The following is a 60,948-nucleotide window of genomic DNA, read 5'->3' as shown; positions in this document are numbered from 1 at the left end:
TTAGTAAGAGAAATAATTAGTTATTTATTTGCAGTAGCACGAGCCATCACGACGTGTTGTTGCATCTTTGTGTAGCTAAACTTTAGCTTACGTTAGCTCGTGTTAACTTGTGTTAACTGTGAAATCGTTGATTTACACTTCATATGGAACGATGTGTGAAACGTGAGGAATGACATACAAACACAACTTACGTGTATCGTTGGTCTCGTCTCGTCACTTTCTTCTGCTTGTGTTTAGTTTCCGTCACATGTTCTTCTGAGGCTCGTTCATGAGGGTCACGTGCGCGCTCGGTGCGCGTACACCGTTCACCGGAAGGTTAAAAATGTATTTTTTTAAGTATTTTAGAAACAGTTAAAGAGTGAAATTCCTTCTATTTTATTTTTAGACTAAAAACAATTTAGCATGTTTGGTAATTTTAGAGGCCGAACTCTTGAAATGGTCAAACCAAAAGGCTGCATTCTACGAAGTGGCCACTACTCAATTTGGAGCCAGAGGCAGAGGGGGCGTACCCTATCCAGATACTATAATACATCCATGGAAAGAGCTCGTGTTCAGAGAGCGGCAGAGACACGGCCAAATCAGACGGAAACAACGCGCGCTCCTTCGGCTTTTCTTTTTTTTGGGGGGGTTCGTTTGTGGCCATCAGTTCGACCATCGCGTCATCTTCAGGAGCGCGTTCTCAATGACAGAGCCGCACATTTCCTGGCCATTGGATGAAGTTGGAGTTGTTTTTGTCACGATGTGACCGTTCTCTCAGTGAGCGAGGCTTTCCCCCCGGTTGGATTTGGAGTACGCTTGATCGATATTAGAGAAGCCCTGCAGGATGGGCAAACTTCAGTCGAAACATGGTAAGATCTCGTGTCCCCGCTGCAATGTTTCATCATCACACATCATATTGATTTATCCAATAATATTAATAACAACATCTCTTTGCGTCCTCCTCGTGCGTGATGGCTGGGTCTGAAGCGTGCAAGCGCAGAGAAAACCCCGAAGGTGAGCAAATTACACACAACAACACAACACTTCATATCACAACATGCTTTTCACGTGCCTAATCGTTTTGAATCGTCTTTAGGTGATAGTTTTGTGGTGAACGCGTTCCTGAGGAGAGGGATGGAGGAGTGTGAGCGCTACAGCGCAGCGGACCACAAGCTGAAGACCATGCAGGTATGATGCTGTCGCCTTCTAACTGCCACTGCATGTCACACGGCACAGAAGCACAGCATACTTAAAAATAATACATGAAATAACACAAATACATGCATTTGATTGGGCCAGATTTAACGCTAACTACGCACTTGGGGATGGGACGTAGTAGTAGTAGTAGTAGTAGTAGTGGTGGTGGTGGTGGTGGTGGTGGTGGTGGTGGTGGTGGTGGTGGTGGTGGTGGTGGTGGTGGTTTGATTTGCATTCAGTAATGAGTACTTCAAAGTTGTCAGGCTGGAGCTGTTACTGAAAGAGAACATTGACTTGTAAGAACTCCAAGCGCCTTTATGTTTTAATGGCTCAGTATATTCATCTATCTACAGTATCCCATATTTGTCTTGACACATTTGTCGTGGCGTTGTTCACACTCTTGGCTTTAGATCTGTTTTTGTGGCTGCTGACTTTGTGATTCAGGACCCATTGCTCTTGTTTTTAAAGCTGCTTTTAACGATATGAAGCGCACCGAGGCATGACATGACATCACTGCAATTAGAATAATTTGAAGAGTACAACCGTGTGTGTGAGGGTTCACACAGAGGTGCTGACAATTTGTAATGTGGGTGGCTGTAATAGTGGAAGAGTTATGGATAATATCAGGGCTGTGAACCGCCCACTCACCGTTTAACAGATCTTCAAATGAGTTGGACTCCCCTTTCCCACACATTCCCCTGCAGAAAAAAACATCAAAATGACTGGCACTTTTTACAGCAACGATCCCACCCTCAGTCTGTCAAAGCTGTTCTTTTAATTTATGTTGCAGCGGTTGATGATTTTAGCAGAGCAGAAGCAGGATAACTGTTTGATTAACCACTTTTTATTTTGAGGTTTAAGATGTAGTAATAGGTTTGTGCAGTTTAGTGTTTATTAAATAGTTAAAAATACGGAAATGTGTCTCCGTAAATCTAATTTTGCAGTAGGACTGTGCAATTAATGAGCTTTTATTTGAGATTGAGATTCAGTTTTTTCAAATTGTTAATGATCAACTTGTTTTTGTTTTCTTTAATCAAAAGGTCTTGACCATTCTCAGTAAAAAGTCACTTAAAGCATGTTGTTTTTGGACATATTTTTAGTTTGAAATGCCAATGTTTAGACGTCTGTATCGTTTATGTTCAGGAAATTAAGGTTGACAGCTATATTTATTAGTTTTGTTTATTTAGTTTAAAATGGAAAATTGTGATCGATCAACTTGAGAATTGTAATATCGCCCAGCTCCATTTTTGCAGGCTTAATCTTGTAAACTGTGTATTAGCCCAATCCTGGACAATTTGTATTACTCCAAATGAATATCAGGCCAAAACTTGAGAAATGAATACGCACATTTGTACTTCCTGCGCGGTGTGCTTTGGATTAGACAGTGATTACAGTAAATGTCACTCTAAAAGCAATAAAAGTGTCATTATTATTTTCATAGATTTAATAGTTTTGGCCTGTGATATCTGTTTCGGTCATCATGTGGCCTAATCGGTTTAACATCAGTCCCAAACCATATACTCGGCACCGTTTGAGCTGTGAAGGTGTCCAGAATTACTTATGATTTCATATAGAAGCCGAATGACCAAGCCCAATGTTTAGTTTGGACCCTCCCCCCTCTCCTCATTGTCAAACGGGGGAGTAGGATTCCTGAGCTGTCTGGCTGTGACTTCAAAGCGCAAAGCAGGAGTTATAAAAGAGCTCTGATATCAGCGGAGCCTCCAAACTAGTCTCACCCCTCGTCTCCCCCCTCCCCTGCCCTGCCCTGCCCTGTCCAGTCCATCAACAAGAAGGGCCAGGCGATGAAGCACGCCCAGGAATCTCTATGAAAATCATCATCTTGTATTGACCCATCATTCACTCTGCTCAATAGTGGAATGTGTCTGCAGTGTCATAATTGCAGTATGATGAATTGTATATTATAGTCTAGATAACGCACTATGACTCTCAGCACGCTGTTTTGTTTGGGACAGACTTAAAGAAAACATGTGTAAATTGCAATGTATTGGTTAATATAAGTCGGGATGAAGCATTACCATCGAAATCCACCAATTTTGCTGAAAGTGTACAAAACCCTTTTTTTTTATTATGTTCAGCGTCTTTGGGTCACTGAAAAGTGCTATATAAATAAAAGTTATTATTATTATTATTATTAAAACGTCCATAGAAATAATGTGAAACGTGGAACTGCCCAATAAGCTGCTGGGTCACTACTGGTAAATATATTTATCACTCTGTGTTGTCAGGATAGGTTTTAATTGGACGCTGGGTTTAGCAAATTCAAGTTGCAAAACATTTACATGGACTCCCCCTTTTCTTTCCTTATCATATAATAAGAAAGTGTAGTCACATACACACACAAAAAATCACAATCAAATATGAATAAGATCCAGGGTTTCTCAGGAGAGTTGTCTTCAGGTTGCTGTCACAAGGCTGATTTTCCGTCCAGAGACAGCAGGGGGCGACGATGGACACTTCAAACACCCAGAAAATGCATATTTACCCATCACAGGGACTTACAAAGACATTCAAGGTGAAAATATTGCTCAGTAATTTGACTAAATTCCAGTAAAATATACTGTTTTTAATTTACAATACATTAGTACTTCCTGCGCGGTGTGCTTGACACTGTAGCGGTGTGCTACAGTGTCAACATTTTATAATAAACATCTTTAAAGTCAGCTCGTGCGTGGTGATCCCCACTTTGTGAACCACTGACATACTGTATCCCCAGAGCAAGCAGCAATAGTGATATTGTTAGTTTTCTTTTGAACAAGGGCCAAGCAGCATTGTAACTCTACATGTATAACCCAGAGTCAACATTTTTGGAATAATTGCAAGTAAGAACAGAGCTGTGGGCGGCGATGGTAAAACCACAACTTTGAGTGAGCAAATGATGAGGGAAGTTCCAACAGTTAAACATTTTACATAATCTGACCTCTTTTTTAAATAGATGAAATGTGCATTTTTCAGAGAACATGTAATGCCCACCAAGATGGTTTGTTCCCAGGGCGCAGAATGCTGTGCTACACCCCTGCAGGCTTGTCAGTGGTACTGCAGATGGGCTGTAAATTGATCATTGCATTAATAATAATAATAACTTTTATTTATATAGCGCTTTTCAGTGACCCAAAGACGCTGAACATATATAAAAAAGGGGGGGTATTTACAGACAGGGGGGATAACACGTACAATACACATTAATATACAGATAAAATGAACAAGACAGAAGAAGTAGAGAGAAAAAGATGGGGATGTAACAGGGGGTAGAAGAGTAGGCAATGGGGTAGAGGAGGCTAGGGGTAGGGGAGGTCATAGGCTTGGGTGAAGAGGTATGTTTTTAGGCGGGATTTGAATGTTGTGAGTGAGGGAGAGTGGCGGACAGGTTGGGGGAGGGAGTTCCAGAGTCGGGGTGCTGTTCGGGAGAATGCTCTGTCGCCAAAAGTTTTGAGTCGGGATGTTGGTGCAGTCAGGGTGAGAGAGGAGGAGGAGCGGAGGGCTCGGGAGGGGCGGTGGGGGATGAGGAGGTCAGACAGGTAGGGGGGGGCAAGGTGGTGAAGAGCTTTGAAGGTGAGGAGGAGTATTTTAAAGTTTATGCGCTGCTTGATGGGGAGCCAGTGGAGAGAGCGGAGAACGGGAGTGATGTGATCACGGGACCGGGTGTGGGTGAGGAGGCATTTACTCAGTTTTACTTGTGCATATTACACTATAATAAATTGTACCTCTCAAAGTTGTTTTCTGACACCAAACGTATTCATCGCATTCATTACAGAAACTGTTTTTATATTTGAGTGCACCTGTTATTCTGACACGCCTACATCAGGTACCAAACAGGAACCTCAATCTGCGCTTACCCCCAATTCAAACTGTCGCTCTATAGAATAAACCCCAGATCGCTTTGTTGTTAGATGTTACAATTACAACAGCAATCAAAACCTGTCCGGACGTGATTTTAGCCGGAAGACAAAGCCCAAAGTCACACCTGGACTCACTCGCTTAGCTTGCTGCTTTATGAGGAATAATTGGATTCAATAGAGTGACTTTGCAAAAGGGTGCGGCAAGTCACTACGGACGCTCAGAGTAATTGTTTCCAGTCTTTCTGCAGGTGCCAGGTAAAACAACAGTGTTACAGGTGCGGGAAATGTGTATGCCAAAAAGTTAGAAACATTTGTATAAAAACATAACTTTGAACTATATAATAATACATCATTTCTGATATAGATGATTAGACTCTCCTACTAAGAAGCCAAGACACTTAAACTGCTCTAAATCCCTGAACCGTCATAAGAAGAAGTGAGCGCAGATCCATTAAATTAATTCCATCAGCAGCAGTCGTTGGTAATAAAATAATGACTAATTTAGCCTTTCAGTGCGGTCTTTTGTCTTCAAACTTGGCCGGTGTAGTATCAACAAAATCAAACCTTTTTGAAAGGTTAATGAAATCACGCTTTAAAAAGGCTTCATTGGCGGCTTCAATCTGGCAAAAGGTGCGATGTATTTGGACTTAAGGCATTGCAAGCACTTCATAATAAAATCGTTTTCGGAACACTAAGTTTGACTAATTTGGACTATGTGAATAAAAATTTCCCTCACATAAAATTTCTCGTTTGGCATTCACTGTAAAATTGATGTTTAGTTTGGACTTCTCAGATTTGGTGCTTTGGGCAGCCTATATCTTATAAAGCAGAGTGTAATTTTCCTGTATTTGTCTTGGATGTAAGGCAGGGGGATCTGCGTAATCTTAAGGCACCAGAGGTATTTTCGGAGTTGTCATTTCATTTACATTCGAGTTGTGTCATTGTGGTATAAGGAAAGACGGCAGACAAACATGGACGGAAAGGTGGGCTCGCACATGTTGACTTTTTTGAGGAGACTTAAAGGTATTTGCAGAGTTTATTTTTTTTCCACCCCTCTCTCTCTCTCTCCCGCTCGCTCTCTTTTGAAATTGGCTTCACAAGAAGGCGAGCTGTGAGCCTTCATCTCTGAATGAAAAGCATGTGGCTGGCATCCAGAACAGCGGGGTCTTTCAGCACAGCCCCAGCCGACATCTGTTCCTGGTTTGTACTGCAAAATCCTAAAGCGGAGAGGGAGAGGGGTGAGAGGGAGAGGGGTGAGAGGGGAGAGAGGAAGCAGGAGAGTGGGAGAGAGAGAGGAGAATGGAAAGGAGTGCAGGGAGAGAGCGGGAGAGAGAGTAAAATTGAGAGGAATGGACAGGGGTGGAGAGGAAGAATTGGCCGTGCAGGGTGAGAGGGGAAAGAGATGGTGGAGAGGGAAAGAGAGGGAAAGAGAGAGGGAAATAGAAGGGAAGGAAAGGGGAAGAGTGGAGGAGGGAGACTAGGAAGGAAGGGCTGAGAAAGGTGCTGTGGAGGTGGGACGAGGGGGTTGTGAGGTGGGAGAGAAGGAGAGACGGGGGTTGTTCTGTGGCAGGAGGTTGGTTCACGTTGGCGCAGGAATGATGTCACCTGCCGCTGGTCCTTTTGCTCACTGTCGCCATCAGATCGTTTTTCAAAGTTTGGTGCCATTTGTGCAAAACAAACAGAGCGGAGGTGAAGAGTAAACATCTTCACCTCCTCTCCACTTATCACAACAGCCACATGTTTGTCTGCTGCTTTCATCTGCTGCCGGGCATCATCACTTAGAGCTGTTGTCTTTTATTAAGTTATGTGTCATGGGATTTGGTAAGATTTAAGTCTTGGAAAACAGGGTTATTAATGTTGAGAGCTATTGAGAAGAGAAGCCTGTTTTCAGTTCTCCCATGACCAGGTCATGTGATGGAGAAGAGTGTCCACAAACTGAACTGACTTTATGTTTGCCTCTCCAGGAGACAGGATGCCATAGAGACAATAGCAGTATATCTATGAGCCTACTGTCAAACCCTGATGTTCAATCTACACAGATATAGAAGCTTTAAAAACTCTGAATCTCTTTTCTAATGTAAATTACCCCATATAGCAAACTATACATTACATCTTTATAGAAGAAAGGCTCTTATCCTTGGAGCCGTGGAATGAGGCTCTGTCACTTTTTACTTTATCTGGGCCGTGGCTGCTTTGAAGTCACTTCTGTCAGAGCTGTTCCTCGTGATTATGAGATATGTTTTGGAGAGCTGAGCTCTTGTGGGTGCAGTCGTCTGTGGGAGGCTGCCCATAGTGGGATTTGGGTGACACTGCATGACCCAGGCTGTGGTGATGACAGGGGGAGACCTGACTTCCTGTCTGAGGCTGGTGCTGCTGAGGTCTCTGGGGTTAATGGGGCTCTGTGTCTTAGCACTCGCACTCAGAGGAAAGAACATACCTGGAACCCAGTGCTTAGCGCTGACATTTTTGGCAAAAGCTGCTGGATCCAAGTCTGTGTTTGATCTTCTGGTTCTCTCGGCCAAGTAAAACACCAGGAGACTCGAAGCTTATTACATTTTAGTGTGTAAGGTATGTTTCCACATAAACCCCGTTCTCCCTTAAAAAGACATCGCTCTTTCCAAGCAGACTTTATTTAGCAAACCTTAAAGCAGCATGTAGAATGAGCTTATTTCTCATATTATCTTTGCTGTAGACATCACATGTATTATTCTTGTCCCTGGTCATCCTTGTGTGCTGTAATCCATCAACACAACCTGCCTGGGATCATGAACTCCACCCCTTTTCAGATTATGAGAGATGAAGCTAAAGTAAAGATATACCAGTGCAATACAAAAATGTAAACCCTACTCTACAGACACTAAGTAAATCAGCTCATTAATTTATCTTCTTTGTTTTTTTCCTCTATAAAAGCTCATAAAGCTCTTTGTTCTGCCTGAAACACCCTGTTTGGTGCACATTCCTGAACTTGACACCCTGCTAATTTAAAGGCTGAAGAATGAAGCACTACAAACCAGGCTTCCTGTGGACTAAAAGTGGAGCACTCAAAGCTGCTGGCATCGTTGCTCATTTGCTGTGATGCTATGCCGTTTGAAGCGACGTTGTACGTCATGCAGATCATATGGTCTCTATTCTATTATGTGCACATCTTGGAGGCAACTCGATATTCACTAATAGATTTGTCAAAAAACTCTGCTCAGATTCTAACTGATTCTAAAACTAGTAACTTGATATTAATTTACTGAGGGGGTGGGACAAAGTTATACCTTTTTCAGACCACTTTTTAGAATTATACTCATAACAGGTTTAAGTTAGAAAAACTTCCATTATTCTGTGTTACAAAATTACAATCTATATTCCAAAATATTCCTTTTTACGGTTGTTCTTGGAATCCAAATCGACTTTTATTATTGTGACACTCGTGCTCATAATGTATTTACCTTCCTGTGTTCCAATATCAAATTTGCACAAGATTTCTCAAACACACCCAAAAGGCCGCAGCCGCCTGAGGAGATTCCCCGCCTGCTCTGGAGTCGAGCTTCCCCTCTCTGGGACCCCAGGCCTGCACATGTGTAGGTATCGCTATTACTCAGCTCATAAAACGCCACAGTCCCATCTGAAAGTGGTTAGCCGTCCAAACGCACTCAAAGCAAGCTTCAAAGCCCTGGACTAAAGCGGCGCAGACAGGACGAACTCAAGCCCTCCTCATGCACATCCCGTTCCTCTTCGATGAAGGAAATGGCTGGAAACTTGTTGTTGTTGTTGTTGTTGGTGTTTTATGGCGGTTGGCATCCGAGTGTTGCATTACCGCCAGACTTTATTCCTCAGACTTTGTCGTAGTCCTTACAAGTTCTTCTTCCATTGCTTTGGTGTTACAAAGCCCATGAGGTTATGATATGTCTTTGTTATTGTATGAACTTTCTTTGTTCTGCAGCTTTTATGTATCGAGACGTTTTTGTCACAAATGTTTTCCAATACAACTAATTATAGATTAAAAGCTAATGTTGTTTTCTTTTGATAGAGTGGAAGGAATTAAAGGGAAGTCAGTTTTGTAAGGGCAACACTGGGTCAGAAGTCCATTTGCCCACTAATCCAGAAGTTACTGGTTCATTCCCAGTTTTGGTCAGTGCCTAGTGTTGTGTCATTGGGCAAGACACATCATCTGGTCCCTGTGAGGCAAATCCTTCAATATTAGACCAATAACATGGTTTAAAGTTAGGGTATTAGGTCAGTAGTAATTATAGTTAAAGTTTAGGACCTATCTCCAGAAAAATGAATGTAATTTCCCCACAAAGCATGGAAACCTAAAGACATGAATGTGAGGGAACAGATGGAAGTTGGCCCCATGAAATCAGGCGTGTTTACATCAGACAGATCGAATTTTTGTTCATTAACTTACTTCAGCCTAATCATCGTTCACAATTGTCATGCTTTTCTCGCATCGTTCAGCTTCAATCTATATCAATGCAGTCTATACTCTAAAAGAATCTGAACTCAAGTGCTTTTTCGTCTGGCTTTTTGTCACATTGACTTCACTTTTTATTCAGTTAAAAGTCACAAGCGGTAGCACGGACTTGATGTTGTTTGCTCATGATGTCAATAATCGGGAATAACCATAAACCGTCATGTTTCTATTCACAATTGTCACACAACATTTTAAATCTTGACTTTCCTAGATAAGTAGTTCTTGAGTAGTCAAATGAAGATTGTACTTGTAAACGCTTAATAGTGTGCATTTATTACCCACAAATGCACACATCTCTGTTGTCTTTATGTGCGAGGGTGAAACTGCATTGAAATAAGCCGCAGTTCTCATGTCCTCTGAAGGTATTGTCCTCTTTTCTTCCCCTCGCCCCATGCAGTCTCCTCCTGAGCCACTTCAAAAGCGGCTGACCTGTCCCGCTGAGCGCCATGTAACGTGTTTACCTAAAGGATCACTTCAAATAAACGCCAGTCTTCCCCTTCAGATGCCTGCCCGCTCCTGCCTGGAGACCATCTGCTTTACAAAGAAAACACACTCCCGACTACATGTAAAATGCCAAAGCCTACCCCAATAATTACCACATCAACTTATTGTAAATACCGTATTTTCCGGACTATAAGTCGCACCGGAGTATAAGTCGCACCAGCCAAAAAATGCATAATAGAGAACAAAAGTCCCACTGGAGTATGAAATGCAGTTGCAAGTGTGAAAATAACAAATAATATCACATAAGTCGCACCCCGGCCAAAACTATAAAAAAAGGTGCAGTTTATAGTCCGGAAAATACGGTAATTGGGAGATTAACCATATTTTGTGGGGTAAATATTTATTGTAAGAAATGCGTGGGGGAGTTTGACAAGAATACATTTCTTTAAATGAGTACATTAAGGTTCGAACAAATGTGAAAAGACACAAAGAAGTTAAGAAATATTACTGTATTTGAAAGTTTACAAAATAATTTGGTTTTCAAACAGCATGTCTGCTGCATTTTTAAATGTTTATTTACGACAAACAATTACCCAATATTCAAATCTTGCACATCTTCAAAACTGCATTCACAATACTATCAATCATTTAATTTAATGCCCACTGCTAATCCTAAGTACCTCTTCAATGCACTCGAGGGTTAACATATGACTGGGTAAGTGTAACAAACTACTATTTATTATATCTGATACAGTTTGTTTTCTGTAATTATCATGCTTATTGTTATTGTGTTGTTGCATGTTGTTATTGTGTCTGGGCATATAGTGGTCGTTTGTATTGTTTTCTGCTGCTCAAATTGTGTTCTAGTGAATTGTGCTATTTCATTGGTAGTTTTTATTCCAGGAAGCGAGTTCTTGGTGAGTGAGTCGTTTTACCGGCTTTTCATACCCACTGCTACTCTTCATGTTGATATGGGCTCGACTGATCGTATCGCTGAAGAGCCAGTGTATCAGACTACGCATGTGAACTTTTAGCCCCAGTGTCATGCGCTCTGCTTGAAGGGTTCTTTTACATCGATGCCTTTCACCCTTTTGAAGCTTAAATCCACTTTTAACAGCCATCATCAAATGTTAAGTGTCTCTTTGTGCTGTGAGTGGCTTCCTCAAAACTTGCTGATTAAGCCCAAACTTGATCAGTGTGAAGACGTCTAGTTTTACACCTCAGATAAGCTGCTATGTGCAATGCTATAAGCTAATGTTGCCTATGCACACATTTATGGCTATTCCTGAAAGGTAGCAATTAACAAAACTCAAACTATTCACACAATATAATGTTTTATGCAGAGAGCAATTATGTGTTTTTACATGTACACATCGGCATACCTCTTCTTTCATTATTTTATCTTTCATTATTAAGTGTGGGTGGGTCGAGACACAATTAGTTATAATATGAGTTATAATATACAAATAGTGCGGCCCAATGTTTGTCTTTGCACGTTTTGATTTATTTTATTTAATAGCTGGGCTGTAATGCCTGCAATTTTTTTAAGTACCATAATTTCCTCCACGAACAACAAAATGTCCTGTCTTCTGTATAAAAACTGCAAACCCTGTCGTTTAGATCGTTACAAACGTGTTCTGAGATGACAGTGTTTTAGGTCTGGTGAGTGATTGGATATATTGTACTGTCCTTGGTAGTTACTTTCTTCTTTATGGTTCTCTTATCAAACAAACAAAATGCCTCTCTTTTTGTCTCTGTCTTTTTTGAAGTAAAGTTGGGTACAAATCGTTCATATTATCTCTCAGATGTTGGGGCTGATCATTTGGGAAAAGTGCACTGTCAATTAAATCTTTACGCACAAAACATATCACTTCAATTACAGACTTTGCTGAATTGGTCACATTAAATAGTTGCTAAGATGCATCTCCTCTTCTTCGTCGTGTTCCCTAGTGAATTTGTCTGAGGACGCAGTGGTTCTGTGACTCCGCTGCCCTCTGCTCTGAAGCCTTTTGATCTTACTTTGTGCCACGGATGAATTACGCTCCAGAATTCTACCCTGCAAAACAAGCGTTGGAGCTGCACACATGTACAGTCCGTAATGTTAATGTAGTGTTGCTAGTGTGCACACAAAACGACTGAAGTCCGTTAGGAAGAAACACAGATGTCGAGCCTGTGGCCTAAAAAAGATCTGCTTTCTTATTATAGAGCCCCAAAGACAAATCGCAGTAATTGTGACTTATCGACTGCTGAAATGAGTGTCAGCTATTTTAATAATCATTAGTCACAATCTGGGGTATACTCATAGGCTTATCACATGCTAAGAATACAGGTTTTATCAGAACCACCGCACTGCTATGAAATCAAAATGAGACAAGAAGAGCATTTTCTGTATATTTATAACTTCAGAATCAATCGTTTGGCTCGTTGAGTAATTGTAAAAGTAATTGCTGACTGCTACTTGCACTGAAAACTGATCCAGACAGCTTGGTTCAGGATTGTTTGAGGTTTAAGCCAAATTATGAATGTAATTGCGGTAATTTTTGACCAATGTCAACAATGACACTCAAGTCCTGTGTTCAATGTTCAATCAGAACCTCAACAATTAGTTTGAAGGAAAGTCTCTGCTTTAAATTATTTTGTAAAAATGCAAGTATCAGTTTGTGTAGAACACCATAAACTCTATCTTGTAGTCCTATTATTTCTTCTTAAATGACGTGTCCTTTTGCATTTCCAAGGCCAAAGCAGTTCCGCCTATAGCACAACTGGCTGTGATCTTTCGAATGTGCCCATGCTTCCTTGCACTGTCTGACAGTTGTGCAGTCTGGGCCCTTTCCCGTGTCCAGTGGAGGTGTATTTTTAGGAATCCCAATGAAAACACGGTGCTGACCCTGGGATGACCGCTGTCCAGTTCCAGGCTTGTGAGGAACTTCACAGCTTGGAAAAGGGCCTGTTCTTGCAGTGTCAAGAATGTTTGTGGTCTTTGAAAGGGGCAGAAGGAGCCAGCTGGAGGAGACAGGAGAAGAGCTGCAGTTACACGACAGACGCATGGCAAAAACCAAGCTGACCTAACCCCTCAATTAAAGTTACTATACTTACATTTACAGTGAGGGTCAATCTGGTTTATTTAAATAAATTCACCAACATTAAACATTTTGGGATTTTTGTGGCTTCGCCCAGAATCTGTACGTTTATGTTTTTTTGTATTGCTTTTCAGTGCTTTTGAGGGTTAACATGCAGTATGACTCATAACTAATTACTAAGTGTGTCAATGTACTATTCATTTATTGCAGGCAGCTCATGTGCCGTACAGATGAAATTAAACCATAAAATAATACATGTGAAAAGTGAATATCAGTGCATGTTAATCAGCATTAGAGTTGTCAAAAGTATGGAAAATTGGATACTGATAAAACTAGAACTAGAATGCTAAAACTAGAATCAAAAATACAAGCACAAAACAATTAGATTTGTCCTGAGCAGTTTTTAAAATGATCTTGAGCATCATCAGAACTAGAATAAGACCTCGATGTTTAATAAAGAAAGTATCTTGCCTATTGTCTAAAAGCATGACGTAAAAAGAGCCTTTTATTTCCTGTTTTTGATATTGAAATCGCTATGAAGAATTGAATATATTCCTTTGTATCGAAATCGAGTTTGAAATGTTAGTATTGTGTAAATGCTAATCATCAGCATTGCAAGGGTTAGTGCATGGAATGTGCGTGGAATAAGCTTGAAGTATTCAGGAAAATAATATCTGGAAACGGGATACACAAAATGACAAAAGCCTAATATCACGATTTATTCTTAGAGCTCAGATCACAATTTCAGTTTTCTTATGATTCATGTACACTTAAGTTTTTAAAATAGTCGTGTGCTGCTTCTGAGAGTTGACACTTCACTGTGGTTGGTTAGATCCGCCTGAACAGGACAAATGCTCAAATGGGAGCTGCGCTTCAGCCTAGAGCTACATTAAACGGAGCATTGTAAGCGCTGCATCATAAGGCAGTAGACATTTAGTTCAGTTGACTAATTGGTCGACCAAAACTTTAATTTGGCAACTACGGTAATTATTTTGTGGGATTTTAAAGCGTTTGTATTTACAAAAACAGAGCTGAAGCATGGAGTGACTAAGCGTGAGATTTGGGTGTGAATTGTGTGTTTAATGTGCCTTTTCACAGATAAATTTAATGTTTTTCTGTATAAATATTTGTAACCTAGAGATAGTAATACATTTATCATCCCTTTTAGTCCGCTAATCAAGAACGTCTTTAATCGACTACAGCCCTAGAGAGCAGATCACAATCAGTTGTATTGCCTTTATATCGCTCAGACTTATTATTATACCATTTGATTTGTGAAATACTGCACATAAATCAGTTGTGTGAATGTATTGCTCCTAGATTTTTCAAAACCAGTAGCTTTATCAGAGTAATAATTAAAAAAACAAAAAACAATTGAACTTGAGAATATGGAGGCCGTCATCAAATCAGCTCTGATCATTCACTGCATCTCAAGCAACACCTTTTTAGAAGAACTTCTAAAAGAATATTAGATAAAAGGCTAAGATGCTGTTACGTCAGACTCCGTTTCTGTTTCTCCAAATCCCTCTCAAGCTCACAGCCCATTTCAGACGGATGGTTTCTGAGTGCACGGGCTCCAGTCAGACCCACAGCCTCTCTTTGTAACTGTCCCACAGGGAGCTTTAACCACTGAACTGTACAACTGTGGACCTGACCCCAAACCTACTCACTGCTTGGGAATCCTGCACCTCACTCAAAACCAAACCGTTATTTCAGAATTAGGGCTCTGCAATTATTTCAATTGTGACTGTGATTGAAAATAATGATGGGAAAACAACAATCTTGCAATAAAATCGAATCTTTCTTATTTTAAAATGCAATTATTACACAAATTTTAAGCTAACATGCACATTGTTTCTTATTTCCAGCTGAATATAGGCTCAAGATAAATACTGCTTGATTCTAACTAGGACTGTTACGAAACAAAAGTATATGCATTAACCTCTTTATGCCCCTGAACAATTTACCCTAAAAGCCATAAATCGTACATTGAATTATACAATAGTAGAAAAAGTTTCAGTTACTGAAGCTTTCTCTACAATGGAACACGCCTGGACAAATGAGGGTTACACCAACACAATATACAATACTTTTAAAAGGTGTTTTATTTATTTCCTCCATTCCACCCCCTCAGTAAATCTACCATGGCTTTTAAAACATGACACCTAAATAATCAGTAATAAGCAATGATAAATCTGTATTGTATCTGCTTTTGATACATATTTGACAATGTATTGTTTCAGATAGCATGATTTAACTTCAATTCAAAGCAACAGGTATTAAAACTTGTTCATTCCTCTCAGTTTATTGAATTAATTGACAACATGGACTGACTATGTGCAATTGACTGTGCAAAGTGACTTGAAATATATATGTTCTAACTTCTATGTGTATTTTGTTCATCGTACATGCCTTTTTGTATGTTAATGCTACTGACCAGTGCTCCAATCTAAATCTTTTCACAAATAATAAAGAAAATCTGAATTCTGATAGAAAGAGTCTATATTTTCCCCTAAATCCACAGTGTTAGTGCTATGTACACAAGATGTCATTGTTTATTACGCTGACAGCATGGTACACTTGCGGCTCCACGCTCGGTCGGACCAGTGGTGCCTCGTCGCCGTCGCGCACCCGCAGCTGTCCCTCTCCTCCGCGGTTTGTTTACATTTCTCAGTCACCCGCAGGAGCACTGTAACTTCACCAGCCTCCGACCACAAAGCCTCGCCCCTGTGAACCGCCAGCCCCGACTTTTCAAAGCTGTGAGTCAAATCCCTCGCCGCGTGACAAAGGGAGCAGTGAAAACGGGAGGTGTCAGTGGTTATCTGCAGGTGAGGGCAATTATCTGGCACGGCTAACTGACATCCAGGGCTCACGGCGGGGGGGGGGGGGGGGGGAACCTGACACTAAATACACCACAGACAAAGGCCGGAGTGTCGAAACTGTTTCCTCACGATACAAAAGACAAGCTGGTTATGGACTGACGTGTACAAAACCGCTGGCAATGTGAGGTAATTTCCATCGCTGATGCTGGAGAGGATGAAGAGAGGAGCCGACGAAGGGCCGAGCGATCGATACAATATGAATGGAGATCGAGATTCAGTCATTTTAATCAAGAAAATAAAGACCTTGGACTTTGGAGGAAGACATTTAGCTTTTTTGTGTAGCTAGCAATGAATAAGCATCTGCATTGTTTATGTTTAGAAAGGTAATACTGGTATAACTTTTTATTTGTTCATTAATGAGACAAAATAAATGTGTATCTATGAGCGTGATCAATCAATGTCATTTTTTTTTTTAGCTTTTGCCTATAAATCTGTAATTTTATTATTTATAAATCCATTATGGTCTAATAACTTCATACATCCAACCAACTGATCCAAATAGATATAAGGAACACATTCTAGTTAAGTATTGCACGTTTCTTGCCAAACAATTGTAATGGTCTGAACAGGACGTTTACTAAAGTGATGTTGTAATGCAGCCTTGATGCAGCAGTCGGCAGGTAAAGCAGTGTAACTCAGCAATTTGCAATGAATTTATGTTTAAAAGAATTGCGTCACTATGTTTTCTATGTTCTCACATCTAGATCTGTTTCACTCCACATTGTCTTGGTTTATTGCTAGTCTTGGCCTTGTCCTGACATGGTGCTGGACCTCCTGAGCTTAATGGGGTCGATATTTTGTAAAGTTGAAGTTGAACCTGCTTAGTTTATACTTGGTTTTGTACTGATGTAGAACTTGCTCCCTGCTTTAGCTGAGCCCTGGTGGACTGGTGGTTCTGGTTAGATTCTGATTGAGGTCTGCCTTTATTCATCGCTTTGTTGTGGTTCAGACCTGGTTTCTTTTACAAGCTTAGGCCCATTTCATAATTAGAGATTGGCCAATGTGTTTTTTTCCTCATGGCCTATGCCGTGGCCGAGTGTTTAGAATTAGAGCAATTGATGGCAAATACGTTCTGACAATATTTTCGGGCCAGTATTTATGGCCGGTTTTGAAATTTTTTCGTTAACATTGTAATTTAAATTGAGTACAAACGCACCCATATCCCTGATTAACCACAAACCTAGAAGAGCGGTGTTCTGTGCATGTCAAAAAAACATCACTAGATCTCATTTCTTCTAAACGACATAAACACCTTTTTTTTTTTTTTTGTGGCACAACTGCACGACTGCCCTCGGACGTCCAAGCCACCTCGTCCCGGACCTGGCGTTGGTTGGAGCGCAGTGTTGTTTGAAAGGGGCTGAGGAATGTGGAACAAATCCCTTCAGCTTTATCGGCCCGACCGCACTCGCCATTGGCCCAGCTTTAGAGCCAGAGGTCTGTGCAGAAGCTTACAGAATTTCACATGGAGGCCAGAAACAGAGGAACATCCTGTCAGAGACTCACCGCCCGGCCCACTCTGGCTTTGTTATACCGGGTCCTGTGAAGTTCGGTGTTTGTCGGGGGAGTGGGTTTGCATGTTTGAAATCTGGACAGCTTGTATCCTCTCTTGGTTTGTGGACATATTTTCAGGCGTGCGTGTCTTTGAACATAAGTTTCTAATGTGGTATGGTTTGTATTGTTTGCCAGAATACTGTTGAGTCGGTCAAGTTGAGTAAAAGACTTGGATCATCTGTTGTGCTTTAGGAAATGTGCGTGTTTTTCTATATTACATGCATCTTATTGCACTCTGCTTTGTATTGTACCTTTCATATGACATCATCTACATTTGTTGGGTGGGTGAAGCCATCTGGAGGCACTGCTCTGTCTGAAGCTCTACTCAAGATGGACTCTGAGCTTAGTTTTAAATTAACACAATCTCACCATAAGTAACTACGACAGGTGAGCTGATTTGTGCTGTTAAACAGGTCCCTTTCAAATATCATGACAGTTACAAGTTGGCATTACCCAACTGTTGGTCAAATAAGCTCCTGAAAATTTGAGGTTTAAAATTCCTTTTTTGAGTTTTTAGACCATCTGAAAACGTATCAGCGTGTTCCTAATGTTGACATGTTCCAAATGCAGATTTTTGACCATTTTATTTATTTATTTTGACATTATTCCAGTTTTCATTTCATCATCAGCTCCACCTTTATTTATAAAGTTGCATTGTGTTCAACTACAATTTAGAATGCAGAAACCCTTTTCCATATTCCATCAGTGTATGTATATATATATCTTTATCATGATACACAGACTTGAAACTGGAAAAGGCAAATGTGTACAACAAATCACAATTTCACAATGATGTTAGCAATATTCCTGTTACTCTAATTTAGCATAACTTCTTTCTTGTCTCCGAAAGAAGAATTCTATGGCCTCAGCTGTTTTAGTGGGCGTGAGCTGATTGGCGCCCGCAATGCCCCGGTGTCACATGCATCACGGATGAGTGCGTGCTCTGTCCGGCAGGTAACCACGGTCGGAGTGAGGGGATGATGACTGTTATTGTGCGGAGGGCGTGGAGAAGGGGTGACTTTCCTCTTACATAGACACCCAGGCACGCTCATCTCTCCGCACAGCTGTTGTTACGACGACCGGAGAGGCTTCAGCGCTGTGATTCATGTCCTGCCAAGAGCGGAGCGGACTGCGCCTCTGCTTTGACCCCAGACAGACTCGGCTCCTTTGAACGGGGCTGAACTTCACACATGGGACCACCACACATGTGACCGAGTGCCATTGTGCTCTGATCCCCCCAAAACCTGTGTCCGCGAACATGATACAGAAACATAGAAGTGAATGACATAACTACAGTGCTTTGTTGTGGTGTGACCCTTTGACCTTGACCAATCTAGAGAGAGCCTTGGATTAGGATTAAATGCATTTCTGTTTTATGCAGCACTTTGCTAACATATGTTTATATTTCAAATTGTTATGATGTTGTAAATGTAAATACATGTTTTGAAGATGAACACAATTTAGATATTGGGTACGAAACTCAAAATGTAGGAGCAAATCAGAAAAATGTATCAAACCCATGTTGTAATCTTTCCAACAAAGGTATAAAGTATTAGCTGTAATCAACTAAAGAAATTATTGGTTAACTAAAGACAAGCCCTTAGTCCAAATATCTAATAAACTAGATATTTACGGTACATGCAAAAAAAAGTAGGCACAATAAGCTCAAAATTCACTTCCAAATAATTATACTGTAGTAAAATATTTAGTCGACTAATCCAAATTTTGGTTCCAAAGACAACATCAACTGATTAAGCGACTAAAGATCTACAGCCCAAGTATAAAGTCATTTTGTTTGTGCTTTTGTGGGTAATTTCACAGGCGTTTCACATTTCTCTGAGACTGAAACATCAACAAATACATTTAAAGACTCGTTAGAAATGCCAATATTTTCTGATTATTATCGCGATACTCAGAAGAAGGAGATAAAGCTTATACTAATGGCAAAGTACAGCTAAAGTATACATGAGCTGTGATAGAGTTGATGTTTTTTTTTTTTCATTTTGCCCATACAACCAGTTATAATTAATCTACCCAACCTTATCTTGGTGTGGGTCTAGCCTCATTCACACTGTAATTACTGAACTTCTGCTACAAAATACACCCATCATAAATCCAGCTTTCTCAGAAGTTTTGCTTTTCTTGTGTTCTTGCCAAGATGCATCTCATTTGTGAACTCTTAGGCGCCATAATTACCCAAAGTTCGATTGCAAACGCAGCTCAAAGTACCAGAGATTTGTCTTCAGGCGTCAACTTCTTCTCATCAGTTTCTCGTTGTTTTTTTTCCCCTCGGTTTTGCAAAGAAAAGAGTGTGAAGTTGTGCAACGGCCCCGCTCCGTCTTAAGTTGTTCTCATTTGCAGCCAAAGCCCCTTCCCCCTTCCACTCGCCCCTCTCCTCTAACCGCGCACATCTGGTTTTCAGTCAAGGCCAGGTTGGTTTCTTCTGGAATGGAGGGCCCTTATTTCTCAATGGCCCCCTCTCCAGTTTCATTCTGTGGTGAAGAGTTTGCAGTTTGTTTATGAAGCGGCGTCCCTTCGCTTTGGTCCTCGTTTTTTCATTATTTGGCCGCCCCATAGGAGTCTCCCTCGCTCTTTCAGAAGTGGAAATGGTGTTGGCAGGCCGGGAGTCATCAAAACCTTTCTTTAGCATCCGCTCCAAGGTGAACGCTCACAAAAGAAGCCCGCAGAGTATTTTTGAAAACTGCAAAACATGGTTGGCAAAAGAATTGATTTGAGATCTTGTTAATCGAATATATTCTAAGTGGCTTTTGTTTATGATATTTAGCCGTCATTGATAATTCATACGTAATAAGCGATTTCCAGAATATGCAAAGGACAGGAAGAAAAATCAATTACACTCAACTTGGGCTGTAGGGCTTTAATCGACTAATCTGTAGATGATGTATCAGTCAACCAAGATATGTACGTATATGTATATGTATTATGTATATGAACTACGGTCGAAAGGAGGTGTGCAGTGTGTTAGCTGGAGCGTTGAGATAAAACCATGCGCTTATTCTATCTTTTTACAAATAAATGTGCCGTTTACTCGCACAGTACAAATACTGTTGTTTTTTTTTTTTGTTTTTTTTTACATTCATCCTCTTGAGCTTGTGGATACTTTATAGTTTTAAGTGCTATAGTGCTACACCACTCCCCCTTTTAGTCGACTAATCGACGCACAGATCTAAGACTTTCTTTAGTCGACTCAAGTCATATTAATTTCATTAAAATCACCACGACCTCCTCCATCATGTGTTAATATTACACTCCCTGCGACTTCTATAACTACAATAACCATGTACTAATTGATTTTCATTTGCACAAGTATGAATACTGGGGGGAAAAACATATTCATAAGACAAACTCTGACCTCTTTGCATTTGTTTTGCAATGGCCCTGTAAACTAGTGCATTCATTATGGCACACCGTATTATAACGCACCATATATACATTTTATATTTCAGATAGATCATTATTGATAAGTAAGACATTTTACCCTCTTTAAATTCATTTGTCACTGTTTTTCTGATAACTTCTACCTCTTTCGCACATTTAAAGCCGGCTAATTCATGGTTTTAAAGATCCGATGTTAGAAAATCGACTTGGCGGGCTTTGAAGAACACCCCAAAAGAAGTGTGCGTTCTTATATTTTGGGCGAGTTGGTTCGGGGCGCTGCGAGAACAAAGCTGTGCAGTGTTTTCCAGAGGGAGGATGGGTGGTAGAGTGACGGGCAGAGGAGGGGGGGGACGTCTGATGTCACCTGGTTGAGCTATGAAAGCTTCCTCTGGTTACTCTATCCCACATAAAAGTCTGGCACTGGGCTGAGGCTTTAGGGAAGCTTGGCAGAACGGCAGCATTAAACCGAAACAAACAAGGCACGCTTCCCTCTCCGTCTCCTGTTTACACGGAGCAGTGTCGGCTTGTTTTTAAAGACGTCTTATTGTCAATCTTATTCCTCTCCGTGGACTTCGGGGCAGCTTTTTTCTCCTCAGGTGTCGCAATACTCACATTTCAAAACCCGAAATCATCCTCACAAGGACAAGTCTTGACACTCGATACCACATTGATTAAGAAAAACACACTGTTAGTCACTATAGAATGTTATTTTCAACACAAAACATCAGTTGTTTGAAGTGATCATGTGGTGGTGCAATGATATTAATTTTAATCTAGTTAGTTAATCAAGTTTTCGTGCCTCGGTTCATTCACTGTGATCCAGTTTAGAAGATGATGGTTTTTAATTTGCTTTGGTTTTTATGACAGAAGTCCTTCCCAAAGCAATTAACCGATTAGGATACAGTTAGTTGAACATTTTTGCTCAATGCAGTTTACTCCTGGCTTGTGCTATACATCCTGTAGTTAGTTACCATGATTTATTTTCATGTTTTCTTCCATTCATTTGGCTTTTTTTCTTAATGCTCTTTACTCTGCCCTGTCTAAAGCCTCTAGTGTAGGTAATGCAGGTAATATACAACACTACGATGTTTCCTTAACATTACTACAATATGTATTTTTCCAGAGGTTTGTCGGTTGAATCGCAGCATAATCGTATAATCCCATATTCTAAACTCTTCCACCACTGCCCTTGGAGTTATATCAAATATGTAATGATACAGTGATTGTTATATTGGAGATAAGCTAAATTTGAATGAAAAGTAATAATCAAAAATCATAAATAAATAAGCAGTTTATGGATAAAAAAGAAAAATCATACAATTTTATTTAGTCATTTTTGAAATATTTCTGCACTTTTTTGGGTTGATTTTACAGTCCATTGCTGCATTATGTGATACAATAATTGTATTCAAAGGCACTTTCCTCACATTCCTGATTGATCCTCATTGATTATTTTCCTTATCTCCTAAACCCTAGTTGCAATGCTCCTTCCTTCTCCTCTAAAGGGCCTGTTAGTGTCCTAAAAAGCAGCATGCGATTCCAATACATGCAATATTGAGCATAAAAATATATAGTTTATGTAGGAATAACGCAGTGCGGAATACTTTGCAGCCCTAAACATTCTTACACCTCCTTTGTACGTCGCACGCTGAGTTTGTGATGTGATAGTGAAAGAATCCTCCACAGCAGAAAGAGAGCAGTTAATTGCACATGAGGCGGGCAGATTTTGAGGCTTTCGCCGTCTCTGTGGGCGACGTGGATAGAGCTGCCATGTGTGTTTAGACATCAGGGCTGCAGACTGTGGTCGGACCAGCCGGCTCTCTCATTAACTCTCGCAGGGCTTCTAATGAGAACAGCGGTGGTGCTGGCTTTGCATTGCCTCTTACCATGTGTATTGTGTAGCGACATTAAAGGAAGTGTACTGTTACTTCAGCTAGGGTTATGAAGTCGTGTAATAGTATATCGGTTATGCTGACGAGTAAAAGTAGGTAGCACAATATATCACAATGGAATCGACAGTTTGAGGTGCAATCATCAAATCACAAGGGCTGCAACTGTTCTTTATATCTTGTATTGGTTATTAAGTTCAGTCTTCTCTCAAATGTTAATGCTAAAGTGTGTACAATGTGCACTCTGGACAGAATCATACTTTTTAAACATCTGTCACAAATACGGATGCTATGTTTAATTGACTAATCGTGACTAGTTGACCATAAAATATAATTATAATCGTATTGTTATCGTCGTAATGATTGACTCAACCATACAGACTCTGGAACACACAAAGATCAAAGACGACAACATTTTTAAATCCATCTAGAATCCATCATAATGTCTGTTCATAATCTACAGTTGAAACAATCTTTTGAGTCGTCGACTATAAAAATAATTGTTGGCGACCGTCACAAATCTAATCGGAATCAAAATACATTTCAGAAAAGAAAAAACAAAAACACGCACTTGCAGCCTAAGTAAAGGGTGTGTTGATTTAAAATGATACATTGCAGAAGTATGATTTCATCACAAAATGATAAAGTACAAGCGGGTAAACGTCGCCAGCTCCTCTGCCGCTCAGCGTGACGTCCTTGATGCCTCCGTCTTAATTGCACAGTCGTGATTGATGCGTCTCATTACACTGGGTCCTTGTCTTTCATTTGGAGGTGATTATACCTTCTCTGCTGGTCGGAGGCTGGCGATGGGACGAATCAATGGTACGCTTTGATGTTCCTCCTCGACGCGGCGTCTCAGTAGGTGAAACTCCCCCTTCCTCATTCGCACTGGTCTTCATTAAGACCCTGGATTACAAAGGCAAAGATAAAAGCGCCAGAACACAGAGGAAACAACAACTTGGCTGTGCGCGGAGGTCTGTTTTCCCCTCTGCGTGTGTGTTTTGATGAAAGACTTGCAGAGGGGAGCAGTACAGTTGTCTGCCAGAGGTCTTGGAGCGTCTGAAGACATTCTTTACCTCCGCTAAGAAGAAGATAGTGCTTATCTTCTCTTAAACAGTCGCGCCGTTCTTTATCAGTAACTTCCCCGTCTTTGTTCTTGTCTTTGCTCTTCTCTCAAGCTCATGGTGCGAGACAATTACGATTTGGCAATACATAGGAATATTGATCAATAACACAGCTTCTGCAGTGTCATACAGTTGTTTTATTTCTTCAGTTTTTCGCCAAGGTCTTTTATTGATGATGGGAGAAAAGGGCCAAAGTATAAAGTCTTCTCCAGCACATTCTCAGTGGGGTCTGGGTTTAGGTCTGGACTCTGTGGGGGCCAGTCCACGTGTGAAAATGACCTCTCATTCTCCCTGAACCGCTTTTTCACCATTATTGCCCGATGAATCCTCGCTTTAAAGTGTTATCAGTTGCATGGCCCTCAACCTATTGTACATTTTTGTTGTTGTGAATATCATTAGTAGGTCCTTCCCAGTACTAGGGCTGTCAGTCTTTAAGCCTTTAAGATAAGATAAGCCTTTATTGTCTCCAAATGAAGGGCAAAATTGAGTAGACAACATCCAGTTTTGGTCGATTAACCGGTTGATAGTGTCTCAACCATTTTTATTAGTGGAATTATTTTTTTATTGGTATTATTTATATGGACGACAGCAGAGAACAGTTTGTCTACTGGAGTTTTAGGAGTAAATTGAGTACCGTATTTTCCCGGACTATAAGTCGCACCGGAGTATAAGCCAAAAAATGCATAATGGAGAAGAAAAAAACATATATAAGTAGCACTGGAGTATAAAATATGGTTGCAAGTGTGAAAATAACAAATAATATCACATATAAGTCGCTCCAGAGTATTTAAGTATAAATATAAGTCTTATAGTCCGGAAAATACGGTATTTCCTATTAACATGACTTTTTTCTGCTTAGTGGTTTTTGCATTGACTCCTGTGAGTTTGTGGTCTTGTGAGTGCAGTGTGTGTGTGTCAGATCAGATGCTTCGTAGTGGTCCTCATGGCATGTCTGTCAAAGCCCTTATTTCTCCTGCACATCTAACGTGTATATAACGTGTATTCTCCATCTCTTCTCTCTGTCTCTTGTGGCCTATTTACGTTGCGGGGGGCGTCTGAATCGTGGCCCTTTGCCCTCCTCACCCCCCGAACACTCCCTCTCTCACGCTCAAGGTCACGGGCAGATTACAGGCTGAAGGTATCATCCTCTGAAGTAAGGAATAATCGCCGCCTTTGAGATTGTTAAATCGAACCACAGGCCTCAGCGCTGTCATTACTTTGAGCCGAGAAAGGAGGGGGGGGCTCCAGGGGAGGAGAGAGAGGGGCTCCTTCCACGTAAACGCATGCAGATGTTCAGCCCCTGCGCTCAAGGTACATGACGTTCCTTTTGTTTTCGGCGGCGTCTATCTGCTTTTTATTAATCCGCCCTCTGAAACGTGAGGTTCTGATCTCGAAGTGGAGCGCCGAGCGGCTCGTCGCTCCGGCGGATGACGTACGCGGGATGAAGCATTTGTTGTTGAAATACTTGAGGGTTTAGGGCCGAGGCTGCACTTAATTTTTATTGTTTCCACCGCACAGTTTTGATTATTAGTTGTTTGCGTGTGCGTTTGTTTGTGTGTGTGTGTGTGCAGAGAGAACCAACGTTGACATGTGTACAAGTCGCATTTGTGGACATTTGATGCATAAATGATTTGCATATGACAGCTCTCTCTACTCTTCAGGCCCCCTTTTGTTTTACAACTGTATCTAATCAATCCCATCCTATCCCGGCTGGAAATTTCCATCTGGCAATTATTCTCCATTGAAAATAAATACTCGCACGTTGCCGCGGGGCTCGTTGCGTGGCTTTGTTTTACACAAACCATAATGTTCAATGTTTCTTTCGCAGCGTGAACATTTTTTGAACTGAACTTTTCCTAAACTCTCGTCTTCCTGTTGGAATCTTTCCGAGAGTTTGGCGTCAAGTGAGATGAGGGCGAGCGGCCCTCGTCCCTGGCTGGCGTGGTAAAGTTTCTTGCGGTTTGATGGATGCGCGGGCGCCGGCGTCGCCGACAGAGCAGCACAATGAGAGTGCAGATGTTCAAAGTCTCTTTTCTTCAGAGGAGGAAATGCTCTGAGGAGAAACTGTTTGTTTTCTCTGTGTCTGTGGTCTGAACTGTAGATTCACTTACATCTCTAACGCCAACCTCTGTTCCTCCCTCTCCCTCCCTCCCTCTTTTGCCCTGTCCGTTCTTTTTCTCACCCGCTCTACTGCTCTCTCTCTCTCTCTTCTTTCGCTCTCTCTCTGCCCCTTTCTCTTCTTTCTCTCTCTCTCTCTTTTCCTCACTCTTCTCTCTTTCTGTCTCTTCTCGTTCTCTCTCTCCTCTTTCCCTCACTCTTCTCTCTTTCTGTCTCTTCTCGTTCTCTCTCTCCTCTTTCCCTCACTCTTCTCTCTTTCTGTCTCTTCTCGTTCTCTCTCTCCTCTTTCCCTCACTCTTCTCTCTTTCTGTCTCTTCTCGTTCTCTCTCTCCTCTTTCCCTCACTCTTCTCTCTTTCTTTCTCTTCTCGTTCTCTCTCTCCTCTTTCTCTCTCTCTTCTCTCTTTCTGTCTCTTTTCCCTCTCTCTTTATCTCTTTCTCTCACTCTTCTCTCTTTCTGTCTCTTCTTTCTCTCACTCTTCTCTCTTTCTGTATCATCTATTTCTCTCTCTATCCCTCTTCTTTCTTTCTTTCTCTCTCTTTCCCTTTCTCCTCTCTCCCTCTTCACTCTTGCTTTCTCTCGCTGTCTTTTTTTCTTCTCACATTCTCTTTCTCCGTCTCCCTTTCTATGCCTGTCTCTCTCTGTTTCCCTTTCAATCTCTCTTCTCCCTCTCTCTCTGTTGCTCTCCCTCTCTTTCTCTTCCTTCTCTTTCTCTGCTTGTCTCCCTTTTCTTGCTCTCTGTCCCTCTTTCCTTCTCTTTCTCTCTTCTCTCTCTCCCTCATCCCCTCACCCCTCCCTCTCTCCTCTCTTTCCTCTCTTCCATGTCTCAGGAGTTTCCAAACGGTGAGCTGAAGGAGGGGCAGTTCATTGATCAACACTGTCCCCTAGAGGGTAAGTGGAGAAAACTACATGTTCTACACTTTATTTAGACATTTCACTTTCCACATGATTTATCTTTTTGCCGAAGTATTTTAGCTATGCATTACACACGTGAATCACAAACGCCTTTTCAGGCTGACCTCTAGTTGGACATAACACATAAATAAACTACAGGACATTGTTAATTAACTGAATTGACCAAAAGAACAAAAATACAGACTGAACCTTCCAAGATTAACACTTGAAATTGTAGAAGGAAAGCAGAATATCTTAATTACAGACCGCTGTGCCTTTTGGTGGATACAGTTGTTAAGTTGATTGATCCTTTTTTAAAACTACCTTTGTAAATGTCTGTAACTTTAGAATGGATTCGATTTTTTTTTCTTAAACTGTCAGGAAAATCCACAAAAACAAAAGTAGATCAATATTTGTTTTAAAAAGGATAAATGTATTTGTTTGTTGTGTGCAGTGGTTCTTCCTCCTGAAAAAGGCGAGGGCTGTGAGAGTTACCTGCAGTACATCCATGCAGAGGACGGAGAGCGAGAGCTGATCCGAGATGCCACAAAAGCACCGGGCAAGAAACGCATCAGTCTGGACGTAAGCGCCGCTTTTCCCCCGTGTAATAAACCTCTTCAGTCTGGACGTAAGCGCCGCTTTTCCCCCTGTGTGATAAACCTGTACAGTCTGGATGTAAGCGCCGCTTTTCCCCCGTATAATAAACCTCTACAGTCTGGACGTAAGCGCCGCGTTTCCCCCGTGTGATAAACCTCTACAGTCTGGACGTAAGCGCCGCGTTTCCCCTGTGTGATAAACCTGTACAGTCTGGACGTAAGCGCCGCGTTTCCCCCGTGTGATAAACCTCTACAGTCTGGACGTAAGCGCCGCGTTTCCCCTGTGTGATAAACCTGTACAGTCTGGATGTAAGCGCCGCTTTTCTCCCGTATAATAAACCTCTACAGTCTGGACGTAAGCGCCGCTTTTCCCCCGTGTAATAAACCTCTACAGTCTGGACGTAAGCGCCACTTTTCCCCCGTGTAATAAACCTGTACAGTAAGCGCCGCTTTTCCCCTGTGTAATAAACCTGTACAGTCTGGACGCTTTTGTACTGTGTGTCCTCAGTGTTTCCCACAAGGACGGCCCCACTTTTCTCATCCATAATCTGTAAACCAAAACTACATTTTAGTGGCGTCATAGTAAAATTCCAATGTTCTTGCTTTTCGACTTTAAACTTCCATTGAAAATCATTGAATTGCCACAGCACTGCATGTTATATCATGTATTTTTGTAAACAAACACACTCTTAACAGGAATTCGAGACAATAAGTGAAATCTGAGGTAAACGCAGATTTGAACTAAATGTTTTTACTGGCAGGACATGGAGTGCGATGTGTCTGTGGAGGACGATAACCGGCAGGAGTGGGTCTTCACACTGTATGACTTTGACAACAGCGGCAAAGTTACCAAGGAGGTGAGTTACCGTACCGCAGGGAGATTCAGACGCCGCCGCCACGTTTTTGGGACGTTGGTTTGTGTTCACGTTAGCAGAGAGGACACTACCTCGGCCCTTCACCGGGTATAGAGTGTCAAAACACTGTATTGGACTAGGGACGACAATAAATCTAATTTTAGCGTCAACGATCACGATTTTACAACTATTCACAATCACTGACACTATGACAAAACAAGAGTTAAGGAAAAACATCATGATTTAACAATGATTTACGATTATTTAGACTGTGACCAAACAACAGTGAAATCTTTAATGTTCTTTCATTTCTGTTGTACTATTGTTACTATTCTGACCGGCTTTACAAAATTAAACTTTCTGAAAGACAAAATAAAGATAAATGTGAAAAACAACAAGATCAAAAACGTTCTTTACATTTAGGTCTATTTTTGGGTTGTACATTGAAAAGAAAAACTGCTAAAATTGTCACGATTATTAGTTTTTGGTTCTTACTATTATATTGTGACCAGAATATCACCATTATCGATTATCCTAATAATCCCTAGTGACAACTGACGACATTTAGATTTATTTTTTTACCTAGGTGGATAAACACAGCAGCATTGACTGTTATTATTTATTTATTATTATTATTAGTTTCCTTTTTGTTTTGCTTGAGGCCATCTTTGAATGAATGATCCTGTCTCATCTGACTCGTGTTTTCCAGGACATGTCCAGTCTCATGCACACCATCTACGACGTGGTGGACGCCTCTGTTAATAATTCCTACCACAACAAGAGCAAGACGCTGCGAGTGAAGCTGACGGTCACACCGGAGCCCAGGAGCCACCGGAGGGAAACAGTCACAGGTAAAAGACACAAAAACAACAACAAAAACAAGGCACATTTGATATTGTTTTTTATGCTTGGCCTAATCTAAGACTGTCGTGTTCAGACCGCGGTCACCAGGACGAGGGACGACCTGTCGACAAGAGACACTCTACGTATATCAGGTCGGTCCATATGGATTTACGACTACTATTAATTAATTATCCTCTGCGCTATCCATATTGGTGCTCCATTTTGAAACCACTGTGATGCCTTTATTTAAAGACGCTGTACCTGATGTTTACTGTCTTGTGACTTCCATAATGCATTCCTAGCATCATAATTACTCTCCACGCTGGGTTTAATTATAAGTGCTTTTCACAACTTTCAGAGGCCGGAGCGGAGTTGCTGTCATTGTAAAGCTACCAACAACGATAACGTGCTTTCTGGTTCTCAAAAGAGAATTAAGTAGATGCAGCCAGCACATAGTAGTCTCATTTTGTCCCCAAGAGCTGCTTTTACAATATCTGTCCTAAGGCAGAACAAAATTGGCCCAATCATATAAAATTGGGCACTGCAGCCACTTTAACCAATCTCTTTTTTTTTTAGAAGATGTTAAGGTAGCAGCCAACACAAAGTCACTAAATAATAAGTGTAAAAACAATTGCCTCTCTCAAGAAAAACAATTTATACACAACATTGTGTACAAATTGTCCTTGCCCTGCCTTGTATCTCTATTAGATCAAAACTGTTCTGTTCAGACAAGGTCCAACTTTATAATTTAGTTATCATAGTAAAAGTCTGTATGTTCCTGTTCTCAGCAGCAGAGGGCAGACCAACGAGACACCAGCCGCAGAAGGACAACATTACTGTGTGGATGAAAACACAGAGAGAAGAAATCACTACCTGGACCTGGCCGGGATCGAGAACTACACATCCAGATTTGAAGGTATCTTATTTACTATAATTTCTTATTTTTTTATTTCACCAGCTTGGGGATAGGGGGGCAATAATTATAGCAACAAATATCTTGAAATAGATTATATTGACAATATTCAGATGATGTTATCAGAAATGTGCCAACATGTGTCTGTAAATGTCTTTTTTAAGAAGAAAAATATGATCGGACTGTAAAATGAACTCAAAAAGTGCAGCAATATCACATTATTCTCTTAAATTTCTTAAAACTTTTTCTTAAAGTTTGTTAAATTTTTATTCCTCAGCATCCATATTTTCCAGCCCTTTTAAATAACAATCTACCCTATGTTCAAATTTAGCTTATTTCCAAATCAACAGTTAAAGTTATATTTGCAATACTGTACATTTGTCAAGATATTTCCCTCGTCTACTTGAGCAGAATCATAAAAAAAATAAAAAACATGCACTTGTGTTTGTCCATGAATTAATTTTGTGGAGAAATGAACCTTGGTAATAGAGTTGATCTTTTTCTGCATTTTCCTTTTCGATATTTCCTTAATTTACTTAGTTTAAAAACAAACACATTTGAAAGACTTTAGACGAAATGGGACGTTACTTTGGACACAAGTAATCTTCTTTTTATACCTTTTGCTGCCTTCATTTTAGTTCTGTTTTTTCTGTTGCGTGTTTCATATTTAAAAACTGAAAATAGCATATAATCAATACAATTCTGTCAAAGTGCTGTGTTTTGTCTTCAGGAACCACCACCATTGCTGTTCCCCCTCAGGACACCCACACCAAAAACTCCCACAGTCAAAGTCGCTCGCGGTCCCACGAACCAGAGACACAAGTGGCTCACCAGCGCCGCTCGCAGGTCATCGGCGACAGCTACAACCCTGCAGATTTCCGAGGCAAAGGCGCCGCCCCGTTCGTCAAATCCCCCAAAGGGAACCACAAGGGCGGCAACAACAGTAAAACGGCCAAGTGCCACGGCCACCACGCCGCCCTGCACACGGGTCAGGACGTGTACCACCTGCCGCCCCAAGCTCAGACCGCCAATCATCACCCGCATCCGCTACAGTACAACCACAGCAAGCGACTTCGCGCCAAAAACAGAGAGTCGCCCTCCAAGACGCCGCTGTCCCCGCCGCCTCAGGTCCCGTCCGTTCTGCCCGGCGCCGAGAGGGAGCCTGGGAGCCCGGGCTTTGTGGTGCCCGTGGTCCAGCGGCACGAGCACCATCACCACCACGAACACCATCACCACCACCACTACCACCATTACCACCAGACATGACCGCCTTAATGTGGATGAGGGGAAATAGACCGAACCTCCATAGAACAGGCTTCACGGAGCGCAACAGTGGCCGTCGCACTCATTTTCTCTCATAGAATTTGGTTTCAGGTTGAAAATGGCATCCATTTTTGGACTTTATAGATCAATTCCTGGTTGGTTGTTTGGTTGGTTGCTAGGGATGTCACAATGTTAATTTTTAGTGTCATAATTTTGAGAAAAAACATCGCATTTTAATGATTATTCACGATTATCACAGAGAAATATCATCCAACACTATTTTATGAGACAGAATAAAGCAAATGTGACAAAAACAGCCAGATATCAAAGTAATTTATATTCAGATGTATTTTTTTAACAATAGATTGTATTGAAACCACTTACTTTTGCTTCTAAAATAGTCACACTTATTATTATTTGTTCTTTCTATAGATATATTGTGACCTAAATAATCATCGATTAGCTGAATCATCTTGACATCCCTAGTTGGCATTAACCACAGATTGATTGGAAAAGGCATTTTAAAAGTTTACATGACAAATATGTGGTTAATTCTTTTGTACATTTGTGTGGATGCGTGGTCCCTTTGTGAATGTATGTTTGATGAATCCGTCAACTCATAAGCGTAACATAATCATAATCAATCCCAAAAAATATTCAAAAACTTACAAAATACAGTGAAATATTGTGGTTCATTATGTTTGTTGGAAATGTATTTTTAATTAACTAATGCTTAAAGGGTCATAAGTTACCCTGAAGCCAATTAGCCCCCATCAAACTTTCAAATTTGTAATATATTTTGATTTTAAGTCTATGGGAAAACTATTTTTTATAAGCTTTTACAATAGCTTCAAAAAGTTGTGCAATTATTTAACTCCAAAGACGCTATTTTTGTGAATCAAAACGACTTCATTTTGTGAGTCATAAGTTTGCATATTTCTGGTGGATCTACCCTCTTGATAAAATTACATCAAATTGTAGAATGTGAAATCCACTGTCGCGCTCCATAGAATCAGTCTGGATTTTTATATTCTTATCCTCAAGCTATATTTGGATGTATGCTGAGACTAGAAGGATGTTTATGAAGCTATTGTTGTGTATTATGTCTATGTGGCACAGTTTGTATGATTTTTTGTTTTCCTGGGACTGCATCATTATCCACATTCAACTCAAAACCAGAAAGCTGCCCGAGCTGAAGGTGTTCTTTCCTTTTTAAAGCTGGTTTGATGACCTTTGACGGGTCAAACTCGAGGTTGTGTCGGTCGGTGGCACACATTTCCAAAAACATAGATCTCAGGTGTAAAGGTGCTGCTGCTCTCATGGTCCCACAGAGGCCGAGTCTTTGGGTCTTTGGGACGTTTGACTGTGGACTGAGGGACGAGATGGGGTTGAAATCACCACTGCCAGTTTAAATGCAAAAATACCTTGCTATATGTATAAAAAAAAATCTATATATGTAAACACATTTTACTGTATAATTATACTGTACATGCATATTTCATCATGAATATAATTATGCATATTTGTATTTTGTCTTTTATATATTTTAATAAACATTATATAGTTAACATATGTTGTCATAAATGCGCAAATTATTATTAATGTTTTTTGGTACCAACATGTTAGCTTAGCTTTAATAAAGCACGAACAAAGACTCAAATTCATATTGCATCATTCAGGGTTAGTAATTACTTATTCGGTTTGAAGTCAGGCTATTAAGTAGTTACAAAGCCTTTGTTCGTGCTTTAGTGTTATCAGTGAAGTTATTATACATGTTTCTTACAAATGAACTCATCCTTAAAGATTTTTTTTTTTTTTTAAATGACACTAAGAAATCATTTCAGAACTTTTTCCACCTTTAATGTGACCTATGACCTGTATGGTTCCATTGAAAAACAACCAACCACATTCAAACTCATGTTTAATAGGAGTCAATACACACGTGTCATCATTTAGACATTTAAGTTCAGCTGTTCTAGTTGGCTTTTCCTGACATTTTCTCAGTTGCATCTTACGGCCAAAGCCGTGGTCCACAGAGAGCATCAGAGGGATCTCATTGTTCAAAGGCATCAGACAGGAGACGGGTACAACAGACGTTGTAAGGCTTTAGATACTACATGGAGCACAGTGAAGTCATCATCAAGTGGAGGAAATATAGGACAACAGTGACATTTTCAAGAACTTGATGAAGAAAATTGATGACCGAAAAGCTGAGAAGGAAACTGGTCCGGGAAGAAGAAACCTACAGCAACATTAAAAGGGATGCTGAAATATCTAGAAAGTACTTGCTGTGTAGTACATGTGACAACTTCATATGTCTGGGCCTTTTCTTTAAAAAAAAAAGTGTAGTTGCGGTCTGATGAAACCAAAGTTGAACTTTTTAGACATAACTACAAAAAGTATGTTTTCGGGGCAAAAACACAAAAACATATCACCAAAAAAACACCCACAGTGAAGCTTTGGGTCTGTTTTTCTTCAACTGGAACTGGGCCTGAGTCAAGGTGGAGGGAATTATGACCAGTTCCAAATATCAGTCAATGTTGGCACAAAACATTCAGGCTTCTGCTAGAACGTTGAAGAAGAAGAAAAAGAGGAACTTCATCTTTCAGCAGGACAATGACCCAAAGCATACACCCAAAATCAACAAAAGAATGGATTCTTCAAAAGCAGATTACAGTTTTGGGGATGGTTTAGTCAGAGTCAGAGTAATAAAATCAAAAGGTGCTTCAACAAAATATTGGTTTAAGGTTGTGCACACGTATGCAACCACATTATTTTATTTTTTTATTCCCCCCTCCCCAAAGGATTTTTATTTATTTTTTCACTTGAAAACTTTAAAGGTAAAACAAATTCTGAAATATTTTATCTTGGTCTCTTTTTTTTACATCACAAAATCTGGAATTTTATCAGAGGTGTGTAAACTTTTTATATCCACTGTATGTGTCAGACGAGAAATAAGAAATAGGTCTAATACAAACAGAAAGCAATAGTGTTAGAAAATAAACAATAAAACTACCATTATTGACAGGTTTGAAGAGTTAAGTCTGAAAAAAGCTGTTTTAACACAATGCATGCACAGCTTAACAAAATAGTCAGTTTCGGTCAGTAGTCCAGTGTTTCCCTATCAGGGGTACGAGGTACTTGGAATGGTTTTTAAACGAAGTCGAGATGGTGATATTGAACAGTATTGTGATATAAAATGTTCTTTGAAGTGGCTTTTTACTTTGTTTATGTTGATTGTTTAGATTTTAATGATATTGATGTGAACATCAATATCATTAAAATAACATAATATTGTAATCATTAAAATAAACTATTAAACAGATTTACTCGCCTAGTGCCTGAGTTACTAAAGACAGTTCTACCTGTAACCACTAGAGAGCGACAAATCTTCAGTAATCACCGCACTCTTTGCAAAGACGTCTGCGTGCCATTACGTCTTTCAAATGCAGAAACTTAAGTTAAATAAGTGTTGGTAAATTTAATGTTTGATCCTTTTGAAGCTCTTGTAGCTTTCTCACTTGTGGATCACTTTGGAAACATAAAAGGGTAAGTTCACCCGTTCGGTTCACGTTTCAAAATCATTTAAGATTGCAACTTTTTACTCTTTCTTGATATTTCTTTTAAATACTCACACATAACCTGCCTAAATCCCACTGTTTAGATTATTATTGTCTTGAGTCTTTTTCCTGAGCGTGTTTTGTGTGTTCCTTGCCTAATTGGCTGCGGATCCCGGGCAAAGCTGCGCGCATTCTCCGCTCCGGTCGTCAGGGATTTAGGGAAGGACTGAATCCGAGCCCCGACTGCGACAAACAAAGGCCGCAGTGAAAGGCGAGGGGAGGGTTAGCCTAATGCAAATATCCACTACTTTTGTGCGCCTTGGACTGAACCTGCGCTAAACACTGACAACTGGCGCTGTTTCCCCCGCGTAAGTCCCGCCGCAGACGAGCGGAGACGCGCACTGTGTATTGGCACGCGATGTGTATATTCCCGTGCATTTATTTTGCTTTTCATTATTATTTCAATTTTCAGCATCACGTTTTCAACTTTCCCCTGCAAGAAATGAGCAGAAGCAATGGCGTGAGGGGGACAACGCAGCATCCCGGGGACGCGCACCTGCTGAGGACCACATACAGAGGTTTGTGCACAACTTGTGTCCAGTCTTTTCACCATGTCACTTTATCAATCTTCATTTGAATCCCATTTGCCAGCTTGACGTTCTGATTTGCAGCAACTTTAATGCATAAACCTCTTTTTTTGGGACTTCTGTAGGACATTGCCACTATTTTTTGTGCAGTTTTTCTGTGCAGTTAAGCAGGTTTTAGCCCAAATTGTTTGCCCCCTACGCTTAGCTAGACAGGGCTTTATCCCAGACTTGCATGAGAAAAGCCTTGCAGCATAATAGATCAGTGGGAGACAGTGTCTGCTCCACACAGAAGGGAGCCTCTCCTCTTGAATGTCCACAATGTCAGGTGTCGGAGTGAGTGAAGCGTGCTTAAACTTAACTTGGGGTTAGTTTTTAGTCACTAACCCTTCACTGTGTCTCGGCATCAATCATGTGTGTTTTCTATTGATTTGTCAGGGGAAAGTAATGCGCTGAAATGCTACTGTAAAGCATACCACGTCCCCCCAGAGGAGACTTCAAAGTGGGCACAACGTGAGCCCTTTATCAGAACAATTGGCCCATTCTCCCCCTGCACCCCAAACTCCGGGACCACCCCCCCCTCAACTCACTGCTCCCCATTTCCACTTGATTAAGCTCCAGGCTCAGCACAGTCCCAAGGTCCAGAGGGGAAAAATGCTTCACTAATTCTGACTGAAAAGAAAAGAAGACGACGATTGCTCTAGTCGGTCTGTTTAGGATTTGGTTCATTAGGTAGACATGTGTTTTTTCCATGCTTGTAAGGTAAATATGGGGAGCTGTGGTAATGGGTGATGACAGCGGGGATGGAAAATAGAGATGAAGAGAAAAAGACAGCGAGACAGGGCATGCTTCAACTTACACCATGGGCAATGTGGCAAAAAATTAATCACTTCACACATCGACTGATTTTGAATTATGATTCATCTTCTTTAAAGATGTTTGTGTTATCCTGCAGGCGTCCGGGTTGGTGGTTTCGTACCAAAAGAAGGTTGAATTATGTCAACGGGACAACGTTTGTAGCGTGAATAGTGTTTGCAGTGCATTTAAGAAGATCCCTGAAGAAGCTAGTTGGATGATTGGGGAAATGTATTCATTTGACCTACGTTTGCTGTCTTCTCATCGATAAATCCAAATAGTGATGTCCTTTAATAATAAGGTTTTAATGAAGACAGAAAATACTTACTTGACGAATTAACCTCTGCTTAAACAACTTATGAAATCTTTCTATTTCAGTGCATTTAACACAAAAACAAACTCCAACAAGTAAACATTATTACCAAGAAACATTTTGACATTTCTCACTTTTTGACATTTCTCATTATCTGCTTGAACTCAGTGCATTTGACACTAAAACAAATCCAATCTAGTCTCCAAACTCCAACAACATGTTTTTGCTTTAGGATTGACAGGTGACCTTTCGATCAACAAGCCCCAAGCACAACATTAAAGGTGCACTACTGTATTTAACCTCTCTGGTAGAAAGGTCCATCACCTGCTTCTGGCTATGGAGAGCATCTGGAATGTTCCACACTGTGGTATTAAACTGATCTGTTATGCATTTATTCAACTTATTATTCAAATATACCTTGAAAAACATTCTTACTGTGGGAAAGGTCTCCTCTCCACCGATCTGACTTGTAACTTGGTCTGGTGCCATAGCCTGCTTGTCTCCATGGAGATCAGATATCCATTCATTCATCAGACAATATTTACACTGTATGAATGATAATAGTGGCATGTTTTGTACAGGTTTTTGCAGCTGTTTGATGTTTACAAAGCAAAAGAAAGCTGCTTTTGGCTCGTGTTGTTATCCAGCACTTGAATTACAGGAAGAAGATAAGTAGAATAGATCATTGGGATGTCATCAAGTCGCTTATTTAGCTTTATTATGCTCAATTAGATTATGTTAAATAACACAAATGCAGTGACAAATAGTGCCACTATTTCTGCAGCTACATTACATTATTAATACTACTATTATCTCTCATAATCATACTCCACTTGTTGATCTTGCATTGCATTGTGAGTTAGTTTGTTACTTTTGTTTCTTTGCCTTTCATGGTTTGAAAACTACATCGGAAAAATGTTTCTAAAGCTCAAAGTGCAACACATAAACAAACAACGGGCACAAGTACCATAGTAAATATAAGTACCAAGAAACATTTTGACACTGTGAAAGAATCAAGTTTAAAAAAAACAAAACGCTATAATTACTACTATGACTATAAATCTTGAAAAGTGCTGAAATGTAGATAAATCAGGACATCACATCAATAGATCCTTCGTGCACAAGTTGAAGTACAAGTTGGCTTTACGCTTGGCTGCCCTGTCCTCTAAAAGACTGTTTATAACAACTTTTTACAACTCTTGAAAAAAAAAAAACCCTGGCACCACTCCTCCTCGAGAGCCTCTTTTATTGCCACCAAGGACCTTTGTGAACTGCACCTATTTAATTGCAAATCACATCTCTGCGAACTGTTCCCCCCGTCTTTTTTTCCTTCTTCCTCAGTTGGTTTTACAGTATTTGTGAGTAATTACCTCTATGGGTCCAGAGCAAGCAGAGGCCGGCTCCGGACCACTGTACACATTCTCGGTGGGGCGGTGGTGTTGCCCGGTGATAAGCGGCGCTGCACGAAGGCCCGCCGCCCTCTGCCCCGCTCTACTTACATGTCTCCTGCATACTAATGGGCCGGACAAAGCTGATTGCAAACAGGCTTGTCAGACTGATTATTAATATTCCGCACCTTCGAAGCTTTCCACTGGGGTTTATGGAAATTCACACCATTGTTGTTGGGAATAATGGTCTTGTTTTCCCACGTTGGACACTTGAGGAAGGCGGGAATGAGCCCTCTCCAGGCGACTTTGATCCACTGCACTGTTGGTCAGTGGTTCACAAAAGCATGAGCTGGGGGTCGCGAGATGGTTTCAAGATGTTATATCAATATTATGACACTGTATTTAACTATTTTTACATGATTTCCGGTTATTTTTGGGATCCCAGCCTAAAAAAATTGCGAAACTCTGATCTAGGCTTGAATTTAAAGTGGGATTGACAAATTTATACTTTTAAAAATAAGTATATTAAGTTTTTTCCCTCATAAAAGCAGAATCAGAAATTTTGTCATAGGAACTTGCTTTTGTGATTTGGTGCAAAATAAAACAATGAAAAATAATAAAACAGCATATATGAAATAAAAAAGGGCATGCATTAAAGAAAAACAATTTACTATAGGATAAAAAATAAAAAATAGGCTATAGCAGCACATTTTGGCAGAATCAGAACACTTATAATAAACCGCAATAATAAAACAGCATATACAAAATAAAAAGGACATGCATTAAAGAAAAGCTATTTAAATTTACTCTAGGATAAAAAATAAGCTATAGCCGCACATTTTGGCAGAATCAGACCGATTTTCTTTGTTTGTAGCTAATAATAAAGTATTTTATTGATCACAAACCTTGAAGGAAAGGTCAAAAACGTCGCTAGGTTCAACTAAGCATTGACGTTCACTCCTGGCTCACTTCGTCTGAAATAAAAGCTCAAATTCAAATTGTTTGTGAATATTAGCGATGTGTCAAAGGGTTTGCGAGAGCTACTTCCTCCTTTCACTGTTTCATGGAAATTTTGCAATGCAGCTTTTTGTCTCATCCTCCACTGTGACTAGACTTTTTCAAACGCTACAAACTCAAAAGGGTTTTAATTTGTTTTAATGAAAGTTGAATCTTGGCGATTTTTTACGAAATTTTTTGGAGAATTTGTCATATCGTGATGTAGTGCTTTTCTTCCTATTGATCTGCCTTTGTAAGGATTTGAGTGAGTGACAGGTGGATTTAACCAATCACAGAGGAGGAGGAGGTGACTTTACTCTGCCCTACTTATGTGTATTTATTCCCTTTGGTGGGCATTGTTCATCTATTATGCTCCTCTACGTTCTTCTGTCCCGGGCTATTACTGACAACTTTAGGTAACTCTTAGGTAACTCTTGGATATTAAGTAGACATAAATGGTCCATGTATAGACCTAGTGGGAGCGAGCATTTTGTCAATGTTTTGTCTGGCCCTGCTTCACTTCATGCTCTACAAACATAATTCAGATGTTTATAGAAGCGTCACATGTTCGCTTCGGCCGCATCGTTTTACAAATCTATCTGTGCTTTATCTTTAAATAGGAAAGTCTCCTTGCTGCACCAACAACACGCAAATAGGTTCATTGTAGTTTGGACTAAAAAGACTTGTGTATGTAAGGGAAACGTGTCAAATAAATAGGACGACCATTACGAACATGACCCAAAACATAGTATACAGGATTTTACACATTTATAACTGAAATACATCAATTAAAGTGTCAAATTGTGTTGTGTTGTAGCAGAAGTGACAACAGTCGTAGTAATGTAATGTGTGGTAGCTGTAGCGTTTATTGTGTCAGTGGTGACAGAAGTAGTTGTGGTACTATCAATAAGTCGGCTTCTTTTTGCCGTCACTTCTTATTTGAACTAAGTGTTATTATAAGTAACAGCAGTATCAGTAGCAGTAGCAGCTCTGACTGTTGTCGTGTCCCGGGGCAAGACACTTAACCCATCTTGCCTAAGTATGTGGTGCGTGAGTGATTGAATGACGCAACGTAAAGCAGCGTCTAGTGTCCAGATGATATAAAAGACGAACGATCGATGGTTAAAATGATAATAGATAACGTGGTATGTATTTCTAAATGTGTGACAATAAGCACTTTACAGCGACTATGCAAAAGGGCTACGAAATATATTGCAATTGAGTCGAAACTGCAATTTGAATGGTCACTGCTGTAATTTATGTAATCTACTGTAATTTCCTCAGCAAACAACAAAATATCCTGTTTTTTTGTGTCTAAAACCTGCTAATTCTGTAGTTTAGACAGTGTTTCCTTTTCTTTTTTTTCCTCTCAAATGTGAACTTTGCACTGAATTTAACTGCGCACAAATCACAAATGTAATCGCAATTTGCTTGTCAGGAAAAAATGCAATTAGAGTCCGTTCAGTCCTACTTTACAAGCACAAAATAACTCATTTTGCTTTTTCCACATCTCTTTTTGTTCTGACACAATGACTTATTCCCTGCACCCTGATTACGTTAACTTTACAGTAACTTTACACCATTTGCAGTTTGACTAAGGCTTGGTTTGGGGTTTGAAAGTCTCTGATTGCCCGAATATGACAAATCCAGAGCCTCCTGACATTGAGCGTGTTCGTCAATGACAAAGCCCTTCTTCCTTAAAGGCTGTATTCTCAAGAGACCTTTATAATTAGAGCTATGGAAACAGGAAGCACCTCGCCCTCCCTATCTCCCCTTCCTCCCCGCCTCCCCTTCGCCCTCAGATCTACATTTATTTGTGTGCATTATCAGGTTCACATCTCCCGCTCTGATCTTCCGCAGGTTTCTTCCTCGAAATGAGCCCGAGCTGGAAATGTATCTGCCCCTGAAGCGTGTTGTTGGACACTGAGCGTGCGTGGGCAGTTTGGCCATTACTGGCTATTTTGGTCTTCTCGTACATGTTTGTTTAACTTTGCCTAGTTATTTTGTACTTCGACAGCGACGGTGCAAGCGTGGAAACTGCAAAAAGCCATTTCTGAAATGATGGGACTGTATGGTCAATGTCAATAAAAACAAACCAAAATACATTTCTTCACGGTATTGATGTCCGCCGCAATGACCCGATTCAGCTAGGAAAAGATTCAGTACGGCTTAGATACAACAATATTGAAAAATAAAAAATAGACCTTTTTTGGACAATGGAATATATTTTTAAACACAAAATAATGGTAGTTTTGTTTCCATTATTATAATTGTTTTTTTTTTGTCTGCTGATGTTGAAAGTGTTTATTTACTTGTGGTGAACTTGGTGTCACAGTCATTTCTCACTGTCATAAATGAATCCGTCAAAGTGGCTGAGCTTGCGCCACAAAGCCTCCGTTTAACACCTGAGTTGTTAGCTGTAATTAAATGGGACTAAGTGAAGAACTTATTTTTGTGTAAAAAGTGTTTCTCAAATGTTTCACATTAAGCGCCGTCTTAAGAAATGTCTCACTATCAGGTTAAAAGAGAGTAATTAAGCCAAGAATAAACTGGTGAAACCCCTTCCTCAGCAGGGTTAAAGGTGCACTATAGCCTTGTTTCCACTGGCCTTGGTCCCCAGAGTGCTTCACTTCGGGGCGTCTCGGGTCACTTTTGTTTGTGTTGGATTGCGTTTCCATGGCAGGGGTCTGTGAAGGGGTCTGTCACATTGTTTCTTAAATTGTACCTGACTTATTCTTCATCTTCATAAGGCCGATCTCAGGGATTCACAAAAAAACGCTTAGTTTGGCTCTGAGATGTGGCTAAAGACTCTCCTCCGGTTTTCTGCATTTATTTCACTTTTCTGTGCCTCTACACCATCTCTTTATGTAATGCTTTGGGTCTAGATAGTGTTGAAATATAATACTTTGGGTCTTGACGTGAGTAGCAGGAAACAGCTGATGCTAACATGCACTAACTCTACAATCACCTGGCTTCAAACGGCTCCGCGGGCCTAAAGCGAGCCAGCACCCTCTGGAAGCTTGTGCCACCCAAACCTCTGCTTGTCTCTGAAGATGTTATCGCTTTGGCTGGAATATTCCACTGTACCGCATTCAACTTATCTATCTCCATGGAGATAAGCGCGACTCAGGCCAAGTTACAGATCTGTAAAAAGGAAACCCCAATCACAGTGAGGTTTATACTGTCTTAAAATGTGAAAAACAGATCAGGTTCATTTTAAACTCTATGATTAGATGCAGACAACACATGGCGGCCTCATTTTGACTCAGGCGCCATAACAATATATGTGTACTAAGACAAAAGAAATGTTGGGTAGAGCCCCTTTGATGCCATACAGTGGAACAGCAGGTAAAGCTATAACCCCCACCAGAAAAGTTACATAATGCACCTTTAAACTGCGTAAAAGATGCTTAATCTTCAACCCTGCCGTTCAGAAAGCTCACACCTTGAATAGACCCACTGCTTCAATGATTACAGGTTCCATCTGTGACCAGGTTTACAGTTTCTTCTCCGCCTCAGTGAAGGTGCATGGGACGTTTTGATTAACGCGGCTGCTTCTCTGACACAGAGGTTCACCACCAGTATTTAATCCATTTCCAGAGGTTGGTCCTGCTCAGACACGCAGGGTTCAAGGCAAAGAGGCGGCCCCTTTTATTGACTCTGAGGAGCGTCTCCCACTTTTGTGCTGCTGGGGAGGAATGTGCACCTGGAGGTGTTTGCAGAGTAATCCACAGAACAATGCCAGGGCAATCAGAGACACTGGAGAACCTTTTATCTATTAATTATTATTCACTGAGTAAACACACTGTGTGATGGATGACCGTGACTTTAGGATCAAGCCAGATTGTCCATTTTTTTGTATTTTTGCAGAAAAAGTACTCAATATTGTTCATGGTTGTAGACTAAATACAATAGCAACTTTAATGGGCTGAACAATTTTGAATCAAAATATTGAATTACAATCTTTTTTGTTCTTATATTGAGATTGCGGTGAGATGTGTGTTTTATGTTCAGGAGCATCAACATTTTAGATCTACTAAACTAATGCACTAATCAGAACATGTTTGTAGAGATCTAAACTACAGCCGTAGCAAGTTTTATACATAATTAGACTCCTTAGAGACAGGACGTTTTGTTGTTTTGCAGAGGAAATTCTGTAACTTAATTAATATCATCCGTTGCAAATTGAGAACTGTGTTCATTCCAATTCAAATAGCAATTTATATAAACTTTGTATTAACTCTTTTTGAATCATTTTTAACATGTTTTTTTACAGTGATATTTGACCTTTTGGCTTTATTTTTTTATTTTACAAATTGATAAAAAGACGCAATTTTGAGACTCAACACTTGCTTCTCAAAAATGTCAAAACAAAACATGTGTTTATTGCTATCATTACTGCCACGCTCAGCATTTTGCCTGATGAGGCTTATTCAGTGTTATCAGTTTGAATCTTTGCTCCCTTTATTAATTTGCTGTATTTTTTTTTGGACAATCGGGATTTTGACCGTATCTATTGCCCTGTATTTTTGTTATGGCCCAAACTAACACTTTGTTGTTGTTTTTTTTACTGTAGACTTGATTAAAACCTGGTCTAGTCCTGGATCAGACCTTAATCAGTCCGGCTTTAGTCTTTCTTTTTAAGTTCATGGCCCACTAAACATTTCAAATAAGTTTACAGAGGAATATTCGAGTATTTCTCCTGCATTTTTGAATCCCTTCGCAGCTCTTTGGTTTACAGTATCTGATCTTTCTGGCCCGTCTGGCTTCTGCTGTCTCAGTCCTTCATTACAGTGAACGCTCTGGAGATGAGCGAGGATAAAACGAGTAGGTTACGCCCCACCGAGGAATTGGGATGCCTTAGGGGGGGGGGGGGACGGTTCAGCCTGGCCAGTCCTTAATATTGTGATTCCCTTTAGTCAACAATGCAGTGCGTTTGATGGGACTTGTCAGGCTCCTCTCGGGGACTTTGAGGAGGGGCTGGTCCTGGGCCGGGTTTGGGACACAGCTGCCAGTCTCACATCCGCTGCAGAGGCGCACAGAGACACATGCTCTCCACCAGCAGGGACTAAGAGCAAGGTACCACCGTTTTAAAACTATTTATATTGGGGATTTATTGCAGGATTTCGGGTCTTTAAGGAAGGTTAACGTGTAGCTCCTTTTAAATCACCCAAAACATTGAAAAATCAAGCAGAAATGTCCTTAATAGGGTTGACTTTTTAAATTGTTTTTAGCTACTATGTGTTTTTTTAGAGTAGTTATTATTTCAGAGGTTTATTATTCGTTTGTTTTATGAGCAGTTTGTTAAATGTGCTGTTTAAATAGAGCGGATTGGTTTTGTATTTGCAGCCAATAGTTTGTCTTTTAATTTCATTTTGAACGAAAAGCAGACAAAGCACAACATGTTTCTGATTTAAGGAAGTCACTGTTTATATTGATTTACGGTTGTGCCTTGCAGCAAAGAAAAAAGTCTATCATGTAATTTAAGCAGAAACAGCTCCTCTAGCAACAAATGGTCTTGTAATAGAAGTTATTACCGGCAATTGGCATTTTTTATGGATGTTGGATGAAAATGCTGTTTTAGTTGCAGTTAAATCTGTCACTGATGAGTTCATTTTGTGTATATTTTCATGCACTGTATTGTCAAGTTGCTCTTTTTATTGAATCAAAATGCTCCATGGCCTGGACAGACATGATTTATACAGTATTTATGTGTAGGATATTGCGGCTCAAATGAGATACATTTGATTCTGTGCTTCTCTTTGAACAAGTCTGTGCAGGAGGTTCTATCCAGATTTAAGTTTGTTTGATAGGATTTGTGGTTCACCTTCTTCCCTGTGGCGTACATATATATATATATATATATATATATATATATATATATACCAATATATAGATTTATTATGCTGTCTATGTGTTTTTTATTGCTGCGCTTGAAGGTGTTTTTGAGGTTTCGGGACGCTCTCGTAAGAATGACATCAACACAAGGTAGAACTGCACAATTAAAATGCAACGACAGTCGAATATTGCAAACGTGTTTTTCTTTTTTTCAGATTTAGAAATTCAGTGGTTAGTTTTGTTCATTTCAATCTGCAATGTTTTGTCAATCTGTGTCAAGTTAAAACATAACCAAGACTAAACCAAGACCAAAACTAAATTAGGGTTTGACTGAGACAAAATTTTGTCTTTTGGAATGTTTTCAGTCACAAAATACACAAAATATGGGGACAAAATTAAACAGATTGGAATACTTAAGCATTACCTGTAATATTCATGTTGTTGTGACAAGTTGAATACCAGTCATAAGTGTCAGAACCTAGTTTGAAGCTTTAATATTGTTTTAACATGACGTATACTTTGAGTTTGGTTTTATTTTTGAATGACGCGCTTACTTTGTCCCGTGCGAGTGTCTAATTGACGAGACGGTGCTTGTCCTCTACTTGACTTCACAACTGTGGGAGCCCAGTGCTGTAACTCGACCTGGGCCGCTCTGGCCACCTGTGCTCGCGCGCTCAAACAAAACAGTGGCTTTGTGTTGAAGTGACAGGAGCTGGAGGTACATTTTAGGGTGTTTCTGACAGGTGGCGCGCACGCTTGTGGTGTGTCTCCGTCCGGGACAGCTGCACGCCACATTCATGGGAAAAACGTCATTCTTAGACTTTATGGGCGTCTGAAAATCTTGATGAGTTCATTACGGTTGTGGCTAAAAGGCTGCTCCATTACACAAAAACATGATTGTCTATTGATTATTTTGGGGTCGTTATTTACATGGATTTATTTATTTAACTTTATTTATTTATTTACCTTTATTTAACCAGATAAAAATCCATTGAGATTGAGACCTCTTTTTCAAGGATATATGGAAATATGACAACGCACAAATGATAAAAAAAAAAAAAAAAAACATTTACACATTTAAGAGACTTTTAAGAAGAGGTTACATTTAGAGGTCAATTTTTTTACAGATTCACTTTCTTTCTTCTTCTTGTAATTGGAATTATATTTAAAACGATGTATGTACTGTCAAATATTTACCAGTATTCAACTTTTTTTTTTAACCAAATGAAGGTAAAAATAGTGTCTGAAGGCTTCTGTATAGATAATATTTACTAATAACATGTATTATTGATGAAAACAGAAATAGTTGATTATTTTATGACATTTTTATTTAATAATGCCTCTATCTTTGTTAATAAAAGGTCTTTTCGGATGTGTTTTAGAGTCTGTGTGGTCCAGATAACAATAACGATGATCAAAAAAACAATCACAAGTATTTTTTAGAGTCGACTTGTCTCATCAGTCAATTAATCACTGCAGCTCCACTGTAGATTAAGTATTGAGTTGCTGTCAGTAATTAAGTGTTTTTTAAGGGATTGAAGCAGAAACTGTCCTCATGTTTCAAATCCTATTAATGGTACAGCCCTATTTGACTTTACAGTGTTGTGTAGTTCACCAGAGTTGAAGCATGAAGCAGTAGCCCCTGTCTTTTACCCCCTCACAGCGGGACAGGGCAGTGTGAAGTGGGACGGCCCTGTGAAGAGCGCTGTGGAGGCTCCGTGTGAACCACATGGAGCAAATCCTGTGCCTCAAAAGTGCAAAGTAACAAGCTGCTTTAAACAGTATTCTTCTGCAGATTTTGAATCATTTGTTTGACTAAACCGTGAATCGCAGTTCCTTTAACAGCGGTGGTGGATTTATAACTGCATAGCATGTTTAAGAGTACAACATTTTGCAGCTGATGTACCAAAAACATTCGATTTCAACGCGATTCACGAGCACGCGCCTTTGTTTTATCTGTGAGACGTCACTAAAGTCATCTGCTGTTTGTTAGAGTTCACTGTGATTGGATAAATGCACCTGTCACTCACCATGGCAGAGGTGTGGGCGGGGCAAACGTGCCAGTGTTTGGACAGCAAGCGTCATTAAATAGAGAATCGATGAGTCACGATATGGAGATTTGACTGAACTAGTGATTTAGAAACTTAATTCAGTCATCGACATAGTAAAGTTCATCTTTATATGAGCTGTTCTGTATTATTTGTAAAGTAATGTCTTATATTTCATTGGCTTACATTGTGGAGAGCCAAACATTATCCTCTTTACACCTATTACTTTTTTTTTTTTTTAACTTAGATGAAATTGTTGAAGAGCAGCTGTCAATTTGGCAACGTCATTACAATTTTTTGAAATTTTTGCGTTCGATTTGCGTGCTGTAGAGGTGAATGAGTGAATTGTTTTGCGTTTTTTTCTGTTTTAGTAGCTTCTGCAGTCGTGTGGCCTGTGTGTGTGGCTTCGTGAGCTCGGTCTGAAGTGATGTGGAGCCGAGGTGCTACATTCCTCAGTTTGTCGCATAAATTGTGACTCTGGTTTGTCCCCGCTGACCACCCGTCCATTTACAACACAGCAGGGCCCGTTCAAACCCATTAAGGAGTCACAACCTGACATGTTTTGGGGCAAGTCTGAGGCAAGTCTGAGGCAAGTCTGTGAGAAGTCTGAAAATAAAGTATATTAGTTAATCAGTCAATCATCAATCAGTTAAAATTACTTACACGACCCCCAAAACCTAAAAAGAAGGCTTCCCCCAAAGTGTTAAAGCAGCTTCATGTCTAATATTTTATTTTATTTTGAAGATATGGATACACATTTAACTTAGATTACTTTAGATTGTGCTCTTTTAGATTTCTTAACTAGACCTTCTTTACTAGGACCTTGACTATTTAACATGGTTCATAACAATCATACTAGTGTCTTAATAGTGTAGCTTGTTGCAATAACACAAAAACTCTTAAGGCAGGCATGTTCAAACTAGGGCCCGGGGGCCAAATGCGGCCCTCAGACCAATTTTTGTTGGCCCTCAAGCTTCCTGCTATGTTGCCTCAAACAACAAAAAGTAGTACTTTTTACTGTGAAATTGGGAAAATTCAGGCATATTGATGTTATACCAACCCAATATTAATGTTCTAGATCTAATTAAAGGTGTGGAGGCTCATCGCAAATACGTCAAATGCAACATTTTCGAATTATTCACTTTGTCATTCAACAAGTTCGACATTGTCAAGTTGTTTGTGGCCCTCTGCCCCGTTTAAGTTTCATAATGCGGCCCTTGGTGAAAAAAGTTTGGACACCCTGTCTTAAAGGTTTTAATGAACTGCATGATGTTTCAAGTGTCTTTCTGCCATGCAATAAGAAGCATTATTGTGAAACAAAAGTAAATTTCATTCAAGTTCATTTCATTTTAACTAACATTTGACATAACTTTTGCAGCATAAGAACCAAACACCACCGCGTGCCTCTCCTCTCAAACTGAAACTCCATTAGTTTTATCTGAGCGCTGAAAAATGACAGTGCTGCTGCTCTCATGTCATCTGGATAATTTGTCCCCCTGCTGCTGTTATCTGATTGGATCTCACTGCTGGGACTGGCCTATCTGACTTTTCCCATCACATAAATATTGTTTACCAGAAGTCTGAGTAAACAGGACTATTTTCAGCGCCAAAGAAAACAACAGGAAAGGTTTCATTTTGTATTTACTTCAGTGTCATCAGGTTTTTTCAGTCCGGGACATCACTTCAACACCATCCATTTTCTACCGCTTGTTCCCTTTTCGGGGTCGCTGGTGACTGGAGCCTATCCCAGTGACTTCGGGCCTTAGGCAGGGCCAACACAGAGACATAGACATTACAGACAGTTCACTCTCACATTCATTCACTAGGGCCAATTTAGAGTCACCAATTTTTACCTAACACATGCATGTCTTTGGACGGTGGGAGGGGCCGGAGAACCCGGAGAGAACCCACGGTAACACGGGGAGAACATGCAGACTCCACCCAGAGAGATCTTGTGATGTAGGTCTTGGTCCGGGAATCGAACCCACGATCTCCTTCTTGGGAGGCAAGAGCTAACCGCCTTTGCCACCGTGCACCCCTTCATTCACTTCGACACCTACAACATAAATCAAGGAAATGCAAACACTGGTTTTGTCCAAACTGAACTGGATCTAATTCAATAAATACATAAATAAATAAACCTCCTCCTGTAGGTTCACAGCCTAAACAATCTGATTCGGAAAAGCAATATCTTCTGTAGATCACATTTTGGGATCATTTATCAATCAAATATTTAAAAAAGAGGAGGGTAAGTTTTTGAGTACAAAGTTTAGGTACATATGATCTCTATCATTTGAGGTCAACACAAAGTAAATGGTTTAAAAGTAGCTGGCAGAAATGTGAGCTCAATGATGTCACTTTTCTGGTGGACAGTCCGACTCTTAATTGTCGATAGCGTCAGAAATAGTCAGAAGATATTACGTCAAATTGGGTCAATGCAACAGAAATGTAGGTTTAATATCACACAAATGTGAAATGTCTGTAAACTGAATCACAAAAGTGCAGAAATATCATGATACAGACCTTTTTTCTTTTTTTAATTAGCTTTTTTTGTTGCATTTTTTAATTATAAATGACACACTTGATATTACATTCTTCCTTATCTTCAAATCAACATTCATTATATTATATGATGTTATTATTATTATATTATGTTCAGCATATTGCTCACCTCTTTTGCTTTGCTTGTCTAAAGTAAGGGATTTAAACTTATATATCTATCTATCAAGCATGTGACGCCACCAGGACTTAGTTACAGGTCAGATCAGTGGAAAGGCGAGCTCTCTCTCTGTATGGTTTTCAAGGTGATTTTTTTAAAGCAATAAAAACACTGTAATCAATTCAATGTAATTGAATAAATGCAAGAAACATTTATTTCAGGTTTATTTACTGAGTACTATTCCCAACAAACCAATGGAGATTTTAAGATACAAAATGCTAAACTTCAAAAGTATTCTGACACAGTAGTGGGATAAATACTGTATATTTCAGCAGCGTATCGTATTTTTATGCTGTTTATGCTTGTACATCTCTACGAGTGTTTGGCCAGTAAAGCTCTTGACGTTCCATCCAGTGCTCTACAACGTCGCCATGGAGACGAGCCAGACAGTGCAGCTTTAACTTTTACAGTGACGCCCCAGAGCAGATGCCCCACCCTGACCTTTACGCACTGTGGACTTGCACCAGAACCAGAACCAGAACCGTTGTCATTTCATCTGGATTTATCACGTCACGATTAGAGGATGAGGAAAGGAGGAACTGGAGTCAACATGGAAGAGAGAACGCAGTGCCACACCGACTGAGAGCGCGACCTGCTGAAAGGGCCGAGGCAGCAGAAATTACAGGGCCGACTCCAAACAGAGCAAAACGGGAGTGTATGTTTGAATAGAAGAAGATTATACGGTACGAAATATACATGGATCTAAAGGTAGAAGTCTGTGTACAAAACAATTCACCTCAACAAGTCCAGGTCTGACAGCTTTGATGTCTTCAAGGGCTGAAAAATGGGGGGGGAAATATCAAATAAAGTAGTGGGATTGATAGAAAGGTTCTCAAAAAAGATAGATACTTGATGCAGTACAATAGTATGACATTAAAGAAACTAAAAATAGCATTCCATTTGTGTTTAATTATCATTGTTGTATCAAAATTGGTGTTTTTCCTCCATTATATGTCTTATAGATGGACTTTTTTTTCAAACCAAGGTCAATTTAAGTGCTTATTTTAAAAACATCCAGGAGTAAATTGAATGAACTTTGGGATACATTTAGATTTACAGTTTATGTTTAAAGCTCAAGATGTGGTTTGGATCTGCAAATTACTAACTGAATAGATGAAGCGCGTGCATTTTGAAACACGTGGCGGTTCAAACTCCAGCGTTACGTTTTAGATCGACGTCTTAGTGAAATGTACTGCTCTTCACCAGCGCGTCGTCCAACACTCGTCTGTGTCACTGACCCTCGAAATATAAGCAGACTTAATTATCCATCCTCACTCTCCGCACTATACGTGAACATGCCGGGGTAATATGATTTTCACACAATGCACTCATTCTCCTGGAAGCGCTGAAAGGATTTCCTGTGTTTAAAGTCCAGCCACTAAAATAGAGAGCGCAGACTAGATAGCACGTATGGCTAACTTTGACTGGCTGCATTCCTGAAGGCGTCCCTCGAAAAGAAGCAAAACTATAAAATGCTTTGCTGTTGTTACTGTAAAGATGCACTGCGTAACTTAGCTAGTGGATTGCAATTTTTCTGTCTTGCATTTCTCGAATTATAGGTGTTTATTGATGAAAAAATACCTTGAAAAGCATGTTTTTACTGTGAGCGGTGTCACCTTTGCGCAGATCGGACCTGGCAATGTCACCTGCTTGTCTCCATGGAAATAGATACGTTTGATGTCCTATTGTGGGACATCCAGGGCAAAGCGGTAACATCTCCAGCTCTCTTTATTATGATTTGACTCAAGCAGAAGTAAAAAAGTGCTGATCCAGACAGTTGTAGCAGGAGTTAAAAAGTATTTGGAGTTGTGAGTTCAGTAACGTAACATCTAATTCATGATTTTGTGTCTTAATAACGTGATCAAACAGGCAAATAATGCTAAAGATGGTGGTATTTCAAAATAAGAGGGCACAAAAAGTAAAAGAAAATCACAACAGATCTGGTAAAGTGCATGGAATAAAACCGATCAGATGATTTAAAGCTATAGACATAATGCTTTTGTCACTACGTTTGGTCCTGGTTAGAGCCTTGTTTAGTCCTGATATAGTTCTGGTACTGGTCTGGTCCGGGTTTGATTCCAGGATTTAAACAGTCCCAGTTTTGTTATGTGACCAAATGTGAACGTACCCACACTCATGTAAATGTACGGTTACTTAACAAAACATATAAATGTATTCAAATAGAAGGTAATGTGATGTATGAGAACTTGAGCCGTCGTCCTTTAATTCAAGGACAAGTCAATTAATCAGTCGATGGTGTCTTGGTCCACCACACTTTTGATTAGTTGACCTGTTATTTTATCAGGATTAGAAGGGATTAAATGCACAACATCCAAGAGGAGAAAGCATGCATCTGTGTGTACTTGTACTTCTCTGTATTCATAGTAGTTTTTGCATGAGATCCTAATACTTTTGAGAACTTTGAGCCACTGCCACATCTCCTTTAGTCGATTAATCAGTGCACAGAGCATGTCTTTAGTCAACTACTGCCCTAATTTCACCTATTCAGCAAAAAATGTTGTTGGTAAATGTAAATGTGATGTAGTACTATCCACTAAATGTAATAGATGAACTCCCACCTCTGTAAAGAAGTGTGTTATTGTGACAAATCTGTTGTAGAAATGTGTCCTCAAGGTGTTGTTGTTTAGTTATGTATCATCACAGAAGGATGTCCCATATATGTCAGTGGTTTGTAAAGCCAAGTAAAGGATTGATTTTCCCCCTCGGACAATATTGTGCCGAGTGACCCGAACCGGCCAATCCTGTGCTGATGTCTTCTTTTCTTTCCCCTCTTTGAAAAGCGGCAGAATAAGCTGAAACCCTAGTCCATTTGTATTGCGAGGACAAAGAGAGCACATTGTGGCAGAGGAGAGAGAGGAGAGGCGGGGGGTGGTGCGGGCCCGGGGTGTGAGGGGTCAGGGGAGGGGAGCGCCTGAGACCCCTGCAGAGTGGAGCAGCACAGGCAGTAGCAGAGTTGCCATGTCTGCTTCTTTACAGCAACTTTAGGCCGCTTTATTTCTGGAAGTTACATTGCAAATTTTGATGGTTGCGGGTTGTTGTTTTTGGGCTTGACCACCTGAAGATGGCAAGATTATCCGGTTGATCTATCATTATTAATCGTGTTCAGGTCACAACATAATCATAATAACTAAAAACAAGTAATTGTACGCGGCAGCAATGAGTCATTTCAGTGCATGTAAAGTACTTTTTATCTGTTTATGTGACTGTATCATTACTTTTTCATTCAGAAAGTTTGATTTCATAAAGCTAGACTCGTGAAAGAAAGAACATTAAGGATTGCAATGTCGTTTGGTCACAGGGCCAACAATCCTGAATAATTGTAAAAATGTAAATGTTTTTTCTCACAATAATCATTACACATTTTTTTCATTTTCACATCTTTACCTCTCAGACTTTTACACCATAAAATAGGTGATTTTTAGCCTTTTTTCATTTCTATTTCACAATATTAGAATCTATATTTACTGAAATACAACTGTTAATTAACATTGTAAAGTAATTATGAACGTTGAATATGCCATTAAAAATATAAGCACTCATTCAGCTGTGACACATCGTTTCACTTGTTGCTTCGCATTTGGGATTATTCATGTGAAAACCTGGCAACCCTGGCAGCAGTAGCTCTATGGAAGCCCAGCGGTCACAGGGGTCAGATAGTGTTGTTGTTTCCTTCAGCGGTGCTTCCTGCGGTATTTTGTCTTCTTATAACAAAGAAATGCACCATTATAATGTTAAGATATTTTACATTTTAAATCTGAGCTCACAAACAGAAGAATTAAAAGAAATGAGAGCATCATTTTTGCTTTAGTTGTTATCATTGACGACATCTAGTAGCTTTATTGCATCTCAGAGAAGAAACTTATTTATTTGCATTTATGTATGATTAATTTTACACAAATTTCCATCAAACTGTAAGCAAACGAACAAAAAACAGAACAAAAAACAGAAAAGGGAAACATTTACGTCACAGACATGTTCACACACAATTATAGTTACAATATTAAAACAATTTCTCCTTTAAAATCCCTTCTTAAAACATTTTCCGCTTTTAAATTCGACATTTCTGTTGCGTTTTTATGTTCTTTTATCATGAGGTTAGACTCCACATTTTGCTCGACCCTGTTGTTTTTAAACTTGCTTCACAAATGAAGTCGCAGCTCTGTAAATTACACCTCGCGTCCAGTTGCGTTACGCCCGGACGTTTCGATGAAAGCCACGCGTGAACGGGAGTTACAGCGGTGCGTGCGTTTATCCATTTATCCAGCTGGCTGTGGTCTGAACGGGGCGGGGGAGACGCAGAGTCGGTCAGGACGGGAGGAGACAAGGGGGGACGGATGGGACGGAGCGAAGGGGGAGTGACGGTGAAGCCAGCGCTCTACCTCTCCCTCTCACACGCCTCGACAGTCTGCTCCAGCTGCTCACGGACACAACCGCACACAGGGAGGAACTACACGAGCGCCGCGATGACACCACGGCGCTCGCAAAACAGGGCAAAGTTGTGGAAAAGTCTTTGCCTCTTTTAACGTATCCAGGGCATTTATCGCTTGGATTACGCTCGTCCTTATGCTGTCGATGAGGAAAATGCACTCCAGGGCCAAGTCGCGGAGCTGTGACAATTACCTGAGTATAAAGGTAGGAGATGTTTACTGGCCTGAGCTGCTGTTTTGAGCTGAATCTTATGGTTGATCAGTGTGTTTTCTTTCTGTTCTGATCTGACATCTGCGGTACTTGGACCACAACAATGTACAGAACATAGCTCATATGAGATTCATAGTTAGTTGGTTATTTATTTTGAAATTGGCTCTGATGACGAGATTTTTACATGTTTTTCTGCCACTTTTTAGTCAAATCTTTTTGTTTTGTTTGTATTGATTGCCTTTTCTGCTACGTTTGTGTGGTCTGGATGACATAAATACGGCAAATGACTAGTGAGGTATGAAGCATTTTCAAGCACAAATAGTTTAAGTGGTGTGTTGTGACTTTTTAGTAATCTCTCATTTGTTTTGGTTTGCCCGATTTCTATTTTTAGCCTGGAGGTATCAGCAGACTTTGTTTCTCTATTGTCCCCATGTCAGTGCTCATCAGGGCTCAGATTGACGTAAAGAACTACATTCACTTTCCTGTTTTTGTTCTTCATGTTTTGCAGTTTTCCAGCTTGCTCATAAAAGAGGAAAAATAAAGATTTGATTGAAAATAATATCAGAATAAGTGAACAAACATTTACAAACTAAGAATGGAGTTGTTGCTGCGAGCTGGTCAGAACATTTAACAACTACGGTTATGACAATAGTGAAAAATATCAATGACATATTTAATTGTTTAGTCCATAGTGTGATTATGTTTGGTTCATTGTATGTTTGTGGAATCCTGAAGCAAACTGTTTTCCATTGATAAATTCTTAGAACTTAGAACTTCTTAATGTTTATTTATAGAAGTGGAAACAATTCTTACACATTTAATTACACAGTTTTTACCGTGTATCATTGTTCATTCTTATGGATATGTAATTTTTCAGGAAGGTATTTGAAGGGGTAAAGTATAGGCACCATAGACTAGGAGGTCTGGGTTATTATCTGCAGACAGTCATTATTATTGCAGCCCTCACCGTCGGCTAATGGACCGTGCTGCGTTTCACACAAGTCACCGCCGGCCCCGGGTTAAAGTTTATCAGCCCTGATAACATTTACTGGAGGGTCTCTGTACAATGGCTTTACAATATCCAGTAGTTACAAGATAGAGCTGGGGAATTTCGTCCCCGGGTTTGACAACTGTAAAAATGGACTCTTGGGTATTTATGTTGGAGCATTTTAAAAAGGAACATTTATTTTTCTGTCTTATACTTTTGTGCAATCCTGTCTTTGTTGATAATGTGTTTTACTATTTGTTTACAGTTTATCTACAATGTGTATTACAATATTTCCAATACTCTGCTCTCACGTGGAGAGAGAAATAAAGTAAAAGAAGAGAGTGAGAGTTGACCATAGAAGAATAAGAAACATGCTATATGTGATTATGGATCATATTGACCTCATTTCAGTGAATCACTTACATTCTTTTCAGACTATGGTGGCACAAACTTTTATTTATATTGACAATATTCTCTTAAATGACTATTTGCAGTGAATAAATGTCACTTTTTGCCCATATTTTATGTATTGTTGTCATTTTTGTAAACCATAAACTAGGCTTTAGTTTATTTTTTTGTTTAGGACAGTACAAAGACCAATAAATTGTGATTTTGTTGTGCCAGTGTTTGTGTTGTCCAGGTTGTTTTAGACAATGCAGGAGAGCTTTTTGACCCATTTCTTAATCACATTTCACACATCTTCAAAACAGCTATATTTTTCGATGCCCACTTCTTTATCTTAGTAAATAACACAGGCAGTACAATGTGTCAAAGGTTTGCAGGAATCATACTTTGTCTTTATCACTGCGTCTAACTTGTGGTGGCTGGAGCAGAGCAGAGCAGCAGTGGTCTTTGTGCACTGCCCCCTCTGAGCGCTCTGTATGGGGGCTTGTGGCACTCCTGTTACAGCCCCTGTGGCTTCATGCTTCACTGGACGCCTGGTAGGCAGTGCCTTTTGTGTCCCTGACCACAAAATGTGTCAGTGGTCACCTCTCACTCCCCCGGTTTGTCTTTCACTCACTCTTTTTGTACGGCCTCCATCCTCCACATCCAGAGCCTCCTTCACACACCCTTTTCTTCTACCATATGTCTTAAACTTCTGCCTTTTAAACCAGTTGTTCACGTGGTAAGTTTTGACATACATTACATTTTTGTGCGTGTAATCTGTTTATCTTCATGGAAATAGTACTGCTTTGCCCAGAATGTTCAACAGTATAGCATTAAACTAATCTATCGCCTTGGAGACAAGCAGGGGACATGTGGACAATTTATTGGACATCTGTAGAAAAGTGAGCCTGTTCACACTGAGAATATGTGTAATGTATTAATTGATTAAATACATCACATTTCTGGTGGAGGGTCGGCCACCTGCTTGTCTCCATGGAGATGTTATTGCGTCATAGGTGTTTTCATTGCTTAAATTAGCTTGAAAAACATGCTGTCATTCTGTGTGGCTAGACTCTCCACAGATCTGACTTGTCAGTTGGCCCAGTGGCATCGCCTGCTTGTCCCATGGAGATATCTAATGCCATGCTGGGGAACATTCCACACACAGCAAAGTTTATTTGCACAAAATCGTTGAAAGTGTTTTAAAGAACAGGAAAAGTTGCATTAAAATCACAATTAAAAGAGATAAAAACATGAATAAGGAAAAGTGCAGAAGCAAGAAGGTGATAACATCTCCATGGTGTCAAGGAGACAACAGACCCTCCACCAGAAAAGTTACACAGTTCACCTCTAACAACATGCATATTTGTTTACTGCACAAATTATATATATATCCAGTTGCTTAGTGATTACCCTCCTACCCTCATCCGCCCGACTCTTGAGTGCCGGTTTATCGCAGAGTTCTCAGCGTCCCACCTGGATTTTAATGCATTAATGATTAGGGTGGAGGAGGTGGGACGTCCCAGTCTGCAGTGTCCGGGCCGTGGTTTGTGGCCAGACATACAACCAAACACACCACATTCCTGTAGCTCAGGGAGGGTCAGAAACTCACCAGTGTTCATTTGAAGACAGTCATGCCCCAAGCCAGGTGACAGGAGGACTAATCTAAGAAATACTTTAGGGTTGTTAAATATAAGTACAGATTTGTTAACGGATCACATGCAGGACACAGTTTGACCAGTCCTGAACAGTTTAATATGACCACGCTTTACATCAGAACTAAGAGATTAAAAATGTACTAAAATATTGTGTTAGAAATTACATTACAGTGTAAAAAGAGACTTATTATTATGTTTGTGATATCAAAATGTGTTTAAAATGTTAGGATTGTGACACTGGGACTAAACCTGGACAAGAACAGAACCAAACCAATTCTACATTCAGGACTCAACCCAGGAAACAAGTGTGAACGCAGTTTTTGTTATGCATGTGTCATTATTTATTTACCTATTTATCTTTTTTATATGTTAAAGGTCAAATGAAAGGATACTGAAATGAGTGAATAGGTTTTGTGCCTGCCTCAGTTTCTTTCCCAACTCTTCTCTTCCATTTCACGTCACCAAAAAATATATAAAGATAAAGACCTAGCTGGCAAAATATTGTTCAATACAGCCATCATTCCTATAGGTACGCTTCATTTAGTAAACCGCTCAGTACAAATGCATTTGTCACAGCGCTTAAACCTCTACAGTTTTGTGTAAGTGTTCTTCAAAACACGTCTTCTGTCCAGTGTGAAACTCAAGTCCAGGGATGTCCTCCTATAACTGTGCTTTCCTCCCATTGTTACTTTTCCTCCATAAACCACAATGTTATTTTGGCCGCAGCGACAAATGTTCAGAGACTTTTTTTTTTCTTACTGAAAGTATGCAGGCTGCTAATGGCCGTGTACAATTGGTTTGTTTCTCTGTTGAGCGCAGTAGCACTTAGAGAAGCAGAGTACACAAAGAGGGCCTTGTAGTGAAGTTGTGGCATGTGTATCAATGCACTGAACTGTACTCGCGCTCGTCTAATTGATGGTGCTTGGATCAACAAGACACAAAAGGTGAAACACGGGCCGTTTAACAGACTTGATTCAAAGAGAACTTGATTTCTTCCATCTTTTAAAATGCTAGTTTAAGTAATTCACTTCACACTCTCAAACTTGCTCGTGCACGTACAGCGCTCATGATGTGACATAAAACATAGGCTTTAGGCCATGTTAAGTGCAGGTAAATATAGGCATCACATTTTTGACCTACTTTACTGTTGTCAGAAATAGTGTGTTTTCACTGAAGATCACTCGCCGCGACACAGACTCTCTGCCCCGCCCTCTAGGTCTCCGTGTGTCAATCAAACCCGCTCAAGTTTAGGTAAATCTCATTCATAACTCACTTTGCATTGTCCTTACATGGTGGAGGATCATGTGCACAGAGTTCTGCTCCAGGTGTGATCCATGCGTTTTTCTACCTACGTGAAGTTTGGGTTTTGTCCCCACATCTTCTTTTAGTCAGAGTTGAGGCCCCAGTTAAGACCATGGATGTATTATACTTCCATGGATACGACAGTCAGGCTAATTCCAACTTATATTTATAGCTTTTGGTTTGTATATAAAGTTCAATATGCAAATCACAATTTTAATGGTGGTATGTGTACTATAAAAGCTGCTGCTCACCTTGTAGTTCCATGTTTTGAATTACCTCTATATAGGTTCAACACAATCCTTGTTTGAGTCCAGTTTAGTCGTGATACACTGTAGACGTGGTTTGGTCCTGTTCTAGTTCTGGTTTAATCCTGGTTTTGTCTGTTTTGTCATCGTAGAAATAGAATGGCCTTTTATGATTACAGATTCAACATTTAAACCTTTTTGTCAAAGCCAAATGTAAACAGGAAAAAAATCTCACGAGATCATTGTCCAGAGGTGCACATCTTGTCCCATTCCTGTGTGTAAATGCATCCTTCGTTTTGCAGTTAATATTTGTGGATAGGCATAGTAATTATCCGATCTGATCCGAGTTACTAACCATAAAATGTACTTTTAAACAACGGCTCATAGTAAAACATCTTGTGAGCACTTGCTTTTGTAACTTCCTTAAATTCTGTTCAATCTATTTTACTAAACGTAAATTAAGTTTTGTTTATATGATTAAATAATTTGATTTTGTCACTCAGAAGCTGGTCACATACTTAAAGTGAGCTGATGTAATAATGACAATATGAATGAAAGACAATTAAGGATTTTACTACAGTTTCGTCATATCAACAATCGTGAATATTGGTAAAATTGTGACATCTCTTCTCACAACAATCATAGCACTAACATTTTGTGACGTCCCTAATTCTTTCTAAGAGAAAAGTCTCCATCATGGACTTTCCAGTTGGTCTGTTTGTGTCCACTCACAGTAATAGTAACGTCATTCCCTCCAGGTGTTTCCCCTCGTTTTGATGGAAAGATCATCATTTCCTCATGTTTGAACTTCCTGAATCACATGTCACATCATTACTATTATTCTACGATCACATACAAATCTTCTGCACAGTTTTTACTTATTCTATTTATGTTTCAGGGCTAATCTGTTTGAGTTTTGCTAGAGTTGTTTTGAGCTACCAAGTTATTTGACCTCATATTTGTTTTTCCTTTCCAAAACTGACTGAAACATGATGAAATTATGTGTGACATCCAATGCAGTTTACATATATTTACTTTTCACTAGAATTTGTTCAATGTTTTTGTGCTTCTGTGCGACTTCCCTTGTGTCTAGAGTCTAAATATGTAAACCACAGCACCAGTTAGAAGATTCTGATGGTTACTAATTGATCTCTTGAAAGGTTTTTTGATCAAATAAATGTTTTTTAGAAAGAATGTCAAGAAGGTTGTTAAAAGATTTCCCCCCCTTGTCAAACTGATACAAATGTTGTAGAAATGTTGCTTGTTTCCTAATGTACTTCTTGTGGTAGTTTTCATGATCTTGTTCATTGTTTTATGTTGCACCGTATCACCGTATTCTGTTCGTTGACAATGGCAATAAACCTTTTCTGATTCTGATTAACGTTTAGTTTGCGTCTCTTTCAGGACAGTGAGTCTTTGGACAGCTGTATCCAGAGCACATTATCAGCGCTGTACCGGCCGTTCGCAGACACTGCCTCCACCGTCCTATGGCAGCTCTTCAGTGTCGTGGAGAGACAGTACAGAGGAGACGGCCTTCGCTGCTTCATAGACTTCTTGCTTCCAGCCAAAAGGATCTTACAGATAATCCAACAAGAAACCAGCGTGAGTCACAAATTCCTCACATTTTTACAATGACATGTCCCATATCTCTGGAGTTACAGCAGAGAAGTGAAACTCGGACTGACTTTGAGTGAGTGAAAGACACGAAAACATTCAGCTCAATGTTGTTTTTGTCCTCTTTACGCCTCAATTCCATTTATCTAAAAAATACATATATAAATGTTTTATTACTGCTTTACATCAGCATTTCCAAATCAGCAGTTATTAATGTTAATTTGACATCTTTAATTATGTTTTGTAGGATTTTGTACATCACTATCATTAAAGCAAGAATATATTTTACAGTAATTGACTGTGAATTGAATAAACTGCTATAGTAAACACATTTATTTGCCTAGTAATCGAGTTGAGGATACTCAGAGTGTGAGACCAAGCTCAAGTACTGCTCTACACAAATCAAATTATTAGTGGAGAAGAATGCACTAGTGTGAAAACTGCAGAGTG

General features: G+C 39.9%; 2 protein-coding genes across 5 annotated transcripts in view; both read left to right on the top strand.

The window, feature by feature from the left end:
- The first annotated feature begins 628 nt into the window (after window positions 1-628).
- On the top strand, window positions 629-32,912 carry nkd2b (NKD inhibitor of WNT signaling pathway 2b). Of its 2 annotated transcripts, none has more exons than XM_072460918.1 (10): window positions 629-848; window positions 967-993; window positions 1,076-1,167; window positions 26,812-26,872; window positions 27,330-27,457; window positions 28,233-28,328; window positions 29,035-29,176; window positions 29,263-29,320; window positions 29,960-30,084; window positions 30,812-32,912. In XM_072460918.1, exons 1-10 carry the CDS (start codon window positions 824-826, stop codon window positions 31,345-31,347), a joined length of 1,290 nt encoding a protein of 429 aa, XP_072317019.1. In that variant the 5' UTR covers window positions 629-823; the 3' UTR covers window positions 31,348-32,912. The 2 variants fall into 2 exon arrangements, with proteins under 2 accessions (XP_072317019.1, XP_072317018.1); XM_072460917.1 differs by having other exon boundaries at window positions 630-848; window positions 29,957-30,084.
- A 2,468-nt stretch (window positions 32,913-35,380) lies between these two features.
- Window positions 35,381-60,948, top strand: part of plekhg4b (pleckstrin homology domain containing, family G (with RhoGef domain) member 4B) — a 55,086-nt gene continuing 29,518 nt past the window's right edge. Inside the window, exons 1-2 of one of the 3 annotated variants that reach the window (XM_072460169.1) lie at window positions 35,381-35,482; window positions 60,289-60,486. Coding sequence is in view for 1 of the 3 variants with exons in the window: in XM_072460166.1 (XP_072316267.1) it covers window positions 54,230-54,298; window positions 60,289-60,486 (267 nt within the window). In the remaining 2 variants the exon portion in view is untranslated. Of the gene's footprint in view, window positions 35,483-43,955; window positions 44,120-54,120; window positions 54,299-60,288; window positions 60,487-60,948 lie in introns of those variants that run through there. The other 2 variants (XM_072460168.1, XM_072460166.1) reach the window with 2 other exon arrangements.

Source organism: Eucyclogobius newberryi, unplaced genomic scaffold (genome assembly GCF_026437365.1).
Source record: "Eucyclogobius newberryi isolate DKJ021-1_F unplaced genomic scaffold, fEucNew1.0.hap1 SCAF_3, whole genome shotgun sequence".
NCBI lineage: Eukaryota > Metazoa > Chordata > Actinopteri > Gobiiformes > Gobiidae > Eucyclogobius > Eucyclogobius newberryi.
This window is presented reverse-complemented; position numbering and strand designations above follow the sequence as displayed.

Coding starts and splice junctions, on each gene's coding strand:
- nkd2b (XM_072460917.1), top strand. CDS start 824: ATGGGCAAACTTCAGTCGAAACATG. Junction 27,458..28,232: donor AGAAACGCATCAGTCTGGAC/GTAAGCGCCGCT, acceptor TTTTACTGGCAG/GACATGGAGTGCGATGTGTC. Junction 29,177..29,262: donor CCGGAGGGAAACAGTCACAG/GTAAAAGACACA, acceptor TGTCGTGTTCAG/ACCGCGGTCACCAGGACGAG.